Source organism: Amblyomma mixtum, chromosome 1 (assembly GCF_055824585.1).
Source record: "Amblyomma mixtum isolate Tamu chromosome 1, ASM5582458v1, whole genome shotgun sequence".
NCBI classification, from domain to species: Eukaryota; Metazoa; Arthropoda; class Arachnida; order Ixodida; family Ixodidae; genus Amblyomma; species Amblyomma mixtum.
In genome coordinates this window covers 107,915,768-107,987,856 of record NC_143012.1, presented here as the reverse complement: position 1 = coordinate 107,987,856, position 72,089 = coordinate 107,915,768, and the positions used below count along the sequence as shown (strand labels likewise).

At 46.2% G+C, this 72,089-nt stretch overlaps 1 long non-coding RNA gene and 2 pseudogenes across 1 annotated transcript; all 3 read left to right on the top strand.

Annotated features, from left to right (window-relative positions):
• Positions 1–14,292: 14,292 nt before the first annotated feature.
• On the top strand, positions 14,293–20,358 carry LOC149367481 (uncharacterized). The gene is made up of 3 exons (XR_016287172.1): positions 14,293–14,387; positions 15,182–15,257; positions 20,098–20,358. It is a non-coding gene; the product is annotated as an uncharacterized LOC149367481 (long non-coding RNA).
• Positions 20,359–41,435: 21,077 nt separating this feature from the next.
• On the top strand, positions 41,436–47,051 carry LOC149367480 (uncharacterized; annotated as a pseudogene).
• Positions 47,052–56,155: 9,104 nt separating this feature from the next.
• Positions 56,156–64,186, top strand: LOC149367479 (uncharacterized; annotated as a pseudogene).
• The last annotated feature ends 7,903 nt before the right edge of the window (positions 64,187–72,089 follow it).

The following is a 72,089-nucleotide window of genomic DNA, read 5'->3' as shown; positions in this document are numbered from 1 at the left end:
ATGCATATATTTTAATTGAGTGCATAATTCTGAAAATAAAAATTGGTCAAAAGGAGGCAGTCGTTGATTCATATCGGCACTTCCAACTATTCTTTGGATGTGATCTTCATTGTGCATATCCCACAGTAAATAATTCAATTGCATATATACCAGCATTTCCTTTCATAAAATGTGCTGATGACTTGCAGTAAGCCAATGATGTGACCTGGCTGGTAGATTATTAGGTGCATCATTCTTGTCTGTGCCAAGATGAGGAGGCGTCAAATAGGCACCACCTATGCTTGCCAGTCTGAAGTACCCAGATGTCTGTATATAGGCCAAAGAATCAATCAGTCAGACCTAGCACACAACTGCTTTCACACTAATGCAAACAAAAGCATCAATCAGATCAGTATCTACAAGCAGCAGCACTCTGGTGATCTAGCTTTGAAAAGACTACTAAAAGCACAATACAGAAAGTACCATTACAAAATAAATGCAATGTACCCTTAGAAAAGAACTGTAAACACCATCCAGCTGTGACTGATACACCTGCCAGACTAGAATATTTCATGAGAATGAATAACTATTACATTAACCTGTAACAATATTGTTACGTGCTTAGCACGCACGGGGGTTTATTCACAGAGGGGATCGGTCGGAGCAGGATGGAAGCAGGAAGCCTACCGGCGTCCTTCAGCTCTTTCTCTTCCTTTACTCCCTGCTGGTCAGTCCATCTTCTGCTTCTTCTGTCGAGGTTCTGTGGAAGCACGTGACATTTCCCTCCTCGCAGACGAAGCCCGTCGGGCGAGTTAAATAGACCGTCTGGAATGGAATCGCTTGAGGCGGGCTACATGCACCACCTGAGACTGGCGTGACCGTCGACCACTAGCAGTTAGTCGTGAGATAACGTAATTAACGTCACTTATGCACTACAACACAACAAACGGTCCAGTGTAGTGGGATAGCAGTTTCTGACAGACCACGCTTGCGTAGAGGGGTCCACAACCACACAATGTCACCAGGAACATAAGAAACTTCCTGGTGTTGGACGTCGTAGCGGTTCTTGGAACGCTCTTGCGAAGATAAAATTCGAACGCGGGCAAGCTGGCGAGCTTCTTCAGCTCTGCAGAGTGTGGTCGCAAGAGAAGGTTCATCGTGGATGAAAAATGGTAGAATGGTGTCAAGGCCGCAGCGAGGTGAACGAGCATAGAGCAGGTAAAAGGGGCTGTAGCCAGTTGTCTCATGTTGCGCTGTGTTGTATGCATGAGTAATGAACGGGAGGACGCCATCCCAGTCCTTATGATCTGCAGCGACGTACATAGCAAGCATGGTGGTGAGCGTCCGACTAGTGCGTTCTACCACACCGTTCGTTTGGGGATGATATGGCGTGGAGTGGCGAAAACTGCAGCTGCTGAGGCGTAGAAGTTCTTCAACAACGTCCGCTGTAAATTGGCGTCCACGGTCGCTAATGAGAACTGCAGGAGGGCCGTGCCGAAGAATGACGAATCGAAGTAAGAAGTTAGATACTTCAGACGCCGTAGCAGCTGGTATCGCGGCTGTCTCACAATAACGGGCTAAGTGGTCTACGCACACAAGAATCCATCGATTTCCTTTAGAGGACCGTGGGAAAGGTCCAAGGAGGTCAATGCCAACTTGCTCAAACGGGGCTGTTGGAGGTGTGATTAACCGCAGTTTGCCCGGTGGACTCGAAGTCGGGAGCTTAAAGCGCTGGCATTGCACACAGCTGGCTACATAGTGCTGGATGGTTGAACGCATGTTAGGCCAGTAAAACCGTTGTTGTGTGCGGTGGAGTGTGCAGTGTCACTCCCAAGTGCCCAGACGTGGCGTCGTCGTGCATCATTTCAAGAACTGTGATGCGTAGGTTTTCGGGTACGACAAGAAGCATGCGTGCTCCTCCAGAAGCGAAATTCTTCTTATAAAGCAAACCGTCGCGAATGCAAAAAGTATTCTTTACAGAATCTTGAGCGGCATCAAACAAAGAGGTTAATGTTTGGTCTCTGCGTTGCTCAGTTCGGAAAACTTGAAGATCGGGGAAGGCTTGTGAAAGTGGCGCCAAGTATTCATCAAAGTTGTCTGCGGCGTCACCAGTCGTTTGAAGCGGCAAACTGGAAAGACAATCGGCATCTGAGTGTTTACGGCCGCTTTTATGCACCACAGTGAAATTAAATTCTTGTAGGCGCAAAGCCCATCGAGCAAGCCGGCCACAGGGGTCACGAAGACTCACTAGCCAGCAAAGCGAGTGGTGGTCGGTCACGACGGTGAAATCATTCCCGTACAGATAGGAGCGGAAGCGCTGTACAGCGAAAACAACGGCGAGACATTCTTGCTCAGTAACCGTGTAATTTCTTTCGCTCTTACTCAATGAACGGCTGGCATATGCTACCACGTGCTGATCGTGACCATGGCGTTGTTTAAGTACAGCGCCGATACCGATACCACTTGCAGCAGTGTGCACTTCAATTGGTGCAGATGGGCAGAAGTGGCGTAGGATGGGGCCCGAGGTCAAAAGAAATTTCAGATGTCGGAAAGCTGCGTCACATTCGCTGGTCCAATTGAACGGTGCATCTTTATGCAGCAAACACGTGAGTGGGTAAGCGATGTCCGCAAACCTAGCTATAAAGCGTCGAAAGTACGAGCCGCCGCGGTGGCTCAGTGGCTATGGTGCTCGGCTACTGACCCGAAAGACGTGGGTTCGATCCCGGCCGCGGCGGCTGGAATTTCTTTGGAGGAGAAATTCTAGAGGCCCGTGTACTGTGCGATGTCAGTGCACGTTAAAGAACCCCAGGTGGTCGAAATTTCCGGAGCCCTCCACTACGGCGTCTCTCATAGCCTTAGTCGCTTTGGGACGTTAAACCCCATAAACCAAACCAACCGAAAGTACGAGCAGAGCCCTAAAAAACTCTGCAGCTCTTTCACTGATTGAGGCATCGTAAAACTTTTGACAGCTTCAAATTTCTTTGGATCTGGTCGAACGCCTTCTTTATCAACTAAATGGCCAAGAACAATTGTTTCACGGTTCCCAAAAGGACATTTCTTGGAATTGAGGATAAGGCCAGCTCGTTCCATGCAATCAAGCACAATATCCAGGCGGCTGTTGTGCTCACTAAACGTTTTGCCAAAAATTACAACGTCGTCCAAATAACATAAACAAATTTGCCACTTGAGGCCACGCAGGATTGTATCCATGAACCGCTCGAATGTTGCAGGTGCATTACATAATCCGAAAGGCATAACGTTAAACTCGTAAAGTCCGTCTGGTGTTATGAATGCCGTTTTTTCCCTATCTGCAGCGTGCATTGGGATTTGCCAGTAGCCGGATCTTAAATCAATAGAAGAAAAGTATGAAGCGGAGTGCAGACAATCAATTGCGTCATCTATACGTGGAAGCGGGTAGACGTCCTTCTTCGTGGCCGTATTTAAGCGACGGTAGTCAACACAGAACCTCCATGTGCCATCTTTTTTCTTAACAAGGATAACTGGAGCTGCCCAAGGACTGGAAGACTCTCGAATTATGCCTCGCTTTAGCATCTCTTGAACTTGGTCATCTATTAACTTACGTTTAGTGGCTGAGACTCAATAGGGCTTCTGGCGTATAGGAGGTGCGGAGCCGGTGTTGATCGTGTGATGAATACGACTGGTAGGCGGTGGTGTTGAATCGTCTTTGGCAAAGTCGAACACGAACACGTGCTTCAGAAGGAGTTCCACTAGAGTGCGACGCTCGGTTGTGGGAAGAGCCTGATTAATCATAGCCTTAACTTGGGTCTCCATATCTCTTTTCCCGTGCTGCTCACTGACAGAGTTGGTTAACGTCGCGACGGAACCTGACACACCTTCCTCGAAACGGGCGAGTTTGAGGCCCCGGGGCAACACAGCTGGCTCTTCGGAGTGGTTCACTGTCCACAGCTCGGTACGGCCTCTCACCACGGGAACGACGCAACGAGGCACGACGATACTCTTCTTAGAGCAGGCAAGTGTCGTAGGCTCTACCACAGCTTCAAAAGATTCGCACTGATTGTGAATAGAGGAAACCCGCACGAATGCTGCGGAGAAAGCTGGTACATTAGTGTCTTCTTCCACCGCAAATGCTCCAAAATCCGGTGTCGAGTTATCCACAAGAGCTGAAAGTAGTGAAGAATTCAAAGCAATTTCTCCCGTACGGCAGTCTAAAGTTGCACCACACTCTTGCAGAAAATCAATACCAAGAATCACATCATGCGTTGACCGTGGTAGCACTGCGAATTCTGTTCTATACGTTAGACCACCAATAACGACATCCGAAGCACACACACCAAGTGGAACCAAAGGTTCACCACCGACACCACGGAATAACGCTGCACGGTCAGCACTAAACATCCCTTTCCTACCTAAACGGTTCTTAAACCTCAAACTCATAACGGATACGGTAGTACCAGTGCCCACAAGAGCCATTGTTTTCACACCATCAATAAACACTTCCAGGTTGTTCTTCAACATAAACACGGGCAGAGGTATATTGGACGTCATCGACTCGCCGGCGGCCTCACCTCCATCGGCCGCGCCTCCTAGTTTCCCGGAGGCGGAGGGGATGCACGACGTCGGGGAGAAGGTGACCGCCGTTGGCGCTGAGGTGGCGGCGTCACACTGCGGTCAGATGCAGGTGATGAACTCCGCAAATTGCTCGGGCGGTACGGGTCCCGAGCGGACGTTGGGGGTCGCTGCTGCGCGGTGTGCAGTTGTCCGTAAGTATGCGCCGGGGGTTGGCAGTCTTGAGAAGTCGGGAAACGACGGCGGCAATATCTAGCGATATGCCCTGCAATGCCACACCGGTAGCACAAAGGTTGAGAGCGCGAGCGACCGCCATAAAAGTCCTGGCGAACAAAGTCGCGACGTTGGCTGGAGCCAGGATCTCGCTGCTGACGAACCACGTCTTCTGGGTAGGTGGGCCTCCTTTCCGTCAGCTGGTGGCCATAACGTTGGGCAATGTTCCGATCTTCCATGGGCAAAGTGCCGTTAGGTTGAGCCCACGGAGTCGACAGGGCGGCAACATCTTCCCCCGGTGCAGAACTGTGCCGCAGATATTCTGTGCGGCAGAAGGTGTCTCGGGATCTGGACAATTCCTCGCGCACAATCTCTCGAATCATATCAGCCATAGAATTTGGAGGACAGGCTTCAACACTGGCTATAGAGGTGACATTGGCCAATCTTCCGAATTTAGGGGTGATTCGACGCAGCTTAAGAGCTTCAAATGTTCTGCAATGTTTTATAACGTCGGCGGTGGTGCTCAGGCTCTCTTTACTAATCAGGAAATTGCAAACATCTTCCGCAATTCCTTTTAGAAGGTGGCCGACTTTGTCTTCTTCAAGCATACCGGAATTAACCAGCTTGCATAACTTTAAGATGGCTTCGATGTATGCCGTGCAAGTTTCTCCGGGTACTTGCGCGCGGTAAAGCAATGTCTGTTCCGCACGCTTCTTCTTCGCCGATTCATCCCCAAAATTTTTCTTGATCTCGGACGTAAAGGTAGCCCACGAATTCAGAGTATCCTCATGATTGTCGAACCAGTCAAGGGCAGTGGCGGCAAGGAAAAACACCACGTTAGCCAGTTTAGTGACAGCGTTCCAGCGATTGTATTTGCTCACCCGCTCGTAGTGTTTCAGCCACTCGTCAACATCCTCTTCAGGTTTTCCAAAAAATGTGCGGGGCTCTCGATAATGTGGCCAGTTGTTCGCTGTGGATATCCCGGGTTGCTCGGCATTGTCGTCTCCAGGCATGTCCGATGGCAATGGTGGGAAGCCTGCGAGTCCACGGCTCCTTCGGTAGATGGAATGCTCCGTGGTCGATACCCGGCACCTCTCACCAAACTGTTACGTGCTTAGCACGCACGGGGGTTTATTCACAGAGGGGATCGGTCGGAGCAGGATGGAAGCAGGAAGCCTACCAGCGTCCTTCAGCTCTTTCTCTTCCTTTACTCCCTGCTGGTCAGTCCATCTTCTGCTTCTTCCGTCGAGGTTCTGTGGAAGCATGTGATAATATTAATCTAATACATAATATTTATTGCCAATAATGCAGTGACATTCACAATCACGTGTTTTTAGAGAACTAATTCACCTGTCTTCTGTGTTTTACAAGTCACTGATCAATTGCAGAAAGTAAATTAGGTGCAGTGACAGCTGAGAACAGCAGTCACTCAACCTCAGTAGCTCAGAGGCAGCACAAAGCGTCTACATCTGAGTCTCTCGAAATGGCGACTTAGACACAGTAATTGCACTCACTAAACATCTGATAAGATGGTGATGCTGATGACCCCTTTTTTAAGCAAAGGGATGGATTCCGATCCTGCTACAATAAAAAACTTTTCACTTTCCTGCTCCACTAGTGCTGGATTGACACTGCTGAAATAGATGTAGATAGTAGGTGCATTAACAATGTCACAAAACTATTTTAAACTGCTAGCCCGTATAATCTATTGAAATGACTACATTGAGTTACATACATTAAAAACTGACGATATCTCTAGCACTCTGGTAGTGAGATCAACAAAGCTATGTTCCAGTTGCTGCAGAAAAGCAGTGAGGTTAAAGCCAGGCAAATGAATCAGCACCAATAACACAAACATAACAAAATACAATGTAAAATGGTAAGCTTTTTACGGCATGACACTACAGTGCAAGTGGGAACTCCAACTGCGCATGTCGGCGAAATCCAAGTCTCAGTACTTCTCTCTTTGAAAAACTCTGGAGAAACCCCATGCGTCACCATAAAGTCCTTCGAAATAAAATTATTCAAAAGCATAGTCGAAAACATTATGCGCAGTTTGCGATAAAGGTGTGTTACTGTGTTTACTTTGCAGAGGTTCATAACTGCACCAGTTCGAAGTATGCTTGAAATGGCAAAAAAAAAACCAAAGCCAGCGCCGACAAATTGCTTATACTCTCTATGAGCGAACAACGCCCGAAATGGATTACCAAAAGTTATTTTCGCAGCGAATCTCAGCGGCAAAATTCCTTGTGCATTTGACGTGCGCAACTCAAGGCAGTTGTAGCTAGATCGTCATTCCACTTCTAGGCACTGAACGGCCTGAGTACTGTGAGCATTTGTAACGTGCACTCGGCAGGCCATGTTTTGTTGAGCTTGCAATTATACCCTGTACACACGCACGCATACACATACAAGCACGAAAAACTAAATGCCGGGAACCACTGCCTCAAAGAAGCATACGTCGTTCCAACACAGTGCTTTCCGCGCGTTGGTTCCATTCATCGCAGTAATGAGCACAACGAAATCGTGAGATTAAAAACATGCAACTGTACTCCATGTCACAACTTCTTCGCTGCGGAGAGGAAGTTACGGTTTCCGTGGCTGTGTGACTGGCTCTTGATCACGTGAAAACAAAGCACTTGCAGAAGCCGTTGCATCGAACTCAAACTTCTACTGCACTCCGAAGAAGTTGTCAGACAACAGCCAGCAGCATTTACAGCACTTCACGCACCCCAGCACCACATTTTGGAAGCTAATTTAAAGAATCTACTCACATTCATAAGCAATCACACAAGGTCGTTCTTTCTTCCACGTTGATGCCGGCGTTGTCACGGCGTGGTGCAGGGCGCAATACGACGCCCAATATCTTCAGAACTTCAGGTGCTTTAGAAGGTCTTTCGAAGCGCGCAGGTCGCACACCAATTTTGTAGTACATTCTAAGAACCACAGCACCAAAACGCCACACAAGGCGCAACAACAGGGAAAAAACTACGCGCGAAACGCCACCCGCATGCCACCCGGCACCCTGCAACAAAAAAAAACATGGCGCCGGTGCTGACGACTTTGGGATTGGACTGGATTGGCTTCGGTGTGACTTTTCTTATTTTTTTGCCGCTGCTCCTGGAGGGAGTTTCGGTTCCCTTGGGAGAGCCGGTGACTCTAGGGTGCGAAATTCATTTTGTGCGGCAGGACTCATAATTAGAAGTGCTGGCATTTCTACCAACGTGGTTCTAGACGCATCTCCCTCCCTTGAGAAGGCAACGCCTGGTTCAGCGTCCTTGAGTCGAGGATCAACTATCAGACTGCGCAGTAGGCGTCCGCATGAAGCGCGCGCACATCTGCTCGGACTAGAAAAGCCAGCATTGCACCTAACATAGAGTTAATATGCACCTAACGACTAAATACTCAAAGTGGGGCCATGCCAACATGGTAAAGGAATTTTCGTCACAGTGAAATTGACTTCTAGGCCTTACAGCTGGTCTGTTGCAAAATGTGGGAAGCGCTTAAAACAAACAATATTTATTAATTTATGTCTACAGATACTAGCGCACTTTCATTTCACTTTATTACCTTAAAGACCCCTCGCGGGGTATTACATAAGGGGTGGGATTAGCAGAAAAGGTACAAGACATGTGATCATGAAGAAAAAATGTTGTTTAGGTTTCTTGCAAATGATGAAGGACAGGTGATGTCGACGTTAGGAACATAATCTTAATAATGGGCCTGTTTACTGTAGCGGCAGCCCGTCTCAACTACAGGTTTGCTCTTTTGCAAAACTAACGAAGTCAGCTTCTCTTTACAGCGGAGGGGGTCTTTACCATTGAGGTCATTTTTTTTTTCGTGAGGGGGGGGGGGGGTGCAGAAATCGGGTGCAGCGCTGGAGAAATATATTGTCCGAAAAATGTCGCGCGCCTCTTGTGCACGCTTCTGCCTTTTGTTGTCGCGGCGATAAAGGAATTAGGCGCAACTCTGTCAAGCCATTTCTTCGCTGGTGAAATGAACCGTCACCTCGCTGTAGTCGCGACGGAACGGTGAAGCGCAGCTTTGCCAGACCTCAGTGCTGCACCCAACTCCCTACCCTCGCGAGCCGCGACGCCATGGTAAAAGTGCTTTTGAGATGCTGGAAAGGTGACTTACGAAGTTTTGCAAAGGTTCTGCTAATACTGCACCGAATTACTGTCTCACAGTGCGTCATGTGCTTGGTCTACAAACATTGCTCGTGGTAGAGCACGTGCGCAGCGTTTATGCTATAGACAGGACGTTACGAGAAGAAGGCCCATTTTTTCGCCAAAGAAAAAAAAGGAAACAATTGGTGCAGACGCAAATCAACAAGAACTCGAAAAAAGGCGAATGCAATGATAACGATGTACAAGGCTACTCCTATTCATGCTCATTAGTCAGTAGTGAGAGCTGATCCTATTTTGTCTTTCAATGAGGAAAAAATATTCGTTACAGGTATTTGTATGCTTTGTTGATCCAGTTTCTAGAGATGTCAAGTGATCGTAATGGCGGTGAGGTTGTTTTTTTACTCAAGAAAGCAAACGAATACATTGCCGCCGTGTCCTGCCAAATTTTTTTTGGAGATTTTTCTTGAGGTGCCTTTCGAAGATTTAATGTTATATGCTTGCGTTGAATTATTTCTAGCTTGCTGATGTGCAATTTGATTTAAAATTTTACCGCCTTTTAGAGCGAATTGATTTAGTGAAAACTGCGAACAATATCTATAAATTTTGGCTCAAGAAGTCTTACCGAGAGAATGCAACAGATGCTGTTTTGACTGCGAAAGGAGCGAATTCATTTAGCGAAGGCACGAAACAAGCTCTTTAAAATTTGACTCATTTTGAAGCGATACCGAGCCATTTCTATAGAAGTTGTTTTGACTGCCAACGACGCGAGTTCATATAGAGAAGGCACAAAGCAAGGTCTGTAAAATTCGACTCATTATAAAGTCTCACGGAGGAAATTCTATTTAATTTGTTTTGACTGCGAAAAGAGCGAGTTTATATAGCGAAGGCATAAAACAAGATCTATAAAATTCGACTCATTATAAAGTCTTACGGAGGAAATTCTGTTGAATTTGTTTTGACTGCGAACGGTGCGACTTCATATAGTGAAGGCACGAAAGAAGTTCTATAAAATTTGGCTCATTATGAAGTCTTACGGAGGAAATTCTATTGAATTTGTTTTGACTGCGAACGGAGCGAGTTCATATTGTGAAGGCACGAAAGAAATTCTATAAAATTTGGCTCGTTATGAACTCTTATAGAACCAATTCTAAAGAATCTGTTGACTGCGTACAGAGCAAAATTTTATAGTTAGGTCTCGTTAAAGAGTAAATAGACTACTTAATGAGCTGACTCGATAGGCAGCGAGTTTCTATAGAGATCCTTTAGAATCATTAGGCTCCCCATACATGTTCAAAAGAAACTCGACATCCATTTTTGTAACGGCAGCGTCGTCTGCTAGCGCGCGCTGCACGACGGGATTGCACCGCGCGCCACCGCGCCACCGTGGAGACCGACGGTGGAGCGCTCCACCGTCGGTCTCCACGGTGGCGCGCACGCGTGTCGTGCTCGTCCCACCCGAATGTACGGCACTACACGAGTGGCATCCAGCCGAACGTGGGGCACCGCACGAGTGCGTACAAAACTCCACGAGTTCCGTCAGCCGAAGACACCAAAAGTATTGCTGGACCTGCCTAGGCCTAGCAGGACCTAGTGCACTCTAAGAAATGCTACTCCTGCATTAAGAGTAAAAGAGCCTCGCTACTCCTGCAGGTCTCAATCTACTCTCTCGACAAACGAGAAAGAGTGAAAGGTCCTGTTCACTCCTCTTGACAAAAGAGTAAAATGGCATTTCCACTCCTGCATAACCCAAGGGAGTTCGGTGCTTGTTTTACTCCTCCGCCAAGGGAATTAACAAACAAATGATAACGTTCATGCGGCTCCACAGGCTGCACAATAGATATCATTGCTCATCGTAGCAAGCAACTCGTATTATTTTCTTATGCCGCAAAGAATAATCTACAGCGAGGACGCGTTGTTCATTTTGCTAAGAGCGCTCGCATTCCTTCAAACTTGCGTTTAACTGTATTTTCGCGGAAGCACTTACTATATACGTATACGTGAACTACGTGAACTAAGGGACTCGCTACTGCAAACGGGCATTGAATGCCCCTTCACACTTGCAAGTAGTAAAGGGCATGCGACCAGCAGTCGCTTGCGACCAGGCAGCAGCTCCACGACACCGTTCCTCACACCTACAAGGGTGACCTGCGGGTCGCCTGCTCGTTTGATTCTCACGTGAAATGAGGTCTCGGGAATGACATGCAGTCACGCGCTTTGGCCCAGGCTCCTGTGCCCTCGCGCTCGGTCTTTTAAAGTGGTCTGGTTCCTCGTTATTAGCAGTGTGCTGCTACAACCTGAGCGAAGAGGAGAATATCGTGGCGGTTTTGATGTGCGCCACGGCCATACAATCGTAAGGGCGCGCTAGCTTCTCGGGGCCGGCCTGCCAGCCTGGATGCCGGCTGCCGGCGTCAGAAAAATGCACTGGTATTGTTTGTTCACGACCAAAGCTCTGGGATAGAGTATCATTAGCCAATGTCGAGTTGTTGGTAGAAGCGATAACAGCCATACAAATTTCCTCCCATAGCCGCTTTGCTGCTGCTCTGGAGTTCGCCTGGCCTCTGCTATAGCTCCGCTCCTGAAGGGGTCGCGGAAACCGAGCATATATTTATTTCCCTATGACGCGGGGTTCAGAGTAAAACGGTGCCGAGGGTAGCACCTAAGTGCTGGCCAGTTTCGAAGCGCATTCAGCTACAGCATCTATGTGAAATCGGCTTGGTTTAGCGACGACAAGGGCAGCCAGCGAGCAGCGCACAGTTCGTCGCCCGGCGCAACCGCGGGCGGCGTCGTTGCCGAAAGCTCGGCTCGCTCAATGATTCGCTCCGTAGCTTGCGAATCGCGCACGCAAGGCTGGAAAATCGAGCAGCGACTGGCCTGCGATTGAGCGAGCCTTTATGCCCACGTTTGCAGCACAGGTGAACAAATTTAGCACACATGTATGCATGGAATATCGGCTGCGTTGCGACGATTCTTAAGCTCGTCCTCGACGCCATCATCACCGTTCGGGTGGACCCGAGCATATCTTTATTTCACTACGAGACATAGTTCACAATAAAACGTACTTACAATGCAAAGAGCAGCACCTCAGCGCTAGCCAGTTTCGAAGCGCTCTCAGCTCTGGCATCGAAGTGAAACCTCCTAGGCTTAGCTACGAATACGGCAGCCAGGGAGCAGGCCGAAGCTCGTCGCGCGGCGCGCTCGCGAGCAGCGTCATTGCTGAAAGCTCGGCTCGCTCACAGATTGGCTCAGAAACTTGCGAATTGTACTCGCAAGGCTGGCAAATCGAGCAGCTAGCGGCTGGCCTGCGACTGAGCGCACGTTCGCAGTACAGGTGAACAACAATTAGCGCACGAATGCTTGAGATACCGGCTGCGTTGCGGCCACGTTAAGGCGATTCTTAAGCTCGTCCTCGACGCCATCGCCACCGTACGTGACACACAGTCCTCGACGCCATCGTCACCGTACGTGACACACAGGCTGAGAACTTGAATTCGAGTACGTGCTAAAGTAAGCTGCTCGTATTTCTCGGAACAATCTGAACTCGAAAAGACAGTTGCTTCTGTCGGCTTCCATGCATGTGGGCTCTTGCTAGTGAAAGTACACTCGAACAGGATGCGGCGAGTGCGGGCCGCTGTTGCATATAAGCTAAAGTGTGAAACAAGTATCGTCGTAGTTCCGTAACGCAGTTGATATCACAGTAATCCGCTTGTACGGGTCACATTTAAGCTCTGTTTCATGTAGATCTCCATCGAGCATGCCAGTGTCGCGTAGAGTAATGCATCGCAGCTGCTCTTTGTCCTACCGCTCGCGTCGAACATATCCGTGATATGGACCAGTTTGCGATACGGTGCGTTTCTTTGCCTTTTTTGTCGCATTTAAGGGATTTTCGCTGCCGTCAATCGAAATTCCATTCCGTCAACAGCGTCGTCTGCGCCGTCGTCTGCTAGGACACCCGGGGATGGGATCACACGATCGCAGCTTCTACAAACGACATGTCAGCAAAAGTATCTAAAAGCGCTTTGGTATTCGCATTTAATAAAGAAATAAAATGAAAAAATATAATTTGTTTTTGTTGCGAACACAATTCAAATATTAGTAATGAAAAAAGCACATTTGTAGGTTTTTTCAACGAAGCAAAACTGCAGCCGTCGTCACGTTTTGTGTTATTTGGGTTTTCGTAGCATTGTTTGAGTGCTCGTGCTGTGGACGCGTGTATGAAGAACACAAGTGTGTTTTGGAAACCAACGACGAGAATTACGCCCTGTCAACAATGGTGATTTTGAACGGGTAAAGCCGTGAAGAAAGGTAGCGCTACGACTTCTTGTCATCTGGAGAGGCAACGAAGAAGAATGTGCGGTTTTGCTAAGCCTTGATGAGCCGTCTGAACGGTGAGTCCCGTGTACGTTTCTTTACTTCTGATCTCTATTCGCACGCGTTATTAGTGTGCGCCTATATAGGGATGGCAGTGCAGGCAGTCTGCGTGCGGTTGCCTCAGCTATAATGCGTTAAGGCCGATTCACACGACGGTCTGTTCGCCCGCGGCCCGCGGCCCGCGCACTACGTATTCATGCGTCACCACATTGAGAGGCGCGCTGTCGGCCGCGGGAGCGGGCGAACGGGCCGTCGTGTGAATCGGCCTTTACCAGAAAAGAACGGGCGTATAGGCCGCATGGCAACTGTTGCTCCATAGTCTCTATCTGCGTTTAGTACTCGGGTGCCGCGGTAAATAAAAATGCCACCAGTTATCACAACAGAGTTATGCGGTCGCTTGCTAGCGCTTCGAAAAACAACAGACAATGTTTACTACATTCCAATAGCATAGATTTGTGCTACGTAGGAGAGGATGATGAGCGTGCAGTGCCACGTTAAAGAGCGCTCTTGCTAGGCCAGCTGCGGACAGACAAGGGAACTGACAACGGTCGAGTTGCCTCGCGGCTGGTGCCCGTCGGATTGATTTGTGCTACTTAGAAGATGACGATGAGCGGCAGTGCCGCGCGACAGAGCACTCGCGCTAGGCCAGCTGCCAACAGACAGTGCTCAGTGTGTGTACTCGTCGGATTAGTGCTTACGCCTTAATATTTGTCATACAATTTTTTCGGGGACAATGATCGCGTGTAAAAGGCTGGGGCATATCCCTTGCCTAGTCATTTGTAAATTTTTATCTGTGCTTCCCCATGGAACAGAATTTGACACAGTATTATGTCAAAGTTAGATCGTTCTTGCGTCTGCCCTGAGGTGTAGGTGTCGATGCTTCCTCGCCTTCAGATTTTGAGAACTGTTTGGGATGCAACTGCGCACTTATTTAGGATTTCAAGCTTTTTGCTATATCCCTCGTTTGTGCGGCCCGCTTTCAAGTCGTTCGCTATATCGGTGATGGTTTGTTATTGATTTTCACTTTCTCTAATTTATTCTTGGTTGACTGCCACCAGCTGTGCTGCCGGCGATTCTCCGCGCTCGGAACTATTCCCAGGCACGAGACCCTACCCACAGACCTCCCTGCACCACACTCACCAGTTTTCTTCGGTATTTTTTTCCCTTGCTCTTACTTGCATTGCCACTAGGCAGTTTTTATTTCTGTGCAGATTTGTTAAATGCAATACCAATTTTCGTTTCATGCTGTGATGTGAGATATCGTGCTTTTTGCTAATGAATGCATGCCTTTTCCATCCGCCGCCGCGGTGGCTCAGTGGCTATGGTGCTCGGCTGCTGACCCGAAAGACGCGGGTTCGATCCCGGCCGCGGCGGCTAGAATTTCTTTGGAGGAGAAATTCTAGAGGCCCGTGTACTGTGCGATGTCAGTGCACGTTAAAGAACACCAGGTGGTCGAAATTTCCGGAGCCCTTCACTACGGCGTCTCTCATAGCCTTAGTCGCTTTGGGACGTTAAACCCCATAAACCAAACCAAACCTTTTCCATCGTCTCGTCATTTGTGCAAAGCAGACGGGTCTACTGGTCGCTACGTTCAATTTAAAAATACCTTCGGTGCTGCTGCAAAGCACCCTAGTAGTAATAATTAAATCCTGTGCATGCTATATTCGAATAGTTACGCTCTTTTCATCATGCATAAAAATAGTGGTATTCCAGCCAGCTCATCTTTCTATGCGGTTGTGACAGTCATGTAAATCTACGGAAAAATGGATATCGGTGCATCACATACAATCTGCTCATTTCTTTTGTCATGGGCCATCTCATTGCTTTTTGTGTTCCTATGTTAATACCTTATTCTAATTTATGAAGCAGTAGACAATTTCTTCTCTTGTCATTCATGACATTGTTACGGCCACTGACAACAGTTGCTGTGACATATTTATTTGCAGTTGCCAGCTGCCAGTATCTACTGGGCCATTCGTGCTTCCAGCTTTTGGCTGTGCTCTCTCTCCTCAGCTGTTTGTGGTAGGTATTGTTTTCCAGTGATGCATACCTTACCTGCCTATTTAGAAAAATTTCGTAGACATAGGCTCACAGAAGGGTTTAGAAATGCATGCAGAGCTCTACGTGGACTTAGCAGCAGTACCTCTCTGTATAATCACATGAATCTGATTCTGAATTACATGAATGTAATTGCATGATCTGTATGAAATAGTCGCTCATGAAGCTTTTGACTGCTGCTGTTAACATAATGGAGTTTACACTGCTTCAGGTGCAGTGACTATTTCACACATGTTGCCTCTTATGCATATGTGCCCTCTGAAAGGGCGAACATATTCCTTTATCCCTTTAAAAAACATTGTGTTCTATCATGATGCTTTACCGGTATTTCTGGTGTATAGACCAAAATGTCACTCAGTATTGTAACATGAAGCGGGAACTCAGTTTGTCCAATGTTTTAGAGGTAACATGAAGCGGGAACTGAGTTTGTCCAATGTTTTAGGGGTCCTAAAACATTGGACCAACACAGTTCCCACTCGAGTTATTGATCACTTCGCTCTCGCCCTACCATAAGCTTGCCGTCCAGGTTGGACAAATTGGTAGAGCGACTGCTCCAGTGAAGTGGTGGTTCTGAGTTCGAACACCGGACCAGGACGAATCTTTCTTTAACTACGAAGTTTCTGTGAAAGCTGTATAGCTTTCCTTTGTAGCCATTTGGCTGTGCTCGAGTGGATGTCAATGAATAATTACTCCTTATTACAGATCTTTTGTCAACGCCAAACTGATTCAGTAGAAACAAATAGTAGAAGGGTAAAAGCATGCTGCTCCCAAAAATTCATTAAGCATGTTATAAAATATATGCTGTATTGTTTTAACTGCTGCAAAGAAATAACGGTGATGTTAGATGCCCAGCCCCTATTAGGTAAACATAGCTCGCAATTAACACAGTGGATGGAAAAGAAATATGGACTTCAACCCTCACAACGACCCTCACCCCAGTAAAACAAAAAGTGCCAGTGTTGCCATACTTGAGAGCTTTGCTCTTTAAAAGTGCAGTAGACTGCTACTCAAAGTTGACAAAAAAATGCGTCTCGTTTTCTGCATGTGCATTCCACAGTGCTGGTGCCATTTTCACTGGCCATTGACATTCAGTCGCATGATGTGCACCCCGCTCCTCGAGTTGATTTTGTTTGTCTTGTGAGCCTGCCGTCAAAATCAGTGCAGGATAATGCTTCCCCAGTTGATCTGCAGTTAACCTTGTCCTTTGCCAGCTGCTGTCACCCTTTCTCCACAGAGAAGGGCGGTGGGAGTCCAAGCCAGGTGGAGTTGAAATATTTGACTAGTAGTGGACAGGGATCCTGCGGTTTGTTGAGGACACAGGCAAATTGGAGACTTATGGAAGAATTTTTTTACCAGCCAAAAAAGACGCATACACAAGAGAGAACCGCACAGGACAAGGGCTGGTAATAGCCGTAGTCCTCTGTGGTTCTCTCTTGTGTATGCGTGTTCCTTGGCGGGTAAAAAAATTCCTCCGTAAGTCTCCAATTTGCCGGTGTCCTCCACAGATTGGAGGATCCCTGTCTGTTACTAGTCAAATTTCACTACTCCACCTGGATTGGACTCCCACTGCCCTTCTCAAACTTTTGAAATCCTGTTGCCCTAGCAGATCATCAGCTGTCGGTTGTATTACTTTCGCTTCAGTGAAATTTGACATGTAGCGGACAGGGATCCTAGAATTTGAGGAGTACACAGGCAGACTGGAGACTTATAGAAGAATTTTTTTACCAGCCAAGGAAGACGCATACACAAGATTCGTTGTCTGTGTTTCACAACTGAAAGTTCTAAATGCGTGCAAAAGTGTATCGTGCATTCGCACGTATTTTGAAAACTCAATTTTTGCAGCGTTAGGTTTTCGGAATTGGAGCTGTAGCACTGCCGCCACAGAATCCCGCTCGTTAACAAAGCGCACACTTATTTGCTAGGTATATATTCGGTATACCGCAACCAGTACACGTCACTGTTTGGAAGGTTCTGTCGCGAAATTTCTGATTGTGCAAGGTAGCTTTTCTTTTAAATTCAAGCGCTCTCTATTTGCTTTTTCCTGTGCATATTCATCGGTCGTTTCAATTCGGAAGCGTTGGTGCTGCAAGACGTGCATACGGAAGCTACGTTTGTGCACAAAGCTCCTGAATTTTTGAAAGCGCAGCTCTGACAGTTCTCGTTGTCATAAATAAGTACAAAGCAGCCTAATCTTTTTGGACACACCATTTCATGCTCTTAGCTGTTTCTGAGAAACAGGCTGCCTTTTTTTCTGTTTTTGGTGTGAAACATTCCTAACAACTTCTTTCTTTCTCCATGCACAGATAGCCTATGCATACACGGGCAGCTTGATTGCAATATTTAGGGCAATATTTATAACAGGTGCAGTGAGCCTTGGTGCATGTGGACAGAAATTAAGCTAGGGTGGGGTGGGGTATTTTCGCACAGGGTAATGTTATGCGGAGGGTTTGGCGGATTGAAACCGAGTCTTTCTGAGCTCTTATTAGACGTCCCAGCACCAGGACAGTAGTTGAGGCTTTTCTTCTTTGTTGTCTAGTCAATGGTTTCCATCACATAAAAAAGCCTTAATTCTAGCTATCCCGTGGCCGTCTAACAGAACGATGCAGATATACTGAAGTGATCAGTGTTGCATAAAAGTAGTGAGAACATTGCAAATGCAAGACAACTTCATTGGTTTGCAGTGCACTAACGTGGCAGTCATAGAGAATTACATTTGCAAATCTAAATTGTGCATAATAGTATGGACTGGCACGTAATGTGCGAAGTAATCACAGTTATCTCGTTCATGCCAAATGCTAGTGTCAAACATTGTCAGTATTGCATATTTATAAAGAGCAGACATGCTGCGCCTAACTTGTCGTTGGATAGACTTTATTACTATGAAAGCAAAAAGTTTACACATGGCTGTCGTGTTCTTGCGTGGGAAGTAGTATTACCTTAAATGAGTATAAACACCAAATTTTTGGTTATGTGTGTTCTTTGTAGCGACGTGCTGGGCATTCGTATACATAGAATTGTTGCATAGTATTCGTCTCCAATCGCTAAATAATTACAACCAGATTTCTTTTCTTCCCTGTTTCAATAGCATAGCAATTGCTATGACATCAATGTTCAGTATAGGTTATGGAAGGCACAAAAAAGCTACGATATCGCTACTTCATCGTTTTAATTAGTTACAATGCTAAAGCCAGCCTGCCTTAAGAGTCGGAATCACAATGAATGACGAAGCCGCAATTATATTGCAGTTTTCCTCATGCCTCCCCTGGCTTATACTGACCTTTGATGTCATTGCCATTGCTCAGTTTTTAAAAGTGAAGCAGGAGAGAGAAGATATTTAATTACAAATTATTTAGCAGTCATAGGCGAATACTGTGTGGTTATCCTTGCATAGTAATGCCTTATGCATCATTAAAAACAAAAAAAAAATGTGCAACTGAAATTTGCTCGGCTGCTGACCCAAAAGACGCGGGTTCGATCCCGGCCGCGGCGACTGGAATTTCTTTGGAGGAGAAATTCTAGAGGCCCGTGTACTGTGCGATGTCAGTGCACGTTAAAGAACCCCAGGTGGTCGAAATTTCCGGAGCCCTTCACTACAGCGTCTCTCATAGCCTGGGTCGCTTTGGGACGTTAAACCCCATAAACCAACCCAAACCAAACTGAAATTTGTTGTCTGCCTCTTTGAGATAAAAAATGTTTGAATTTTTCCTTCACTATTTTAGAGCATGAAATTCAGTTAATGGTATCTGAGAAACAGGAATTGCAACAGCCATTTCTCTTCAGCAAGAAAACTGTCATTGGTTTAAGTGTTTTCCCGATTCAAGGTTACCCTATATTTTAAACTGCACAATGTATTATTTGACAAGAAACCGTCAAGCACAATAGGTGTGGTTTTAGAAATGACTGGAAGTGATAAGGGAATACATTTACTTAGAGCAGGTAGTGACCGCTGATCCGGATCATGAAGGGTAATAACTAGAGGAATATGAATGGGGTGGAGTGCATATGGCAGGTTCTCTCAGATCATGAATGGCAGTTTTTGAATACCCCTCAAGAGAAAAGTATACAACAGCTGTATCCTACCGGTATTCACCTATGGGGCAGAAACGTGGAGGCTAACGAAGAGGGTTCAGCTTAAGTTAAGGACAACGCAACGAGCTATGGAAATAAAAATGATAGGCGTAACGTTAAGAGATCGGAAGCGGGCGGAGTGGGTGAGGGAACAAACGCGGGTTGAGGACATCCTAGTCGAAATCAGGAGAAAAAAGGGTGCTTGGGCAGGGCATGTAAGACGAAGGCAAGATAATCGCTGGTCCTTAAGGGTAACGGAGTGGATTCCAAGAGAAGGCAAGCGTAGCAGGAAGCAGCAAAAAGTTCCATGGGCGGAGGTTTGCAGGAACACGGTGGACATAGCTGGCGAAGGACAGGGTTAATTGGAGAACATGGGAGAGGCCTTTGCCTTGCAGTGGGCGTAGTCAGGCTGATCATGATACTTGCAGAAGAGCTTGCTCATGTTAAAATTTTCATTTGGTAAATATGTGCTTGTTTTACATGCACACAGCTTTTGAAAGGACTAGCACAGTGATAATTGTATTGGGCTTCATAAAATTGTAGCTCTGAATGAAGGTTTGCAATGAAAGGTGTCTGCACTTGGTCACAATATAGGTACACACTAATAGCGACATGACACACACGATCAGTACATTCTAGTTGTATTCTTTCTTTTTTTTCATGGGGTTATATGCAGGATAGTGAAAAGGGCATTGGAATTGACTCTTACTTGCATTATTTTCATTCATGTTTGCAGGCACCCGGAGAAATGCACGCATAGCCAAAGCTGCTTCACTCAGCCGAGCAAGCTACGGCATCATCCAGCATCTTAGTTTCTTTTGAGCGCTTACAGCTCACTGCGGTGGATTTGGTAGATGGGTTTACTTTGCTTTTGGCAGTGTTCTTGGCATTTAATGTCAAGTACACCCCAAAAACAAAGTGGGCTTGTCTGCTGCTTGAGACACTAATGGGGCTTGATCCTAGCGAGCGCCTCCCGAGCGTGTTTTGGGCAGCCACAGCAATCACAGCAATGACTTGAGAAATAAAAGTTATCAGTGTTGTACATTTGTGTCATTATTTCTTGAACCATTGTTATTCCCAACGCAGACAGAGCACCATACTAATGTGCAAACTGTAGTGTAGCCATAAAGTAGTTGTATGAGCAAAAATTATTCTAATCAAAGATTATAATCACTTTTGCTCACTACTCTTTTGTAGATGTAGCGCAGGTGGATCCTGCAAAACATATGACCAACTTGCTCTGAAGAATACGTGAAATAAGAAAATTAGTAGGATACATTGAAAACACGTGAAACTCCCTTTGAAGGAGTAAAATAAGATCTGGGCTGATACTCCTTGAAGGAGTATAGTCACTCTAACAAACGGAGTCCTGGAACTCTACCTGAAAGAGTAGTAGGATGCTGTTTCAATGTGGTAGCTTTACTCCCTCGGAGGAGTGCCTGTACTCTTTGTCCAGAGGGAGTAATTTTATTCTGGAAAAAGGAGTGGAATACGGGACAAGCAAATACTCCTCCAAAGTGTGTTCTGCGCACTCCTTTAGTTCTAAGAGTGTGAGTGATGCGCTTCCCAGCCCACGAGTGGCGCATCATTGCAGGAAGCCCATTCTCTAGCGTGGGTGGAATGTACTCTTCGTTCTCTATAAAAAAGCTTATATATTGCTAATTTTTATATATAAAACTATTTCGCGATCCCTCTTCGGTTCGGTATATCCGTTTTAGCCGTACCATTCAATGTTCGACCAGATTAAGTGCACATTTGCTGAGTGAGTAGTAAGGGCTTTAAGTCTGCACGCTGCCTGGAGCCGTTTTCCTCTTGCCTTGTACATTTTGCGCCTTTTATTGGTTGGTGGAACGAAAATCGAGACCAGACCCATTTGGTTTGATTTGGTTTGGTTTATGGGGGTTTAACGTCCCGAAGCAACTCAGGCTATGAGGGACGCCGTAGTGAAGGGCTCCGGAAATTTCGACCACCTGGGGTTCTTTTACGTGCACTGACGGGCCTCTAGAATTTCGCCTTCATCGAAATTCGGCCGCCGAGGCCGGGATCGAACCCGCGTCTTTCGGGTCAGCAGCCGAGCACCGTAACCACTGAGCCACCGCGGCGGGGCTCCAGACCCATTTCTATCCTACGGAACCGCTATCCTGCTATTTACCTTATACGTGCTCTCTGCTAGCCCTTCTGCTGTCCCGAACACAGATGTGCTGAGCCTCCGAGTGCTCTCTGGTTCAGGCAACTAGCTTCGAACAGATTTTATGAGTAACACGTCGTGCGATGCGCGATAGCACCAACTACCATAATTCAATTGCAAAGGCTGACAAATTTTCCTCCTGTGAAGCTTAACCAGCTGCAGAAAGAGCTCGTTTCATTTACATTTATCTTTAGAGCGTCAGTAAAACACAGTGTGCTTGAAAGTTCTCAGTTTTAATCAAATCGCTCACGCTCCTGAGAAAAGCGCTGTTTGACTAACGCCACCTATGAGATTAAAAAAAAGGTCGAAAAGCGTGTTTCCCCGGATTTTTCTCTTTTCACAGCGGCAGCGAGCGTCCTCAACAACAATGCAGGAGAGAACTGCGCGGATGATGCAAAAACCTGGCAAGAAGAGCTCGCTGGCGCCGCCAGGAGTCGACAAGTTGTCGTGTTCTACACGCATCGCGAAGTCGTACGCGCACAGCGTGAAAGCCGAGGCAGAGAAGCAAAAGGGAGCAGCGAGAGCAAGAGCTCCGCACCTTGGGCGAACGTTGATTCCCTGTTTAAAAAAAAATGAGGGATAATATCGCGGGGCAAGTTGGCCCTTCTACTTCTGTGTCTCTGCGAGGGGTTCGCACGGGTCGCGTTGTTTGCCGCCGGGCGGAATTTAATTTCCAGCGGGTACGCGAAGAGCCCTCGCGTATAGCGGTGAAGCCGGTGCCCCAAGCGTGGCGCTGTCTGCCCCTCCTTTTTTTTGGTGTGCGCCCACCCCTAGATCGCATTAAGTGCAAACATGCGCCACTTCTCCTTTTGCTGGTTCTCGCTCAGACACCAAGAGCAAGCATCATGGGTGCCCTTTTTCTCCTTATCTATCGCTACCGCTCCGTGTTCGTGATCCATTTGCCGGGATCGTTTCCTTCAGACGAGAAATTGAAATTGGGCTATGTCGATACAGTTCTCCGTTTTCATCACAAAGAAGCTACTTTCGCCAAAAGCGGAGTTTTTATAACTATACTTGGTGAAACAATCATATACAGGTGTCGCCACCACCGGCCCACTCGTAAGTTAAACTGCGGGGCGTGAAGGTATTTTTTTTTAATGCGCTAGAACATAAACTCTTAAAGCTCGACCTGTACTGTTTCACGCCACCAGCGACGGTGGTCCGGAGAGAAAGTTCTTGCAGAGCTCTGGGCGATAGGAAACGATGGCGTGAATGCCGGATGTAGGCTCCTGGCCATACAAGGGAAAGGAAGGAGAAAACCCCGTTGTTTTCTGCGCAGCCGTATTATACCCGCACGTGACGAAAAGTTCTTGGTCCCAGTTGGAGTGGGTGGTATCAATAGAGTACATGGCGAGCATATCACTCAGAGTGCGGTTCATGGTTTAGGGTTCATGGGGGTTTAACGTCCGAAAGTGACTCAGGCTATGAGGTACACCGTAGTGAAGGGCTCCGGAAATTTCGACCACTTGGGGTTCTTTAACCTGCACTGACATTGCACAGTACAAGGGCCTCTAGAATTTCGCCTCCATAGAAATTCAGCCGCCGCGGCCGGGATCGAACCCGCGTCTTTTGGGTCAGCAGCCGAGCACCATAACCACTGAGCCACCGCGGTGACCAAACCAAACAATACAGTCATGCCAATTTGGCACTGCGTATATTTGTGTCAAATGTTTAGGGGAATCCCCCAAGGTGGAGTAGATTTGTAATAAGGGAGTAATTACTCACTGACGTCCACCTGAGCGCAGCCATACGACTACAAAGGAAAGCTATACAGCTATACAGAAAGCTGTATAGCTTTCCTTTGTAGCCGTATGGCTGCGCTCGGGTTGATTTCAGTGAGTCATTACTCCCTTATTGCATTTATTTACTTATTTATAATACCCTCCGGGCTATACGGCATTAAAGAAGGGAGTGGATATACAAAGTAATTTACCAAAACATAGAATTATGAGCATAATTTTAAGGCGACAGCTTTTAATGGCTCATACTACCTCACGGCGCAGGTAGTACGGCTCTCCATAGTCGGACTGGCCGACAAGTCCTCACCGATTTAAACATCAATTGCCCCCGACAGCTAGACTCTAAAAACGACATTCCAGCCTCATGGAGAGGACAATTCAAGGCACCTTCACTACCCAGGAATACGCACCCCCATTTTCATCAGTCAAGGCGACAAGCACGAGCCGAAGCCATGAAAAGGCACTACGGCGGGAGCGAGGGCGTGTTCTATGTCGATGCTGCGGGTCCCGGGGCAGGGAATGACGGCCGTCGCGGTAGTGAACCAAAACAAAACAATGGACGGACTAGTACTGGTTAGCCAGGACATACTGGCTGCGGAAGAAGGGGTGATTGCTTTAGCTGCAACACACACTAGCTCGAAATATATTCTTACAGATCCACAAACAGCGTATCCCAATTACCTCAGGGGCAGGATCGCACCACTAGCAGCTAAAATCCTGCAAGATAGCTACAGCCGTGGCTACCAACCCACACACAAACACTGCGCGGGACCCAGCAGCAGCAACATAGAACACGCCCTCGCGCCCGCCGTAGTGCCTATTCATAGCTTCGGCTCGGGCTTGTCGTCTTGACTGGTGAAAATGGGGGTGCATATTCCCTATCCAGTCAAATGCTTCCTTCTTTTACATCTCAAATGAACTTATCAAGTCTTGAGAACATTCTCAATGCTGATGGCCGAAGAAGCCTCAATTGTATTCATTGTAACCTTAGATCAGGGAGAAATAAGCGAGATGAACTCGATCATCTTCTTACTGAAGCCCAAGTACGCTTTGATGTTGTTATGCTTACTGAGACTTGGTTTGCCTCGAAGGAGGATGTGTAGACATATCAGACACATAAATCGTATTACATGAACCGTAGTGACAAAAGGGACGGTGGTGTTGCAATGTTAGTTTCAAATTTATTGGATTCTGAACATCTTACTGAATTTTCCTGTATTAACCCCTTTTATGAAACTCTTGTTATTAGATGTGGTACTACAGTATTGTGTGTATGCTACCGTCCTCCTTCTACCAATGTCCAGTTGTTTTTGTCTTTTCTTGATTCATTTTTAGAATTTGTGAGTGCAAGTAAATATAAATTAATTTTTGGTGGTGGCTTGAACATAACGTTGATAGCAATGTAAAACTAGAACTAGAATCCCTCTTAAACACTCATCCCTGTCAGAACTTTATAACATCAGCAACACAATCAACGACACTTTTAGACCTTTTTTTAAACAACTTCGATGCATCCCTCGTTAGAGCTTGTACATTAATTCATAGCATCAGCGACGACCTGCCGATATTTATATCAGTAAATCAGTGCACTAATGCAGTAAAGACCCGACGTTCCGTAGTCTCTTACCTAGTTATTAATCCTACAACGCTCTCTACATTTAAAGACCGTCTAACCACAGTCAGCTGGAACGATGTGTTCGCAGAAAATGACCCGAACGTAGCATATGAAACATTTTTGCGTAAATTTTCCGATGTATACTTCGAGTGTTCTCCAATGAAGAAGCGCAGAACCTGTAAAAACAGTCGCATACCCTGGATAACTAAAGAATCGTTAAAAGTTTTGAAGAAACGAGATCAATTATATAGGACATTCATACGAACTAAATATCCTGAAGCCCTTAAAATGTTCAGGTCATAAAGGAATTTTGTCACGAAACCCCTTCGGGCGGAAAAAAGACAATATTATATTCACCTCTTTAATTCGACTGAAGGGCGCACAGGCAATGTTTGGAAGGCGCTTGAAGTTGCAACCGGAACCTCAGCAGAAACAGTAAATAAAATAACAAAAGATGGAACAGAGTTACAAGGTGCTGAACTAGCCAGCGCCTTTAATACTTTTTTTCTGTCACTTGGCGACGTTAGCGAACCCGCCAGTGACTTATCTCTTATGAATGGCCCAAATGAACAAACAATATTTTTAGAACCAGTCTCGGAAAGTGAAGTTGTAACTACATTTTTGGCAGTTAATAACAGCAAAGCAACTGATGCCTAGGGCTTTCAGATGGAGCCTATAAAGTATCTAATAATAGAAATAGCCGTTACCGACGTTCTTAATATATGCTTGTTGACTGGAATTTTCCCGCATGCCATGCAAACAGCAAAGGCAACTGTTATATTCAAGAAAGGAGACAGGAACGATATGTCAAATTATCGTCCCATATCGGTTTTACTCGTTTTTTCCAAAGGCCTGGAGAAAGTAATTCTGAAGCGCCTATCCTCATAACATTATGTGTTCCGCCCAATATGGGTTTCTAAGGAAGAAGTCGGCAGAGCTGGCACTTCCGGCTCAAAAGGAGTTTGTTTTGTCAAATTTAGAGCGCAAAAATATGGTGCTTGGACTGTTTCTGGATTTTTCAAAAGCATTTGATCTCATAAATCACAACATTATCATTAAAAAACTGTAGCATTAAGGCATTAGGGTGAAAGCACAAGAATTAATCACATCTTATTTGGAGCATAGATCTCAGTTTGTAGTAATTGGAGGACAAAATTCTGCAGTACAATCAGTAAAAAAAGTGGTCCCACAGCGCAGTATTCTGGGCCCGCTTCTGTTTATCCTGCATATGAATGAAATTATACGCCTTGACGAAAATGCCCACTATACAATCTATGCAGATGACACTAGTTTATTTTTATCAGACAACTCATGTGAGACCTTAGCTAATCAAGCCAATAGCGCACTGTCTAAAATAAATGCGCGGGCTCAAACAAACTGTTTAGCACTTAACCATCGCAAGACAAAAGCTGTACTATTTCACCCCCTCCACAAGCAAATCCAGTTGCCGCACTTTGTGTTAAACAATACCAATACTGAAATAGTAAAAACTTTTAAATCACTAGGTGTATACTTTTCTGAAAATATGACATGGGATGAACACTTCGGGTATATCGTAAATAAGTTGTCGAAAACTATTGGCACCATACGCCGCCACTGTTATTATTTCCCTACCTCAGTTAAAGTCCTTTTATATAACTGTTTATTAAAGCGAAAGCTTTACTACTTGCACTTTCAGCCTTTGTCGTGGCGCGGCGGTGCCACCATTGACCTTTAGTTGACCTTTGTGTGACGTCATATGTGACATCACGCCGAAGAGAAGGGCGACCGACTCGCGCCGTCGGAGGCTGCGGCGGTGCCACCACCGGCGCCTAACTCCTGCGCTCTCCGCTAGGAGCGCACCAGGTGCTTTGTGACGTGAAAAGCAGATGTGGCATAAGGTTAGAATTGTAGGAAACTGTAGGTAAAGATGATGGCGATTCTTAATGAGAATTGCCAACACAGTAAACAAAAAAAATAAAGAAAGAAAAGCTGAGCATGGTGGCAATTGCCACCATCCCGTTTCAAAGGGGGCGCTCCTATCCATCCATCCATAAAGCCCCTCGATAATTTGAAAGTAGCGACACTCTCCTCCACTCCGGCGTTTTCCTCCTCGAATATCCTCGCCCGTCGGCAGCGCGCGCTGCACACGGCACGCTTTTTTGGCCATCGCTCGCTCCTTGTCCGGGCAGTTGGCTGACACATGCGCGCGCTCTTAAGTTCGCGCTTTTTCCACGCTCTGTTATTGAATAAAAACACGAGAAAGACATGCGACACGCGTGACTACCACGAGCCACATAAATTAGCGTCTCGTACGCGCAATGAAAGTGCAAATTACGAGCGCTTGTGGCACGAACAAAACCACTTGCTGCATATATCTCACATTCTTTTTGACTTTTCAATACCGTCTGTCTCAACACGGCATAGTATATGAAGCATAATATTTACAATATATTTGAACATTCCTAAATATTTTCAGCATACCAATGTTTAGTTAAATGTAGATTCACTTCGAACTAATTAGCGCGTAAGTGCAGTTTATAAAGTTGTTCACAAGTGGAGTTTCAGAAGTGGGATGGTTGCTGGGAACAAGCTGGGGCATTTGCTTCGATGGCAGTCCTAAAATTTTCCATTAAGTTCAGTCTGAGTTTGGCACCGCGCAGTGCACATGCAACGGCTTAATCGTTTTTGTAGTTGAGAATTTTCGCGGCGGCTTGAAAACAAATATCAACTTTTTCCTATTAAGCATGAAACGACTTCAGCTCCCGCTGTCGGCGACCTGGAGGTGATGTCGAGCCGAAGCCGAGAGCCAAAGATCCGCGTACCGATTTCCTGTCATCCAAGGAAAGTGTCCGCACCCCGAAATTTGGCCCTCTCAAACCCCAAAATTTGCCCTTGTCTGAATTTCATGAAAATTGGTGTCAAGGCTAATTTTAATATAACCAATTCAATGGTGAGCTCCAAAATTAGGTGGGCTATCCTCAAAGTTTGTCTCTCTGGAACCCATAAATTTGACGTCGTCCATATTTGACCAACACTGGGGTCCAACCTAATTTGACTATGGGAAACTCAGTGTTGGCTTCCAAATTTAGGTAGACCACCCCCAAAGTTTGGCACACTTGGGAATTTTCCGCCCACATTCTATTCCTTTTTAAATCCGCTGAAAGAGATGTTACGTTAGGAAAGAAAAAAAACTGATAGCAACGACCGTGAAAGAACCCAAGAGAAAGTTATAGGGTCTTAGCAATTTGGTTAGCCACAGTCAAGGCTATCCTAAAGCAAGTGCCTGACTAATATAAGTCTTGAGTATAAATACAGTCACAATATGACACAGTTTTTCAGATGCAATGTTTATTACAGATGAGTCGTGCGGTTTTACGCCGAAAATATACATAAAAACCACGAATAAGCCAGCTGTGGACATCTGTCACCCGTTGGGTACAGTCCTCGAAACAAAACACAGATAACAAAAACATACTTAGGGAAATGAAACAGCTCAGATGTAGGCCTATATTTTTTGAGCGGATGATGTATTCAATGAAAGGCCACGCGACCATGCTCAACTGAAGCAAATGATCACAAACTGTAGCAATGAATATACAAAAATGGCATGCATTGGATATTTACAATACTTGAGTACATTCAGGCAACAATGGAAAGCACTGAAGTGATTAAAAAATGAATTATTTATGTGAATGCAATATGAGGTCTTTCCCGAGAATGTGGCATTGATAATCTCACCTGGTAGAGGCGTAACGGTTCAGCAAAACAACAAATAAGCGTAGATCGTTAGACAAGTTGCATTCATAAGAAAAATCTAGGTTAAATCTCGCTCGGGACATGCGCCGCATTACTGCGATGTGCACCATTACCAGAGGTTCGAAAAATTTACCGCACCGCGGATACCGCTGCACGCATACCAACACTTTTACTTCCGCACTTGCTTACACATGCACACACATTGTATGCATCAGCCGCCGCTATTATAGAACGTTGAGCGGAACCATGAAGTGACAACAATAACACGCATAACGACGCAAAATGATTAGTGAATTAAGTGAGGTTGTTGGATTTGCGATGCGCATGCATGCAGTTTCAGTATACACAGTCGCTTGGAAGAAATGCACAGTTGCTCGCAGAGGTGGGCAGTCTTCGTCGGGGTAAAGTTCTTGCGGCCGATGTTGTGCAGCCGCTTTTTTCTTCTAATGCTGTCTTTCTTGCCGCTCGGAATCGCGAAAAGAACAAGGGCTTTTTCACGCCGGCTTGTGCACTGAAATGCGCAACTCGGCATAGTGCTGCACTAAAAGAGCGCGAATAACGCGAAGTGCAAGCGCGCAATGCCAGGGAGCTCGGTCGTAGCAGCGGCGGCTGGCAAAAAAATGGCTCCGACGAAAAATGAAAACACAAAAAGTGCGAACTTTCCGCGCGCTTTTCCCGGAGACCGCCCGCGGAGCCAATCACCGTTGAGAAAAGCGCCGATGGGAGAGGTGAGAGAGGAGGATCGGCGAGGGTGCGCGGCGCGGCGGCATAGTTCACAGAAAGACGCTACTTTCAAATTATCGAGGGGCTTTATCCATCCATCCATCCATCCATCCATCCATCCATCCATCCATCCATCCATCCATCCATCCATCCATCCATCCATCCATCCATCCATCCATCCATCCATCCATCCATCCATCCATCCATCGACGTCACGCCGAAGAGAAGGGCGACCGACTCGCGCCATCGCAAGCCGCTGCGGTGCCACCACCGGCGCCTAACTCCTGCGCTCTCCGCTAGGAGCGCGATTGTGGCGTTACGCTGAAGAGATTAGGCTCGACTCACGTCGCTAGAAAGCAGTAGCTGTGCCAACCACCAGCGGCTTAACATTGCTTCGCGATCTCGCGCCGTCCGTGTGCGACGGCGGTGCACATGAACGGCGGCCTGACTGGACTGGATTGTGCTGGACTGGATTGGATTGGATTAGAATAGATTAGATTAGGTTAGATTACATTAGATTACTTGGATTGGATTGGATTGGATTGAATTGAATTGGATTGGATTGAATTGCATAACAGATGCATCGCCACAAGTCTAACCACAAGCACCACCAACAGCTACACTACCAGCTGAACCATGGCGTAGGTACGAATATTGCTTTCGCAATTACCGGGCTTAACCAAGCCAAGGCACAGCGAATTTTTTTCCTCCACATTAAGCTATGCCTTTTTAGTATGGTCCACAACACCAGCAACAAACATTAGCAAACTGTTAATATTGCAGAAACGGGGCTTACGTCTGGTCTGCAATGTTCCGTATCGCTCCCATACTGCGGACCTATTTAAAAGACACAATATCGTTCCTGTTACATCACTATACAATTACAAACTATCCTGCCTTTATAAACAGGGAATACTAAGAATAATGATGCATTAACTAACCTGGCAGGATTGCAGATAAACACCACCACCTATAACGTACGGTATATGGAACCCTGGAATGTCACCAAATGCCGGACTAACTACGGGAAACACATGTTGAAATACTCATTGCCGACGGTTTTAAATAATCTTTTTATTGAAACAGATAATGACATATCCGCGATTTCTTCACAGAAATAGCGTACCTTGTTTGTATAACCTGTTTATTTTTTTTCTTTCGTCGCTTTAATGTTGACGTGTACGCCTTCGCCGCATGCTGCTGCGCTACTGTGTATGCTGGGAGGTCAGGACTCCTCAAGCTGTTTTTTCAGCTTTTTGCCTGCCCTCCTCGCAACATTTCTTTTCTGTTGCGGAAGAAAATTTCAATTCAATTCAATATCGGTACCAGGTCACCAGGGCATCCCAGGGAACGAGAGCGCACCTGCCTCAGCTCGAGCATTTCTCCCCCGAGCACCCAGTGCGGATGCCGTGAAACCTCCTACGCCACTACTTACTTACATCGACATACTTCAGCACTTAAGTTTATCCCGTCGGGTAATTCCCTCCGCCGGCTAAGACGCTGGACAAAGGGGAGGAACTACACCTCCGAAAGCTACAGACCGACACTTACATCAACCCACGAAGACTGCACGCTATAGACCCGGAGTCATTTGACTCACACTGCAAATCCTGCGGGGAGAAGGCGGACCTGTACCATATGGTATGGGCCTGCCAACGAAATCAGGGGGTCACTGTCAATAACCAGCCAACGCAGGAGGGGTGAAGAGGCAGCTCTGACCAGCTCGGACGAAACGAGTCAAAAGCAACTCATCGAAAGAGCCTGCTCAGCAGCCTACGCCAATGGGGTTCCGGACAGAGGGCTCCACGCACTGCTACAACCTCCTAAACAATTTCATTAAAATATTTTCACCACCACCCCCCATCCGTCCGTCGGCGTTACATCCAGCCTCGGGGGTGACTCAGTAACGATGACGGGTGTCCACCGAGATATGTGAGACACTTACTGTGATCATTTCCTTCATTACAGCCCCTCTTTCTCTTTCTTCTTTCACTACGACTTCCTCTCTTCCTCTACGGTGCTGTTCAGGTGTCCACCGAGATGACACAAAAATGCTACGTTGTTTCCTTTCCTCAAAAAGCGTTCCGTTCAAAGGGCAAGGTATCGCGCCGAACGGGTGGTGGCGTGCAGTGGACTCCCCGGCAGCGCTACAACTCGCTGTCGCGTTCCGCTCCTGAAGGCGAAGCTTAAGCGTCATTGATTAGCAGTTTATTAGTATTTAGTCATTAATCATAATGCGCCATTAATGAGTAATTTGTCATTACTTAGTAATTAGTCATTATCATGTGTGACGTCATGTAGTGGTGAAGTCACCAGTGCCACAGAGGCAGTCAAAGTGGTGCGGAAAACTCTTTCACATGTACGCACTTTAGATAGTCAAAGTGCCCCCTGAATTTTTTCAGGAGGTTGCCTGTTATACAGTGTTAGCCAATGTATTCTTGAAATAAACGGTGATCACTAATTAGTGGCAGCGATTCAGAAAGGTGAATCCACTTATAGGAAAAATTTATGAAAGTAGGTTTTCATTCTGCAGAATGGCATTCCAGCCTTGCGAGCATCATGATCTAACCACACCTATCCATGGTGACACGTACTGTGGGGGGGGGAAATGAGTTCCTCTCGCGGGTAAGAATGGTGAAAAAATTTATGAAAAAGGCGAAGACGAGTGCTCTACGACGATACGCAAGTGATGGCAGTGGGATACAAGCTTTCATGCTGGTTATGCTTGCATTGCTATTGTAGTACAAGAGCAATGCAAGCATAACCAGCATGAAAGCTAGTACAAGAGCAATGGAGAAAAAATGGAATGGAAAAAGCAATGGAGAAAAGAAAAAAGAATGGAGAAAAAATTTGTGCAAAAGGCGAAGACGAGTGTTCTACGACGATACGCAAGGGATGGCAGTGGGATACTAGCTTTCATGCTGGTTACGTTTGCATTGCTCTTGTACTAGCTTTCATGCTGGTTATGCTTGCATTGCTCTTGTACTACAAGAGCAATGCAAGCATAACCAGCATGAAAGCTAGTACAAGAGCAATGCAAACATAACCAGCATGAAAGCTAGTATCCCACTGCCATCCCTTGCGTATCGTCGTAGAACACTCGTCTTCGCCTTTTGCATAAATTTTTTCTCCATTCTTTTCTGCGAGAGGAACTTATTTGAACCGAGCAGCTGTATTTTGGACCATTTCAAGTGAGTGCGTGAAGTTCTGGCGATAAGGATCCCACATTGATGATGAGTTCTCGAGTTTAGGTACAATGAGCGTTTTTGTTCAGTAAACGTTTAGATATGATGGCGCGTTACCAAAGTTACGAAAAAAATGACAAAGTCTTTTCTTGGCGTTGTTAACTACATGTGTACCGTCAATAGTTAAGGCAAGGTAGTTGGTGATGTGAACACCGATGTATTTATGAGAGTGTACAGTCTTGAGTCATGCTATTAAAGTGATAGGAGGGTAAATTGTTGGTCACAGGAAAAGGTTCATTAGACAAGATTTACACCAGGTAGAGTTGGAATCGATGTAAGATTGAAGCGTTAGTATGCCGCTATCGCACGTTATTTCCCTAATACTATACAATCTTTGGCGAATAAATGGATCTGAGATAAAATGCAGGAGGATAGGTCCTTAATGTAAATAAGGAAAAGAAGCAGACCGACCATGGAGCCATGAGGAACACCAGATGATTGAAACGAAATGTTGACCATTTGTAAGGAAAGCTTCAAGGCAGGTTACAATCTTTGGGTCCAGGTTAAGTTGTTGCAGTTTGTATAGTAGTAAGCTATGACATGCTTTATTTACGCAGAAATTTATTCACGCAGAAACTCTTGATGTCCCTGTTTTTCCATCAACTCTGTGAATTCTCGTGTTTTTCTTGTTGTTATGTGCCTTGTAAATATTTACTTTAATTATGTCATTGCAAAAGTATGCACCTTCCTCCGACTTTTACCTTGTATAATTATGTGTTGTTTTTTGTAATGAGAATGTATGAAGTTCTTGTTTCTTTTGCCGCTTGTCCTGAGCATTGTGTCGGGTGCTTGGGCCCCGTCAGGCATAGTGCATCTGCCTTTTGCCCCTGTATCCGAGACCTTGTTGTCTGAAATAAAGATCTATCTATCTATCTATAAATACTTTCGCGAAATATATGAGCGGATAAAGAAGGAGGGTTTGCCGTGTTTCCGTCTTGTATGTTTAATGAAAAAGCGTGTGAAGCTCTGTCCTCCGCTTTTAACTGCCATCCAACTGTAAACATTTTAAAGAAAAACGCTGAAGCGAAGAAACTGTGCAAAAAGTTAGACCTTGGTTCTGTTTTGAAAAGAATTACGGATTGTAAAAAGGACTTTCTTCACGTTTTCTTCAATGCAAAAACCCATAAAACTGATGCTCCTTTCCGAGTTATTGTATCGGAGAATGGTACGTGGCAAAAATCGGTTGCCATGTGCCTAAAAGACAAACTAAAACTGCTTTCCATTCAGGATCTCTTTCTTGTCCGTAATTCTGAGCAGGTTCTGAATTTTTTCAAGTAACATGAGGGACAAGGCCTATGCGCTTTCTCTGTGGACATAAAAGATCTGTATTATTCCGTTCCGCATGATGCTTTGTTATCCTGTATTGAAGAACGCATAGGCCAGCAAGGGCCGATTGCTTTTCAAAATGCTTCTGGCATCTCGGTGAATGGATTTTTAGAACTTTTGAAATTATATCTCAAGTCAACGTTCATAGTATAGGATGAAAAACCTTATCTTCAGAAAGATGGCATCTGTATAGGTTCATGCATTGCACTCATGCTCAGCGATTTGTTTTTAGCCCGTTTGTACAGGTCTTTTGCTGATACTGTAAAAGATACCAATGTAATCTAGATTTTTAGGTACGTTGACGATTTTCTGATTGTTCTTAACAGTAATGACAGTTCCTTTATGGATGACGTTCTTAATGTTCTCACTTTTTTTCGTAACCATTTTAGTCCTCTTGAACTAACGTTTGAACTACCTGAAAACAGGGTTATCCAATTCCTTGACATCAGCATCACAATTCATCATGACCGGACGTGCTGGATGTTCAAACCTCGCGGCGAAAAACCATTGTTACATTTTCATTCAGCCCATTCTAAGCTCGTAAAAAGATCTATTGCTAGCCTTTCATTTTTTAATTGTTTGAAGAAGTCTTGTCCGCACCTCATGCATGAAAGTTTTTCTCAGCAGTGTAAGAGGCTTGAGAATGCTGGATACCCTTCCCATGTCCTAGTGTCTGTGGCGGAAGGTGTTTTGAAGAAAGTCTGCAATAAAAAAGGCCGGGATAACCAGGAAGCCATGAGTAAGAAAGGTAAAGTTTCCGTCATTCCTTATTTTCATAACCTTTCTCATAATCTAAAAAAAATAGCGCAACGTTCGGGAGCCAGAGTGGTTTTTTAGGCGCCTAAGAAGTTGAGTCCTCTGTGTACGAAACATTTCAAAAAATCTGGAAAGGGTGTTGGTTGTACGAAAAAACATAGGAAAAAGTTATTATCAGATTCCTCTTTCCTGTGGCAAGCAGTATGTAGGGCAAACCGGCAGATGCCTGAATGATAGGCTTCGAGAGCATGGGCGTGACGTAGTGATATCCGTGGAAAAGGGTTGTCAGCCCACTGCCGTTTGTGTCACAGCATACCGCTTCATCAACAATGCATGGTTTTAAAAGTGCACAATAACCGGTTGACACGAGAAATCATAGAAGCGGAATGGATATCACTTTTGAAAGATGATTGTGTTAGTACCCCCTCTGTATCATTGCTGGCAAAAGAGCTCGCATATCTGGCTGATACGCTTTGCTAGCACATGGTTTGACGGCATGTTGGTCTTAATGTCGATATAAAACCACCTTTCTTTCTGATATATGAGCACATCCTCAGATAGTGAACTATGATCAAGAATGACATGCAACTTGTTAGTAAAGGATGCAAGTAGGGATTCACGCAGATATGATATGCGAAAGCTGCGCTGAAATCGCGAGAAGAAAGAGTTTGATTCTAGAAAGTTAGGTGAGAAAAAATTCGCTGTGGCTTAGCTTGGTTAAGCCCGGTAATTGCGAAAGCAATATCCGTACCTACGCCATGGTTCAGCTGGTAGTGCAGCTGGTGGTGGTGCTTGAGGTTAGACTTGTGGCTATGCATCTGTTAAACAATTCAATCCAATCCAATCCAATGTAATCTAATGTAATCTAATGTAATCTAATGTAATCTAATCTATTCTAATCCAATCCAATCCAGTCCAGTACAATCCAGTCCAGTCAGGCCGCCGTTCATGTGCACCGCCGTCGCACACGGACGGCGCGAGATCGCGAAGCAATGTTAAGCCGCTGGTGGTTGGCACAGCTACTACTTTCTAGCGACGTGAGTCGAGCCTAATCTCTTCAGCGTAAGGCCACAATCGCGCTCCTAGCGGAGAGCGCAGGAGTTAGACGCCGCTGGTGGCACCGCCGCGGCTTGCGACGGCGCGAGTTGGTCGCCGTTCTCTTCGGCGTGACGTCACAAAGCACCTGTTGCGCTCCTAGCGGTGAGCGCAGGAGTTAGGCGCCGGTGGTGGCACCGCCGCGGCTTCCGAGAGCGCGAGTCGGTCGCCCTTCTCTTCGGCGTGATGTCACACATGACGGCACACAGAGGTCAACAAAAGGTCAATGGTGGCACCGCCGCGCCACTACAAAGGCTGAAAGTGCAAGAAGTAAAGCTTTCGCTTTAAAAGTATGGGTTCAAGAATTTTACAAGGAATGCTGGTGAGAGGAATTGGCCGATAGTTTAGTGGAGAATGCTTGTTACCTGGTTTGTACAGTGGAATCACCTTCCCGACTTTCCATGTCGCAGGTAGCGAAGCCTGTTCAAGTGAATACTTAAAAATTTTTGTTAGTATGACGGAGGAATACGAACTTCTATGTTTTAGAAACATGGCGTTAATTAGGTCGCAGCCCGGAGGAGCGGATAATTTTAGTGATTTCATCACTTTTACGACCCTGTAAACGTCATTCGAAACCGGATACATGGGCGTATCACCCAGTGACACTGTGCTAGGAAATGGCGGATTTGCGGCGGTAGAAAATCCTTGCAACCCATGCGGTTTGCGAAGATCGCAGTATTATTTAAAAAAGACGAAAAAAACATCGAACAATCGCCCAATTTCTGCCCTACCAACCTTGTAAAAAGGATTACAAAAATTAATTCTCACATGTCTTGCATCCTTTGTCGACCATCACAATATTTTACATCCAGGTCATTTCGGGTTCGCAAAAAAAAACCAGATCGACGGAGCTTGCCCTTGTCGCTCAAAAAGAGTATATTTTAGATAATTTTGAAGAAAGGAAACCAGTCCTAGATATCTTCTGAGACCTGTCGAAAGCTTTTGACCGCGTTAATCATGAAACCATACTCATTAAACTAAACCGTTATGAATTACGTTGTGCTGCCCCCTCTTTAATATCCTCTTACTTAAGCAATGCAACACAGTTTGTCGAAATAAATGATGTTTTTATTCCGAAGTCAAGCCTGTCACCTTGGGCGTTCCACACGGAAGCATTTTAGGCAGCCTTCTAATTATTCATTGCATTAATGATACTGATAGCTTAGATACGTCTACCAAATGGATTACTTTAGCGGACGACAGTCGCCTCTCTTTATTCTCGTTATTCACGCCTTGAACTATCAAGCCGTGAAAACTCAACCTTCGCCAAAATTGAAGATTTGGCATGCAAAAACAGCTGAAATATAAATGTAAATAAAATTAATGCCATGCTCTTCAGCCCAAGAAACAGAGAATTGTAGCTTCTCCCTCTGATGCTCGGTGACGCTCGGATAGAAGTTGTCATATCTATAAGAACCTTAGGCGTTCACATTTCACAGGACAAGACGGGGGATACTCACGTAGCATATTTAGTCAGCAAGCTACCACAAACTTAACAATACGTTTTGCTGGGCAAGTTGGAAGCAATTCATAATGTCGACCAGCGCAAAACGGACAAAGGACCATGGAAAGAGAAGACGACCCGGGTGCTGTCTAGCAACTGAAATTTTATTGAAAAACCACGTGCAATATATAGGAAACGAAACGAAAAAACAAAAAATGGCTGAGGCTTAGCTTAGGTTAAGCCTAGTCAGATGCGAAGCATATTGTCGCCGAGTTGCATATCGAGCACGCCGCTTGGCTAGACGTTCTTCACGCTCTTCATCAGTCTCTGGAGCACGCCGCAACTTTTGCTTCTCATTCCAACGAGCAGCCCTGTCTCCAGGAGGCATCTCTATCCCGTGTACGCCTAGCAGAGGCAGGCGCACCCCCTTGTATACCGCCGCTCCAGCATCACGTGTTCACTACAGCGCACCTAGCGGCAGAAGCAGGAAACACATTGGTCGCGACGCCTCGCGCGACGGCGCGAGCTGGGGCCCCGTTTGATTGATTGATTGATAACAACTTTTATTTCCACCGATGTAGGAGGCCCCCTGCTCCCCGTCCCTGGCACGCAGGCCTAGGGGACGGGGGACGGGACCTCCGCGACTAAAGACTGGCGAAGATACATTGTCTCTTCGCGGTTTCAGCCGCCAGGCGGACAGTTCGTTTCTGGTCGGCGGGGACCTCGCTTCGCAGAAGGGCCTCCCAGGCTTCTCTACGAGGCGGCCCACATGTTAGCCCGAGATCTCTACTTCCGGGTAACTGTAGAGCCGCCCGACCCCCAGGGGATGGACGAACGTTTGCAAACGTACGCGGAAATCGCCGTGCACTACAGGTTAGGCAGGCGTTTAATGCCACCACCAGATCCAAACTTAACCAATACAGAGGCCGTCGCCTGGCGACGATTACAGGCCGGAAATTTCGTTAACCCTGTCTGGTTATTTCAAACCACGTTAGACGATAAAAAAGGTGACAAATGTAAGACCTGCGGAGCGAGGGGGACCCTCGATCATATAATTTGGCAATGCCCTGGATCCCCGGATGCTGGGGCCCCGTTTCTCCTATGTCGTTACGTCACGCATCACGTGGTCCTCCTTGGTCGCGACGCCTCGCGCGACGGCGCGAGCTGGGCCCCCGTTTCTCATCTGCTGTGACGTCACGCACCACGTGGTCATACTTGGTCACGACGCCTCGCGCGACGGCGCGAGCTGGGCCCCCGTTTTTCATCTGCTGTGACGTCACGCATCACGTGGTATGACATGGAGGTCACGAAAGGTCAATGGTAACGACACCGTCGCGCTCGAGGAGCTGGGTTGGGCTATTTTAGTATGCTTCGCATAAAACAAAAAACATCAAACAAAAAACAGAACCACGTCGAAGATTACACAGCGGATGTACGACAGTTATCGAGGAAGGCTATCTCGTTTCTCTGCAACGCCACGGAAGGTTTCGCAACACACGTGTCTGAGTTCTTCGCGATGCAATAGGCTTCAAAGATCTCCCTGCCTACCTGATTGCTGCTGTAGTACTGGATCTCAGTATTATGCAAGTCAGGCAGGCAGGGGACGACATCTTGATCTTTGCAACCGCGGCAATGCTGCACTAGGTTGGATGACAGGGACTTCTTGATGTCGAGCGAGTTCTGGTGCTCTTTCAGCCTGATGTTAATGCACCTTCCCGTCCGGCCACAATTGCAAGACAGTTCCCGTGTCGTCTTCTCTGTCCTTGGTCCGTTGTTCGTTTTGCGTTGGTCCACAATATGTATCACAAACTACCGGTTGCATACGCCGTTATTGCTCAGTATTTCCAGTTTCAGTCAATATTGTGGTTTACAATGCACTTTTACCTTTATTTTAAGCTATTCTTCATAAGTGCGGGTAACTACAACTGATGAAAGCATCACAAAGTTATTACTTCTCCAAAAAATACTCATCAGTATAATTACTAAAGTATTTACCTCGTGCACACAGGGCCATTATTGAGGCATTTCAGAGTGATTAACCTAAGATCTTCACATAGTTAAAGGCTCTCGTTACATTACAAGGAAGGTATTAACAAAAAAGACAACTTACTAGCACAACTAGCGGCGCTTCATGTAAACGCGAGTATTTATAGCACCTGTAATCCACAACGTTGGCACGTTAAGGCCGATTCACACCACGGTCCGTTCGCCCGCGGCCCGCGCATCACGTGTTCATGCGTCAGCAGATTGAGAGGCGCGCTGACCAGGCCGCGGACCGACAGCACGCCTCTCAATGTGGTGACGCATGAACACGTATATATAGTGTGCGGGCGAACGGATCGTCGTGTGAATCGGCCTTTACTGGCTGCTGTGCGAACTATGGCAACCGAATGCTTCATGTCAGGCTTCCTGCTTTACTAAACTAATACTGATCCAATAGTGGTTAAGATTTTTCACTTGTCTCCTTCAAAGCAGTCCGCGAAATGTATCTATGAACGCTTACCTATGTGTTCACCGGTGATTTCGCACCGTTTCTATACTCTCTCAGTACTACAATCATAAATTACTAAATACGCAATTCTATAAGGACAATTCAACTCTCCCGCGCTTAATGACGATGTCTTATATGCTGCAGTGTTAATGAATATGTTCGTTCCCTATAGTCGGCAATCCTTTTCAGCGTTCATTGCTTCTTTTCTTGTGTTTCTTTGTATCAATACCATGGGTTTTGCCTGAACTACTCACTGCGCTTTCTTTCGTTTGCATTTGGGTTATTTCGATTAACTCTGTATGTTTGCTTTCTGTGTGCTGACTTATCCCGTGCTGCCAAGTGTCATCGCATGTGGGGGCAGTCGCCCCGTCAAGCTCCTCTTCGAAGCAGCTTTACTGAGGCCGCTCCTTTCCGTCTACCGAGGGAAAATAAACTCAAGCGAAAGTATACAACAGCTGTATCTTACCGGTACTCACCTGTGGGGCAGAAACGTGGTGACTAACGAAAAGGGACAACGCAGCGAGCTATGAAAAGAAAAATGATTGGTGTAACGTTAAGAGATCCGAAGAGGGCGGAGTGGGTGAGGGAACAAACGCGGATTAATGACATCCTAGTCAAAATCAAGAGGAAGAGATGGGCTTGGGCAGGGCATGTGATGCGAAGGCAAGATAACCGTTCGTCCTTAAGGGTGACGGAGTGGATTCCAAGAGAAGGCAAGCGCTGCAGGAGGCGGCAGAAAGTTATGTGGGCGGATGAGATTAAGAAGTTTGCGGGGAAACGCTGGCTGCAGCTGGCTAAGGAGAGGGTTAATTGGAAATACATGGGAGAGACCTTTGCCCTGCAGTTATTATTGCTATTATTATTATTATTTAGCTTTAGTGATCTTTGTAGCGATTAGTGTTTTCTATCTAACTCTTGCCATTTTGTCGCTTTGCTTTGACTGCCGGGCGCAGTCTGGCAATCCTCTTGTTGGCTTTGACGGGCCTGAACCTCCTTTGTGCTGATACAAAGTGACAATAACGATTATTATTATTGCGAAAGCAATACTACTTGCACTTTCACGTCTTTGCCGTGCCACGGCGGTGACCACCATCGTGCCGCGGCGGTGACCACCATCGACCTTCATTTGACCTTCATTGCATTAGATTTGATTAGATTAGATTGGACTGGATTGGACTAGACTGGATTGGATTTGATTTGATTAGGTTAGATGAGATTAGATTACATTTAGATTGGATTGGATAGGAGTGGATTGGATTGGATTGGAGTGGAGTGGAGTGGAGTGTATTGGATTGGAATGGATTGGATTGGAATGGATTGGATTGGATCGTATAACCGATGCATCCCCACAAGTCTAACCACAAGCACCACCACCAGCCACACTACCAGCTGTACCATGGCGTAGGTACGGATATTGCTTTCGCAATTAGCGGGCTTAACCAAGTTAAGCAACAGTGAATTTTTATTATAATTATTATTATTATTATTATTTGTAGCAGAGCTGAGTCACTCTGACGTCACGCTGATAGTGGCCTAGCATCGTGGCCTATTCCGTCACCCTCCTGTCTCTATATTAACGCGTTTCCTATCGGCAATAAACGTTCTTCACTGACTGCCGGCCTGCTCACATGGTGGCAGCGGTCCCTAGTCGGCATGTCGACGCCAGCGTCCCTTCTGCCGCCACCGAAGCCACATCAGGCAACGCTTGGCTAGGATGGCAAACGTGGAAGAGTGAGTTCACGTAGTTTTCTACCGCTACCCAGCTGAACAAGCAGAGCAAAGAGGTGCAGGCAGCCACACTGCTAGTGACGGTTGGTGACGAAGCTAGAAAGCGTACAGCACGTTCAAGTTTGAAGAAGGAGAAGACAAAAACGACGTAGGAGTCCTGCTAAAGAAGTTTGAGGATTTCTATAAGCCCGAAACCAACCTAACATTTCACGAATTCCGATTCGGCTCAAGAAACCAGAAGGAAGGTGAAAGCTTCAGTGAATGGCTGAAAGAACTACGAATACTGGCAAAAAACTGCGAATATGGAGAGCTAGAAGACCGTATGCTGCGCAGCCGCATTATTTTGGGCATTCGCGACAGAAACTGGCAGCAAAGATTGATCGCTGAGAACCCGTCGTATCAGAAGACTGTCGAAATCTGCCGCGCCCTAGAACGAGGCAGAGAACAGTTCCGCGAGATAAGTGAAGCGGCAGGAACCACCCATGAAACTAGAGTTCATGCAGTAGCGGCTAAAAAAAACGTCTGCAATAGATGCGGTTATCAGACTCACCGTAGCGGAATATGCCCCACGAACGGTAAAACTTGCAAGAAATGTGGCAGGCGGAACCACTTCGCACAAGTATGCAAGTCGTTGCCGCATTCACGAGGTTCGATTCGGTGAAGAAATGATTTGCGGGAGCTGCAGGTTGAAGAAGACGAGGATTACTTCTTGGAAGAATATACTATGTACGGCCAATCCTTGAATTCGGCTCCGTTCTCTTTTCTGGGTGCCGAAAGTACAAGCGTGAACCCCTGTTTGTTATGGAGCGACGCGCTCTGCGCCTTTGCTTAGGTCTGCCTAAATCAGTAGCTAATGCTGTGTTGTACTTGGAGGCGCGAATACCTGATCTCAATTTCCGGTTTGAGCTTATCACTGTGCGGACATTTTTAAGGTCTTTAAAGCCTGTTCCTGGATTGGCTAACCCTATATTTACAACGAACCCAACTCTCTTCTTTGGTACTCCCTGGCCTCGGTATAAGCTCCCTCAGGTGGTAAATTGAATTCAGCGCAAAAAAACAGACAAGGGACAAAGAGAGACACACTGAGACAACACGAGCGCTCAGGTGGTGTTCACTAACTCCCTGCTGTCAAATATGTCTGTATCAATGAGATCTTTAGTACTAGTCAACCACAGGCGGGCTGACACGGCAGTCTTCTTTGACAACACCCTCCCAAGGAATGCTAAGAACCTGCCCGCCAATATGTTAAATGGGCTCATAGAGGAGTACCTACACAATTTTCCTAACCATATTGCCGTCTATACAGATGCCTCCCAGCAAAATGAAAAGGCCGCTATTGGTATTTACTCAAGGGCTCTTGATTGGAGCTACTCATTTCGGGCCCCTGACTATACCCCTATTTTTGTAGCTGAGTTTCTGGCCATTGAGTTTGCCTTAATAAGGATTCCCTGCAGTATCACTCTGGTTATTATACTCTCAGACAACCTTTCTGTTTTGGCAGCGCTCGAAACCTCGAGTGATACTCCTATGAGCCGTTCCCTTCAATTTTGTATTCCTCCACATGTTACAGAAGTACGCTTTCACTGGGTCCCTGGGCACTGTGGCATTGTTTCTAATGAGAGGGCTGATTTTTTAGCAAAATGTGCCCTTGATGGTCCTATTGTCTCTTTCGTCCCAAATACTGTTTACTTGACTCTAGCACGCTTTCAGCGATTCCAGCGTTTCCACATCTTGAGCCATGAGCCTCTCCTCGCTGCAGCGGATTTTCAACACCTGGCATTTCCTTGGAGTGTGCGGATGTGCAGTTCGAGGCAATGTGAGCTGTCCATGACCCTTTTGCGCTGCAGGATACCGCGGCTAAATCTTTATTTATGCCGATCGGGGCTTTCGATATCCAACCTTTGTGAGTCTTGTGGCGAAATTGAGTCTATAGAACATTTTTTCCTCTCCTGCCGGCGGCTCGCTGCTCTCCGTAGAATTTACTTGGAGATCCCCCTCGCTCGACTTGGGCTTCCTCTATCTATTCCGATTCTCTTATCCTTCGGGGCAAGCGCCAAGGGATATGCCCTGAAACCAGTGTTTGATTCTATTCACGATTATATAATTTGATCTGGTAGATTCCTCTGCTAGAATGTGAATTCACAACTTTTCTTTCTCCGTATTTCTTGTTTTGTACAAATTCTAGCTCTGCGTCCCAAAATTTTAAATTTAAATATACTCCATTCCCTGTACATGAGTGCGTTTGTATCCGCTATGCACCCTGGCCAATCCCCCGCCGTGGGTATGTGCCATTCAGCCCGAGGACATCATCATCATCATCATTATACTCAATTCCCTGTCCATGAGTGCGTTTGTATCCGCTATGCACCCTGGCCAATCCCCCGCCGTGGGTATGTGCCATTCAGCCCGAGGACATCATCATCATCATCATTATACTCAATTCCCTGTACATGAGTGCGTTTGTATCCGCTATGCCCCCTGGCCAATCTCCTGCCGTGGGTATGTGCCATGCAGCCTGAGGACATCATCATCATCATCACCTTGACAGTGCACACACTGACGGCAGACAACTGGAGTGCCATTGTGAACATTGAAGGCACATCATTGAAGTGCAAATTAGACACGGGGGCAAAGTGCTGCGTTATTTCAAGAAAGGACATTATAAAACCGCCAGATAAGCCAGAACAGATCTGCCTGGTCACGCTTACGGCATTTTTGGGCACAAAACCACTTCCCGTGGCAAAGTACGGCTGTTGCTTTCTGCAAACGACCAAGCTCATGAAGACGCATTTTTCATTGTGGAGCAGGACGTGCCGGTAACACTGAGTGGTACAGCAGCCCAACGTTTGGGGTTTATCAGCCGCTTGCAGAGCATTCAGCATGACCAACTCTACCCGCCAGCGCAGACTTTTGCAGAAGTCTTCAAAGGGCTCGGCCAGCTAAAAGACTGCGAGTACAACATGAAGCTGAAGCCTGGTGCCGCGGGTGTCGTCGTGCCAGCTAGAAGAGTTCCGGTGGCCCTTCAAAATAAGGTGAAGGCGGAACTACAGCGCATGGAAGAGCAAGGCGTCATAACAAAGGTAACCGAGCCTACTGACTGGTCTAGTTCCATGATCACAATAGTGAAAAAGGAGAAAGTACGCATTTGTCTCGATCCAACAGAGCTAAACAAGTCGCTTTTGCGAGAAAACCAACCTATGCCAACAATAGAGGACGTAGTTCCGCGACTTTCCGGTGCTGTGTTTTCTCTACTTTAGATGCCAAATCAGGATTTTGGCAGATTAAATTGGACGAGGCAAGTTCAAAACTCTGCACCATGAGCACGCCGTACGGCCGCTACCGGTTTCTTCGCATGCCGTTCGGAATCGCCTCTGCTCCAGAGATCTTCCAAGCAGCAATGCACCGCTTGTTAGAAGGACTACCATGCGTGGCGGTAGTTATGGACGACATATTGATCTGGGGAAGAACTAAAGAGGAACATGACTACCACTTGACACTCCTGTTGATACGCTGTCAAGAGAACAATCTTAGGCTGAACCTCAAGAAATGCGCGTTTTTGCAGCCCCAAGTGCGTTACCTGGGCCACATCATCACTGCAGAAGGCCTGCGAGTAGACCCACAACGAATTCAAGATGTACTACAAATGCCAGCGCCGAAGAACTGTAAGGAGCTCCAAGTATTTCTTGGCATGATTATTTTGTGCAGAGCTTCATTCCCAGCATGTCTGATGTGACTGGCCCGCTCCGAACATTGCTGCGCAAAGACAGTGCGTGGGTTTGGACCGAGGAGCAGGATAGACGTTTTCAGAAGTTGCGGCAGTCCTTGGTAGAAGCACCTGTGCTGTCATACTTCAATCCGAGTAAATCTATCATCCTCTCAGTCGATGCCAGCCAATTGGGAGTTGGCGCGGTTCTTATTCAAGAAGGTCGCCCTGTCGCTTTTTCGTCTCGTTCGCTCACAGGCGCACAACAGCGCTATGCGCAAATCGAAAAAGAGACGCTCGCTATTGTTCACGGTTGCACAAAATTCCACGATTACATTTACGGCCAGCCAGAAGTAACCGTGGAGACCGATCACCGCCCTTTGGTGCCGATATTCAAGAAGCAGTTGCATCAGTGCCCTCTTCGATTGCAACGCATGAGACTAACCCTGCAGCGCTATCCTATCAATGTTATCTACAAACCGGGCAAGGAACTATTTCTCGCAGATGCTTTGTCGCGGTATCCCAGCAAAGAATGCATGGCTGAAGAGACAGAGCAGTTTCAAGTAAATGTCCTAGATTTTGTTTCTGCTTCAAATGAACGTCTCAGGGACCTCCTTGCAGCAATCAATGGTGACCCTGCTCTGCTCCAGCTACGTGGATATGCGGAAACAAGCTGGCCGGACGACAACCGTCATGTTCCGGAAGCTGTCCGCCCATACCGGTCATACCGGGAGGAGATACACACCCAGGACGGCCTGTTATTTTGTAGTAATAAGGTAATCATACCACATTCGAAGAGAGCAGAAATTTTGTGTCTTCTTCAAGCCACACATTCGGGAGCGGATAAAATGAAAGAGCGGGCGAGAAGTGTCATGTTTTCGCCAAGCATGTGTGCAGAGATTGACCAGTACTCCAAAGCTCGCAAAATCTGCCAAGCGCATTAACCACGCAATGCGAAGATGCCACTTTTGAGCCACGAAGTACCTAGCTTACCATGGGAAGCAGTGGGAATGGACTTGTTCTTTTACGGTGGCTGGCAGTACGCCATAATTGTTGACTTCTATTCGTTCTTCTTTGAAGTACGTGATTTCCAACAAGTGACAGCGAAAGTGCTCACATCATGGTGTGCACAAATCTTCGCTCTTCATGGACTGCCCTTAAAGCTGTGCAGTGATAACGGCCCACCGTTCAACAGCCCAGAATTTAAAGCATTTCTAACCCCGCTAGCTGTTGCACACGTCACTTCGAGCCCGTACCATCCGCGCTCTAACGGAATGACTGAGAGGGCAGTCCAAGGGGCTAAGAAGCTCCTCGTGCAGGATGCCAGACTCCCAAATGGCTTTACTCGAGTGGCGCAATACCCCCAGATATCCTGTGCTGAAGTCTCCTGTGCAGAGGCTTATGGGAAGGCAGACGAGAACTCTGCTCCCGGTACCGGCAAAACACTTGGTTCCAGAGACGGTGCCCAGCAGAGCCGTGCACAACAGAATCCAGGAAATTCGCCAACGCCAGAGAACCTACTACAACCGTGGCTCCAGACACCTGGCTCCTCTGTCGCAGGGACAGCAGATAACAACGTACGACACGCTTCAACGGACCTGGGCACCTGCTGTCTTCCTGAGGCCAGCGGGGACACCGCGTTCCGCGATCCTGAAATCGGAAGACGGCCGGGAGATCAGGAGGACCCGGGAGCACATACGCGACGTAACCCCTCGGCCAGAGGGGTTACGTCCAGCGTCTGACGACCCAGCGTCTGACGACCCAGACGTCGCACACGACCCGCCAGAGCTACGGAGAAGCACACGTCAACGTCTCCAGCCCTGTAGCTACCCACTGCCAGAGAGACGTCGAACAAATTGTTTAGGAAAAGAAAGATATAGCAGAGCTGAGTCATTCTGACGTCACGCTGATAGCGGCCTAGCATCGTGACCTATTACGTCACCCTCCTGTCTCTATATAAACCCGTTTCCTATCGGCAATAAACGTTGTTCTTCACTGACTGCCGGCCTGCTCACATTATTATTATTATTATTATTATTATTATTATTATTACTATTTTGGCTAGCAAGAACCAAAGGAAAGAAAGAACACTACAAATTTGTTTGCGTTAGAGGCGGCAAAATCTTCGCAAAGAAAGACGAAACCGCAGCTCTCATTCGAGTTACTTGTGACTCTGACATCGATAAGATAAAATGAATCACGGGTCCTTCACAAATTCACTCGAGTTTACAGACTTTGCTGCTTTTAAGGCAAACCTTGGCCGAAATGCAGCTCAGGAATTCACGTTGGTAAACTTCAATATTCGTAGTCTTCGCAAGTATTGGGAAGAATTCAAGATGTTAGCAGAGGAATCGGTAGGTTTTGTTGACATATTTGTTGTCACCGAGATAAATTCACCTGAATCCTGTTTACATTTGTTCGCCGTGAATGGTTACCGTGCTAGTTTTGCCACACGCGCGGCGCGCCATGGTGGAGGCATTGCTGTCTTTGTGAACCAAAAGTACGATGTTTCTGTTGTCGACATCTCGTTTGCACATGCGGAATGTTTAGCCTTAAAGATAGATCTATTGCATGCGTCCCTTACATTATTGGCTGTGTATAGACCACCATGTGCTAGCATAACACGATTTGTCACTGAACTCGAAGAGATGCTTCTGAAGCACAAAGCAGATGACTTGTTCTGCGTTGCAGGGGACCTGAACATCGATATTTTATGCCCAAATAAGATTCCTGTTTCCGATTACCTGTCCTCTCTGTCGGCTTTTGGAATAGAAAACATGATCAGTGCCCCTACGCGTGAAGATCTCATGAGCGGTCGACTGGTGAGGTCTTGCCTTGATCACATTGCTGTTCGTGCACTCCATCACACCTTGTCCGCATGTATTATTTCACAGCGGTTAGCAGATCATTATTTCACTGCCTGTCGTTTTTCGCCGAAATATAAGCTACCTGGAACCACTGCATCAAACGACAGGGATGCTAATATGCTAAATGTCACAATTATAGATGAAAGAAAATTGGATATGCTGATAGGGTCCTTTCGCTGGGCACACTTAACTGAAGGCGAACCGGTGGAGATAGTATACAGAAAGTTGTGTAATAAACTTGACCAGCTGAAAGAAACGTGTACTCGGAAACTAGTGCGTAAAAAAAGGCGGAATCACAACTGGTTAAACCCCGAAATTATGCGGGCAATCGCAAATCGTGATTGGCTTTGGAAACGCTCTAAACGTGTTCCTAAAAATAATGACCTTCGTTCTGAATACAGAACCGCCAGGAACAGGGTTGTGGCCCTTATTCGATCCGCACGACGGCTGTACTTTCAGCAGCAGTTCCAACGATCCTATAAAAATCCTGCAAAAATGTGGTCTCTGATTAAACACCTTCAGGGAAATGATAGGAACCTGTCTTGTTCGGACGTTTTGGTAGACGAACTTGCGTCGAAAGGTGATGATTTGAATAAGTATTTCACGCTAGCGGCCGAAATGGCAGCAGCACGGCAAGGCTTGAAATGTACACTAAAAAATTATTTATCAGCTTCCGCATATCTTCCAAGGCTATCAAAGGACGATCTTGCCAGGCTAGTGTTTAGCTTCCGACGAAACAAGCCCGCCGGAATAGATGGTATATCGGCTGCGCTGGTACAGCGGAATTTTCACGCTCTTTCGGACATACTGCTCTTCTTGATTAACGGGTTTCTGGAAAACGCCGTAATACCTGAAGATTTGAAAACTGCTATCGTAAGGCCGCTGTTCAAGGGAGGACAAAAGAACGCTATCGAGAACTACAGACCGATTTCTATCCTGCCAATTTTATCACAGATTCTAGAGAAATTCCTATTTCAATGTATGACTTCCTTCTTAGATAAATTCGATGTCATTTCAAACCGTCAATATGGGTTCATTAAGGGAAGAGGTACTACATTATTGCTTGAGGAATTTGCTGATGAACTGTACGCTGCTTTCGATGAAAACACGTTTAGCTGTGCTCTTTTTCTAGACGTTAAGAAAGCGTTTGATACGGTTAATCATGCTATTTTATTACAAAAACTGTACCTTCTGGGTTTTCGAGGACCTTTCTATGCTATTCTAAAGAATTTCTTAAGCGGACGTTCACAAGTGGTCAGAATTAACAGCCAAATGGAGCACAGTGCAAAGCTCCCTGTGAAAGCGGGTGTACCACAGGGATCTATTCTATCTCCATTGCTCTTTAATATATTCACAAATGATCTCAGCTCAGTAACATCCAAGTACTTGATTTTTCAGTACGCGGACGAAACAGTTCTGCTCACGAAGCATATTAACTACGAGACGGCAGTGAATGTGTTGCAGGAAAACATTAATTATGCCATGAAATGGTTTTCCGAGAATGGAATCTCGGTGAACATAAACAAAACCAAAATGATATGTTTCAGAAATCCTTTAAAGACGCTACTTATAGACAGACAAGTATTCTTGCATGATCATGATTCCCTTCCCTGTGGTTGCAAGCCAATAGAATATGTAAACTCGATCAAATATCTTGGTGTTGTTTTTGACAGCAGCTTATCTTTGCATGACCACTTGGCATATCTGTGTGCTAAGCTACGGAAGGTTACATGGTTACTCTTCAATATGAAGTCTTTGGCGCCGATGTCGGTGAAAAAAACTATAATTCATGCACTTGCGTACAGTGTTCTCAGATACGGCTTAACTGCATTTGCGCCATGTCCTTCACGCTGGCATTGTCGTATTGATAGTATACTAAAAAACATGTTGAAGAGCATTGTGTACAATTGTCACATGCCATCCGGCACGGACGTCTTTCAGTTCCTAGGTCTTCCGTCATTTCATTCTCTTTTTGTGCAGACAGTTGTTCAGCGGCATTTTTGGAATTCAGACTTTTTAATTATTAATACTCCTAAACGGAAATTAAGGAAAACAATTCGTTATTATGTAACGCGCAGTGTAACTAGATACGGAAAAGCAAGGCGCTGTGAAGTTATGCTTAAAATGTTCGTTATTTCATTTATTTTTATTTTTATTTTGACGTATACTCTGGGTTTAGAGTTGAATTTCTGAATACTTGTGCTGTTAACCTGTATTTTCCAATTTTTGTTTGTTTTTTTTTGCTCTCGTTTGGGTGTAACGAGAAGCGTTACTGTATCTATTGCCTTTTTTGTAGTTCTGGCCGTAACTGCCGGGCCCAGTCACTCAAACCTCTTGTTGACTTTGACGGGCCTGAACCTTATTGTATTAGCTACAAAGTGGCAAAAAACATTATTATTATTATTATTATTATTATTATTATTATTATTATTATTATTATTATTATTATTATTATTATTATTATTAATGTAGTCTAGCAGCAGCGCTCGCTCACTGTGGTGAACTGTGGAGGTGAAAGACGACGACGATCTCTAGGTGTGAAGCTCGCTCGCAGCCCGAACACTTGGCTGAACCTTTGCTGAACGTTGCAGAGCGACCTAGGCTCTGCTGAGCCACAACCCCCTCCTATATTGGGTGGAGGCTGCTGTAAGTTCCCCCTCTCGTCCTCATCCTGGAGCTCCGTAGCCGCACCTTACCTTCGCCGCCCGTTATGACCGAAGTCACCAGCCAGACAGCCCCCATCCCGTCGCCTACCATCCTCTGTTCTGGCGGGCTCCGGCAGCGAGATCCCAGCGTCTTCAGCGGCGCCGACGACCACGATGTCGACGACTGGTTGTCGTCTTACGAGCGCGTCAGCGCCCACAACAAGTGGGACGATGCCCCCAAGATTGGTAACGTGCTCTTCTACCTTAGCGACGTAGCGAACTTGTTGTTCCGCAACCCCGAGGCCGACTTGCTACCTGGTCGTCCTTCAAGACCAGCTTCTAGGAGGTATTCGGCCGCCCAGCTGTGCGCAAACTGCGCGCCGAACAACGCCTCCGCGCTCGCGCTCAGCACGCCACCGAAACGTTCACCAGTTATAAAGATGTTCTAAAACCTGTGCAGACGCATCAATCTATCCATGCCGGAGGCCGAGAAATTTAGTAACATCTTGAAGGGCATCTCGGACGACGCGTTCCAGATGTTGCTAGCGAGGAATCCACAAACAGATGTGGATGTCACCCAGCTTTGTCAGAGGTATGACGCCCTCAGGAAACAGAGGAATTCTACACGCCGATCCGGCGTGCCCGACGAGTCCCTTCCTGCGCCGGCGGTCTGCAGTCTGGTCTCTGACCCGGCCTCATGCTTCCCGAGATCAAGGCCTTCGTACGGAAGAGGTGGCCCGCCAACTGTCCCTCCTGCCTGTGTCTGGCGACCCTGTGCCACCCCTCGATCCCGAACTTCGCCGCACCATCCAAGAGCAGGCCGCCGACGTTTCGCCCTCTCGCCCTCAGCTTCCGCCTGTGACTGCCCCTCTCACACACGCTGAAGTTGACGCCCGAACCCGACGCCACGACGCCTATGTTTCCCACCCATCTATCGCACCGCTACCACCTCCGCCGGCCCCTATCCGTCGTCGTCTGCCGCCTCGGCGTGCCGTCATGAACCCATGGCGCACCCACGACAACCGCCCCATATGTTACGCCTGTGACTTGCCGGGTCACGTCGCCCGGCTTTGTCGCCAACACACGCCGAGTTTCCGGGACGAGGCAAGCCCATTCCACTACGACCCTGTGCCCCCTTCGCTACCAGTTCCCTCCGGTACCACTGCGGACTCCTTCCATCTTGACCTCTCTTGATATTCTTCACGCCGGTCGCCTTCTCCCCGTCGCCGATCTATCTCTCCCATGCGCCGGCGATCACCTTCTCGCCCGGAGGAAAACTAACAGCCGCAGTTCCGGAGGCCAGAACTGCGATTCTATCGAACTGCCAAAGTCCTCCGTCTTCACCCGCCAATATTATCGACGTGTTTGTTGATGGCGTCGCCGTTCTCGCCCTTGTAGACACGGGCGCTGTTGTTTCCCTTATTAGCGCAGCTCTTTGCCGTAGACTCCGTGAAGTGACGACGCCTGTTCCGAACTTTTGCCTCGGCACTGCAAGCTCGCACCGCATTCAACCTCTAGTGTCATGCACAGCTCGCCTTGTTATCCGGGATGTTGTGTATATTGCCGAGTTTTTCGTGCTGCCCCGCTGTTCTCACGACGTCATTTTGGGATGCGACTTTCTAACCCTGCATCACGCGATCATCGACTGTGCCCATGCCAGCATTGAACTGTCTACGCTCTGTGCCACTCTGCCATGAGACACCTCTCCCCGACTCGGTAAAATACCGGTCGCTGAAGATACTGACATCACTGCCTTCTCTGCAGCCCTGGTTCCCCTCTCTTGCACCTGCAATCCTGATTCGACTGTTCCCTTTACTCCGACTGATGCTGCTGTCCGTCGCCACTGTTTCCTCCTTCCGTTCGCTCTTCTGACTATCTGCAAGGGCCACGGCGCAATTTATGTTACGAACCCTTTTTGTTGTCCATCAACGCTTCTCCGCGGCGAATGCCTGGGACATGTCGAATCACTCGATCACGCTCTTCCATACTCCGTCTCTGAAGAACCTGCCCCTCTCCAGATAGATGCTATTGGTTCCCCTCCTGCTACGCCAGACTAAGACACCGTTACTGTTTTTTCCCGATCTATCGATGTCAGCCTTTCGCCGAACCAACGTGCTTAGGTCGGCGCATTACTTCAACGTTTCCGTCCGTCCTTCGACTTCTCACACACCTCTCTTGGCCGCACATCCGTCGTCACACACAGCATTGACACCGGCACTCATGCCCCTTTGCGCCAGTGTCCTTATCGCGTGTCGGTCCCTGAACGCACCGTCATTACCAAAGAAATGGACGACATGCTTCAGCGCAGCGTCATCCAGCGTTTTCACAGCCCCTGGGCCTCTCCCGTTGTTCTCGTGCGGAAGAAGAACGGATCCATCCGCTTTTGCGTTGATTACTGTCGCCTCAACAAGATTACGCGCAAGGATGTGTATCCACTTCCTTGTATTGATGATGCCCTGGACTGCCTGCAAGGAGCGGAATTCTTTTTCTCATTGGACCTCCGCTCCAGCTACTGGCAGGTGCCCATGGATGCTGCTGATCGGCCAAAGACGGCCTTTGTTACGCCCGATGGCCTCTCCGAATTTAACGTCATGCTGTTCGGCTTGTGCAATGCGCCGGCCACATTCTAGCGCATGATGGACACAGTTCTGAGCGAACTCAAATGGCACACGTGTCTCTGCTACTTGTACTATATTGTCGTCTTTTCTCTAAACTTTTCGTCCCACCTGCTCCGCCTCGGGCGTGTCCAGCAATGTTTGACCGACGCCGGCTTGCAACTGAATTTGAAGAAGTGCTGCTTCGCAGCCCGGCGGATTAACATCTTAGACCCCGTAGTCTCCAAACAAGGCGTCCTACCCTATCCTGCAAAACTGCGCGCAGTCGCCGAGTTCACTCGACCCACTTCCCTGAAAGAGCTGCGTAGCTTCATCGGGCTCTGCTCTTATTTTCGCCGCTTCGTGCGCAATTTCGCTTCCATCCTGTCTCCCCTGACTGATCTTCTTGCCGGCGACACCAGACTGTGATGCGGCGTTCACCACACTTCGGCGCCTGCTTGTGTCCCCTCCGATCCTCCGCCACTTCGACCCCAGACTGCCCACTGAAATTCACACTGACGCCAGCGGCGTGGGCCTCGGCGCCGTTGTGGCTCAGCGGAAGCCCGGCTTTGCCGACTATGAGGTGAACAGGGACGTAGCGACGGTTAATCAGGAGATGAGCCAGTTAAGCGTGTAGAAAGGCTTGCAAGTGGCAGGAAAAAACGAGAATTGCGTGCAGCAAGCGTTGGCAGAGGGTTTGGATGAGATGGTATTATTTTAATGGAAGGGTTGGAGCAGAGATCGGCTGGTGCCTGGCGGGACAGGCAGTAGCTTTTTTGGAAGGTACACGAAGACTGCCTGCCTAAGGGTACGTGTAAGCGAACAAAGTGGAGGCTGAGTACAGCAAAATGGCCACAAGGAGGTTCAGGAGAATAAAAAATTATAAAGCAGAAAGTTAACACTAGGATCAATTTCATGAACATGCAAGGGAGTAGAAGGAGCGAAATGGTTAGAAACAAAACTGTAGTTAAAGGTCGTCGAAATACGTGTGTACGCTCTGTGCTAGATACATCTCAGCGATTTAGAAGATCCATCGTTTTTCGATCGCTACATTTGGGAACGATGCAGCAGAACAACGGAGATGAAGTGGGTAGTGGTAGGTATCCTGTGATATCAAGGAACAAGTAGGCAAATAAAAAAAATCTGGAAAGAAGATCTCTCGCTATCAGGAACAGTTTGCGTTAAAAGGACAAGGTTAGGGGTAGATTTATATGGTCAACAGGAAAAAGCAGCCAAGAAAACAAGAATCTAATTAAGGGTTTCTATCACCATATAAAACACATTGGACACTGTGCTGATATTATTCTCCTGAGAACATGAAGGGCCGCATGGAGAATTTGGATGAATACACAGATTATAACGGGATCAGCGCTACGTAGCTCATTCGTATATTGATACTTTGAGTTTTTTGCAGCCTTAGAAATGAGGGGAAATATTTGAATAAATGCAACATCAAAAGCGAGTACTGTTCAAAAACTATAGCAATCTATCACAAAACACAAGCAGATGCATTGGCAGAATTGAAACAATAAAACAAAAAACGCTTATTCAGATTCACTACAATTATTTATGGGTATTATAGTCCAAGTGTGATTTTAGGCTCTGAAGAAAGGCATCAAGGAAGTCATTTTCTACAAAGAAGACGGGCAGCATGTTCCACTCTTTAATATCTCAAGAACAGTCATTATGAGAAAGCGCCGCACGAATATGCATACTATGGCGATGACTTCATGTTTCATTAGGGTGTATTGCAAAATAGCTTGATGTATTAATTTACAGTGACCATGAATTAGAAATAAAAGAAACTTCCCCTTTTTTATTTGTTCGACATCGTAGTCTTCTATGATTCGCTAATTTTAATAATGTGGTCGATGAATTGGTTTCGCGATATTTATTGTATATGAAACGAGAAGCAAGTCCTTGAACTTTTTTAATTTTTGCTTTTTTAAATGGGTTTGGGGATCCGAAATATTTTTCCCATATTCAATTACAGGCTTTACCATGGTCCTATAAGCATTTTTATATCGGGAGTTTCACTGCGGATTTTACGACTCAGTCCCCAAAATTACACTGTGCCCTGGAGCACACAGTAGTTATGTGCGTATTCCAGCGTAGGTCTGAAGTGAAACCTGAACCAAGATACTTGTGCAGCTCCTGTAAGACACTCTTGTTCAGAGTCACTCAAAACACCGCATGACCTCGCCATATAAAGAGGCTGGCGGAACGTCTGAACAGGACACTCGTCGACATGCTGGAAATGTGCGTACATGGAAGTCAAGCGTAAAACTTGGCGTCTTGAAGTTTTGTCTTATGTCACGTGCGCGTACAAGAAAGCCGTCCAACAAACTGGTTTGGTTTGGTTCGGTTTGGCGGGGTTAAATGACTGAGCCTATGAGAGACGCCGTAGTGAAGGGCTTCGGAAACACAGGACAGCGCATGTCCTCTGTTTCCTCTGTTTTTAGCCTACGTCTTTCGCGCTGTTAACCCTTCGCATTTTCGACCACATGGGGTTCTTTAACGTGCACTGACATCGCACAGCACACGGGCCTCTAGTATTTCGCCTTTCGGTTCAGCAGCTGAGCGCCAAAGCCACTGAGCCACCGCGGCGGCCGTCCAAGAAACTTCCCCAAGCAGAAAAAATCGACCTGATGAGTGTTGCCTGTGCATTAGGACAGTGTGCACTAGGACAAGGACGACAGTGTTCGATGCTATGCTGTCCCGAGTAAAACTTTTGGAAGCATACCGTGCAAAGAAAAGCAGTGATGAACGTGTGAGTGATGTTCACCTGTGCCATCGAATCCCTTCGCTTCGAATCTCACGCCGGCCTTTCTGCACAGCAGCCTGCGGCTTCAACCTGTCCGGCAGCGCCACCGCTGCTATTCCTCGACCACCTCGACTGCCCCCGGACTCACCCAAGGTCATCGACAGCAACAGACACGCCGACTATAAAACCGCATCACCCGCGCTCGGCGCCCTGTGTGCTCGGTGGCTGTGCCACGATGCAGTCATCAAACCTGCTCGTTTTCGCCACACAGGTCAGTAAACAATACTCTCTTTTATCGAAAAAATCGAGCAATTACTGTCACCTGCAGCTACCGAGCCCACAGAGCTGCCTTTACATTGCTCTTGAATGTGCTGATGTCGTGCGTGCCCTGTTGCTCTTGGCAGACGATGTTGAATCAAACCCAGGCCCCGAAAAGGTTCTAGAGGAACTGAAGAAACTGTCTGATGGTCAGTCGAAATCAATAGTCGAGGTCCAAGGTCTTAGAAATCAACTTACAACTACGGTACAAGCTATTTATGATGTTATTAACAGGTTATCCACCCTTGAAATTCATTATCAAGATGTTGTAACCCTATGCACCGACATGGATACGATCTGCGCTAGCACTACCCGAACAGCCAAAGAAATCAGATGTATAGAAGCCCGTTTGGATGACGCAGAAAATCGCTCGCGACGTAACAATTTAATTTTTTACAACATTAAAGATGAGAATACATCTGAAACGTACTCGGAATCCAAAGAAACGGTCCTCCGCCTCTGCCGTGATCAATTAGATCTATCCATTGACCCTAAAGAAATTGAAAGGGCTCATCGTCTCGGGCGTCATTTTCCTGAGCGCATTCGACCCATAATTTTATTTATTTATTTATTTATTTACAAGATACTGCCGGCCTCAGTTTGAGGCCTTAGGCAGGAGTGGGCATATCAATAATACATTAAGGAAACGAACATAACAAAAAAACATCACAAGAATTTCAGTGAGAAGAAGAGACGAAATCCAGCAGTAATAATAGTAACAAAAAGTAAAGCGCGACAAAAACAACAAGGCGCGTACACAGCAGCACGACACAACCACGCATGCTCAATCACATGAGCAAGAAACCAAATGTACAAACAATGAAAACAATCATGCATATGAAGCACTCAAGGCATTGTGCATAACGACACGATGGTGATTCTATCTTTAAGGAACGAAACAGCGCAACTAAAACGAAGGACCAAGAAAAAGAGAGACACGAACATGCGCTGACTTACAACTGACTGTTTTAATCGGAAAACCACATATAAATATAAACCACATATCTCTAATCGCTGCGTCACAGGCTCACGTCGTCATCGCTAACTACTAACATAAAAAGAAAGGAAAAACCATTGGCGAAAGGTAAGCACCTACAGGCTCCCACGCTTTTCCAAAAGATATATCTCGCGCTTAGACAAGGCTATCGAAGTGCTGCTCACACATGAGTCACCTTCTGTGCAGATATGATACGCCTCTACTACTTCCCGTACCAGTTGTTCTTTATGGCGATACAGCACAACAGTGTTGTCAAAGTACGGAGTGCATAGGCAGGATTTGCAATGTGCAGCCAGTTTTGGCGAACCGGAGCCACGCAAAGAATTAGCGTGTTCCAAAAGGCGTTCGTTGAGGCACCTGCCTGTTTGACCCACGTAGAAATGGCCACACGAGAACGGAATCCTGTAAACGACTCCAACTCTGCACTGCACAAACTGAGTGGCATGACGGACTCCGCACCCTTCTGTGGCGTTGCCGTTTTCTTTCTTGCGTTTCACTGACGCCGGAACCTTGCTCAGCTTATTAGGCGCTGAAAACAAGACCTTGCCCCCAAACTTCGCCGCTATCTTCTTCCATCTGTGAGACAGCCGATGCACATATGGGACTACCACCCCTTTGTTCTTACTTCCAGTGTCATTTTCAGCTACTTTTTCTTTCTTTGTTTTCATTTTCAAGAGTAGCCTGTTGCACGTTGACACTAACACCTCTTCCGGAAAACCTGCTGCTCTGCAACGAGACCATTGTGTGTCAAAGCTTGAACCAACTTCATGCAAGCATGACTTCTTAATTGCCGCTCCAAGGCACGCCATGGCGATCCCGTTCTTGACCAGCTTGGAATGATTTGAATCAAAATGAAGAAGTGGCTTTTGCGTTCTTGGTGCGTAACGCCAACATACATGGTTCCTTTGAAACTTGAAGTTGACATCCAAAAACTGCAGGCGTTCTTCAGAAGGCATTTCATAGGTAAATCTTAGTTCAGGCGCCGTGCTTGAAAATACCTTCATGATGTTATTGACCACTTCAGGGCTTGCTTCCGTTGGTAGTGCCACAAGATAGTCATCCACGTATCTAAGGATGCTAGAGGTGCAATCCTTGAGTTCTTTCTCCAGTGCCCTGTCCACTGCGCTTAAATATATACTGCTCAATACAGGTGCTACGCTTGAGCCGATGAATATGCCGGACCGCTGGACGTATGTGTCTCCTCCCCACGACACCAATGTACTCTGCAGATACACGCTCAATAGCTCCATAAAAGAATCAACTGATATTCCGCATTCCATCATAAAACGACTCTCGTCGTTGTCTTCTGTGACACATTCCTTGACATGTTTCATGAGAGTCGGATGTGGCAGCGAGTAATAAAGATCTTCTATGTCGATGCTGAACGCGGATACAACGCACAGTTCTGCCTTTGATACCGTTTCTATAACCTTGAATGAATTTTCTACCAGGAACGGGTCCTTTATGTTCAAGGAAGATAGGTGCTTTTTCAGGAAACCTGACACCAAGTACTGCCATGTACCGTGTTCATTCACTATTGCTCTGAATGGTACATCCACTTTGTGGCTCTTGGCTGAGAAAAACACTTCGAGCTGTAGGCCTTTTGTACTATGTACAGCTTTTTGAAGAGCCTCCAGGTGTAGCTCTTGGAGCAGTGCGACTGCCTGTCTTTTGCACTTCTTCGGGCTAACTTGCACTTGCTTGAAGTGTTTGTTAACTGCTGCCCCTGCTTTTTCTCCAAACACACTATCAGGTAAAATAACAAACTTGCCTTCTTTGTCAGCCAGTAGTGCTCGAAGGTTGTTGGCTAGCAGGTGTTCCACGACATTTGAAATAGGTCTATGCCTCCTATGGTCCTTTGGAACGTCAATTGCATCAACACAGTCGGCGGCGCATCGGAACCGATCTTCTTCATTCACTTGCCGAGAAATAGCTCTCGTAAGAGCTATTTTTTCTGGTATGCTCAGTCCTGGATCCACTGAGAACTTCGGCCCAAGGCTAAGCAACTTTTCAGATTTTTTGTCCAATGTTGCGCCTCCCAGCAGCAGGACGTCCCTTATTTCTGTCCTTTTCTTCTCTTTCTTCGGCAGGGTACGCAGTGTGAGTTTCCAAATCCATTCAGTAAGCTGTTCAGCCCTCGCACTCCAATCCTGGTACCAGGATTGGAGTAAGCTGTTCAGCCCTCGCACTCCAATCCTGGTACCAGGATTGGAGTGCGAGGGCTGAACAGCTTACTGAATGGATTTGGAAACTCACACTGCGTACCCTGCCGAAGAAAGAGAAGAAAAGGACAGAAATAAGGGACGTCCTGCTGCTGGGAGGCGCAACATTGGACAAAAAATCTGAAAAGTTGCTTAGCCTTGGGCCGAAGTTCTCAGTGGATCCAGGACTGAGCATACCAGAAAAAATAGCTCTTACGAGAGCTATTTCTCGGCAAGTGAATGAAGAAGATCGGTTCCGATGCGCCGCCGACTGTGTTGATGCAATTGACGTTCCAAAGGACCATAGGAGGCATAGACCTATTTCAAATGTCGTGGAACACCTGCTAGCCAACAACCTTCGAGCACTACTGGCTGACAAAGAAGGCAAGTTTGTTATTTTACCTGATAGTGTGTTTGGAGAAAAAGCAGGGGCAGCAGTTAACAAACACTTCAAGCAAGTGCAAGTTAGCCCGAAGAAGTGCAAAAGACAGGCAGTCGCACTGCTCCAAGAGCTACACCTGGAGGCTCTTCAAAAAGCTGTACATAGTACAAAAGGCCTACAGCTCGAAGTGTTTTTCTCAGCCAAGAGCCACAAAGTGGATGTACCATTCAGAGCAATAGTGAATGAACACGGTACATGGCAGTACTTGGTGTCAGGTTTCCTGAAAAAGCACCTATCTTCCTTGAACATAAAGGACCCGTTCCTGGTGGAAAATTCATTCAAGGTTATAGAAACGGTATCAAAGGCAGAACTGTGCGTTGTATCCGCGTTCAGCATCGACATAGAAGATCTTTATTACTCGCTGCCACATCCGACTCTCATGAAACATGTCAAGGAATGTGTCACAGAAGACAACGACGAGAGTCGTTTTATGATGGAATGCGGAATATCAGTTGATTCTTTTATGGAGCTATTGAGCGTGTATCTGCAGAGTACATTGGTGTCGTGGGGAGGAGACACATACGTCCAGCGGTCCGGCATATTCATCGGCTCAAGCGTAGCACCTGTATTGAGCAGTATATATTTAAGCGCAGTGGACAGGGCACTGGAGAAAGAACTCAAGGATTGCACCTCTAGCATCCTTAGATACGTGGATGACTATCTTGTGGCACTACCAACGGAAGCAAGCCCTGAAGTGGTCAATAACATCATGAAGGTATTTTCAAGCACGGCGCCTGAACTAAGATTTACCTATGAAATGCCTTCTGAAGAACGCCTGCAGTTTTTGGATGTCAACTTCAAGTTTCAAAGGAACCATGTATGTTGGCGTTACGCACCAAGAACGCAAAAGCCACTTCTTCATTTTGATTCAAATCATTCCAAGCTGGTCAAGAACGGGATCGCCATGGCGTGCCTTGGAGCGGCAATTAAGAAGTCATGCTTGCATGAAGTTGGTTCAAGCTTTGACACACAATGGTCTCGTTGCAGAGCAGCAGGTTTTCCGGAAGAGGTGTTAGTGTCAACGTGCAACAGGCTACTCTTGAAAATGAAAACAAAGAAAGAAAAAGTAGCTGAAAATGACACTGGAAGTAAGAACAAAGGGGTGGTAGTCCCATATGTGCATCGGCTGTCTCACAGATGGAAGAAGATAGCGGCGAAGTTTGGGGGCAAGGTCTTGTTTTCAGCGCCTAATAAGCTGAGCAAGGTTCCGGCGTCAGTGAAACGCAAGAAAGAAAACGGCAACGCCACAGAAGGGTGCGGAGTCCGTCATGCCACTCAGTTTGTGCAGTGCAGAGTTGGAGTCGTTTACAGGATTCCGTTCTCGTGTGGCCATTTCTACGTGGGTCAAACAGGCAGGTGCCTCAACGAACGCCTTTTGGAACACGCTAATTCTTTGCGTGGCTCCGGTTCGCCAAAACTGGCTGCACATTGCAAATCCTGCCTATGCACTCCGTACTTTGACAACACTGTTGTGCTGTATCGCCATAAAGAACAACTGGTACGGGAAGTAGTAGAGGCGTATCATATCTGCACAGAAGGTGACTCATGTGTGAGCAGCACTTCGATAGCCTTGTCTAAGCGCGAGATATATCTTTTGGAAAAGCGTGGGAGCCTGTAGGTGCTTACCTTTCGCCAATGGTTTTTCCTTTCTTTTTATGTTAGTAGTTAGCGATGACGACGTGAGCCTGTGACGCAGCGATTAGAGATATGTGGTTTATATTTATATGTGGTTTTCCGATTAAAACAGTCAGTTGTAAGTCAGCGCATGTTCGTGTCTCTCTTTTTCTTGGTCCTTCGTTTTAGTTGCGCTGTTTCGTTCCTTAAAGATGCAATACCAACTCGCCCACTATGCTATGTTGCTACAGGTGATTCTATTTTGCCTCAATACTGTTAAGCATACCGCAGAATGACTGGACCGTCGGGCATTCCACTGTACTCGAGGTGAGCGCATTCCACTCACTCAAAAAACGAGTTTTTAAACACGTTAGTCCTGCAAGAAACATTTTTTAATTTTTTCGAATGATTAGATCGTGTTGGGCGCTTAGAAACTAAATTAATGTTCACATCTTTATCTATTCCCAGCATATCATAATATAGTAGGTACATATATTTCAGTCTGTCCCTATACCGTCTCAATTTTAATGGCTCTAAGTTTGCGTTGTTTAGAAGGACCGGCTGAGATACTTGCCAGCTATAACAGTTGAATATAAATTTAACCGATTTTCTTTGAATGCTTTCTAACTGTGTTATGTTTTTCTGGGTATACGGGTCCCATACTACTGAGGCGTACTCAAGAATTGGTCTAATGTACGTTTTGTACGCTAAAAGACGGATTTCTTGTATTGACTGTCGAAGCGACCTCCTCAAGTAACCAAGCTTGCACATTGCTTTTTTTGAAATATATGACATATGCTCGTTCCATCTGAGGTCAGATGTAATTACGAGACCCAAGTATTTGTAGCTGCTGACCGTAGACAGAATATTACCACCGATGCTGTTAGAAAATTTTGAAGGATTTCGTTTTCGCGTGATTGACATAGCGACCGTTTTCTTTGCGTTCATAGTCATTTGCCATGTGGCGCACCATGCTTCTACGTTGGCTGATGATGAATTCAAACAAACCTGGTCATTGCAGTTATTGATTTCTTGATATAGTATGCAGTCATCTGCAAATAACCGTATTTTCACGTTCACTACTTGTATTATGTCATTGATGAAGATAAGAAAGAAAAGGGGCCCAAGGACGGATCCCTGTGGAATGCCCGACTGTACCGGTGCTGAGTCAGAGCGCACACCATCATAAACACACTCTGTCGCCGTGGTGACAAATATGCAGAAATTCATGCAAGCAGCAGATCATTTTTGAGTATTGGCTGTAGTTTTAAAAGAAGTTTAGAATGAGACACACGGTCAAATGCCTTTTCGAAATCTATGAATATCATATCAATTTGACCCTGCTTGTCTAAAATGGCTGCGAATTCGTGAATGGTTTCGAGAAGCTGCGTTGTTGTAGATAATCCCTTTCGAAACCCATGCTGCTTGGAATCAATTATGTTGTTGTCATTCAGAAAGACCGAAATATGTTTGAATATAATATGTTCAAGTGTTTTGGCGCATGTGGTGGTGGTGAAAACTTTTAATTACTGAAATAGAGTTTGGGAGCCACAGAGTGGCCCCGCTACATAGTCGGCGTCCCTGGTCCGGGACACCGCATGACAATGCCCCGTCTCTCGCCCGTTTCACCAGAGCCCTTTGGGACTCAATAGAGGAGCAGTTGAGGAGGGCAGTCTCCCATGCCTCTCTGGAAGGGGTAGGGGAAGGGGGGAGGTGGGGATTTTGAGTACATGCCCACACCATGTGGAAGATATCACAGGTCTCCCCACAGTGCGGGCATCGCCCATCCGTGTTAGGATCGTAATGCTTTAAGATTGCAGGACAGAGTAGAGTACCTGTCTGCAGGCGCCTTAAAGTTCGCTCCTCCGTCTTACTCAGCCCCTTTGCAGGGGCCGGAAAAAGGCGGTGGATGTCGCTATAATGGGTTATAATTTCCCTGAATCGCAGCAGCGGCTGGTTAGTCTCCGAGCCAGAAGAGCTGGGATGAGGAGCCCGGTGAGTAAGCGCTCGGGCAGCTGCGTCAGCGGCCTCATTACCTTGTAAGCCCTGGTGGCCAGGAGCCCAAATGATTCTTTTGGGTGTTGGATCAGTGGCAGTCCGTCTTAGAATACAAGCAGCTAGGGGGGAGATCTCCCCTGCAGAGTAATGATCACATGCTTTTCGGAAGTCCGTAATGATGATTCTCGAATTGGGCAGCAATTAAATTGGTCTGTACGAAGTGATAAGCGACCGGTTTTCTATTTTGGGATTGGGGTAACCTTTGCGTACTTCCAGTCATTTGGAAGTGCTGCACACGTTAAAGACTTATTAAACAGAATGCACAAATACTTCGTGTATACAAATACACAAATAGTGAAATTTACATTTTTAAAAACCAAGCAGCTGATTCTTTCAAACGGCCATAAGTTAAAAGGCACCGATTACAGCATAGGGGTGGACTTTTGACGCCCTGTCCGAGAAGCGCGAAGGCACCTTCTAAAGTTTGTCAAAGCTACTACCACTAAATTTTCCTTGCGCTACAAAACCTTGTGCATCGGTTGTAAACGCTATGCATTCGAGGAGTCATCACAGTGTGTACACGAAATCTCATAGCATACGTCTTATCGTCGCGCCACTAATCTTCCTTGTAACAGCCCCCGCGGTAAACTTCCAAATCTTTCTTTTTCTGTTATCTTTACCAACATACGTAGTTTCCTTCCCAAGCGTGAACACACCTGTAATCTTGTTTCATAATCTTCCAGCAATATACTTGTACTAACAGAAACGAGGCTAACAGACGACGTCACCGATCCGGAAGTTTTAGCTGATTTACCAGATTTTAACGTTTTCCGAAAGGACCGCAAAGGCTCACGAGGAGGAGGTTTTCTTATTGCCACTGACCAGCTGTTGCCTTGTTCTGTCATTAAAAAATTCAGGGGCACTTTGACTGTCTAAAGTGCGTAGAGGCGAAAGCGTTTTCCGCACAACTTTCGGTGCTTCTGTGGCACTGGTGTCGTCACATATAATTGAGTACTAATTACTAAGTGATGACAAACCACTAATTAATGGTTAATTACTGATTAATGTCTGAATGTTAATTAACTGCTAATTAATGACGCTTAAGCATCGCCTTCAGGAGTGGAACGCGACAGCGTGTAGTAGCGCTGCCAGGGAGTCCACAGAACGCCACCACCTGTTCGGCGCGATGCCTTGCCCTTTGAACGCAACGCTTTTTGAGGAAAGGAAATGGCGCAGTAATTCTCTGCCATCTCGGTGCTCACCTGAACCGCTCCGTAGAGGGAGGGAGGAAGTGGGAGTGAAAGAAGACAAAGGGGGCCCGTAATGAAGAAAATGAAAATTGTACTTGAGGAAATGAAATCACGCAGTAACTGTCTCCCATAGGTGGACACCCGTCAAAATTCAGGGGGGCACTTTTTTGACCTAGTGTGGTCACTGATGTGAGGTTAAGACGTTAAGCTTCGCCTCTAAGAGTGGAACGCGACAGCGGCTTGCAACGCTGATAGGGAGCGGCTTGTAACGCTGCTAGGGGGCACGAGACCGCACGTGGCACCATGCTCAACCCGCTACTGACATTTCAGGTCCTGCTGCTCTGGCTGCCTGCTGCTTTTCGCCCCTTTCCTCAAGTTCCGTCATCCGCTCGTGGCGTGAATTGCCCGGTCGGTGACCGTGTGCTCTGCGCCGTAGTGGACGACACTCCAAATTTAGCCCGGATACCGCTACTCCCCTGGCAACCCAGCCCCTCATCGACGTCATGGATCACCGGACCCGCCTGCACAGTACCGCCATCTGCCGCGCACCACCTGGGGCACGACACCGCACGTGGCACCATGCTCAACCCGCTACTGACATTTCAGGTTGGTTATATGAACAACTGCAGTGAATGTAAGACTAGCAACCGCTGCCTTGTAGCGGTGTCTTGCCCCTATGTGATCAAGTGGCGTAGCGAATTGCGAATGTGTTGCGACTGTATAGCATCCCACCTGTTATCCCAGCTAATGTTATATCTATCAGGTGATGTTGAGCTGAACCCAGGCCCTCCCACTGCCCTCGACAACTCGTCTGTTTTAGACACCCTCAAACGCCTCGAGAACGCGCATATTGCCATGTCTACTGAACTAAAAGAACTTAAGGCTACTCAAGACAACCATGGAAAGCTTTTATCCGAGCTAAACAACCGCATTTCTCTGTTGGAATTCGCTCACAAAAAAGACTCAGACGTGGTGAAAATCGAAGAAACTAACGAAATAAAACGGAAGCTTGCAGCCCTTCATGCCGCCAATATTGATGCAAACAATCGTATGAGAAGAAACAACTTACTTTTCTTTGGCCTTAAAGACGTCGAAAAGGAACCTTGGGCAGAATCTGAAAAAAAAAAAGTTCGAGACCTGTGCTCTACTGAGCTCGGTGTAGAACTAGAAGCAGATTCTATAGAACGTGCGCATCGACTAGGAGCATTCTGCACCGATAAACAACGGTCAATCATCATTATAAGCTAGCTCATTTTAAGACAAAGGAAAACATTCTGGCGTGTGGTCCCAAACTGAAAGACACGGTATACGCAATCAGAGAAGATTTCGCTCCGGAAACCCGTCTTGCTCGTTCTAAACTTCTGAAGTTTATCCGGCCTCAAAAATGTGCGTTCAAACTGCGACTTGATAAAATGTACGTTGGGAAAAAATGCTATGCTTACAACTCTGCCACTGACACGGTGATTGAATGTACCGCTCGTGTTCCCAACACCGATGGTAGCGAATGACGCGCAGCGAATCATGCTCCCAACAAGCGTCCTTCATCATACCTCGACATCCAAATCGCCTTCACCAACATAAGAAGCCTTATTCCAAAGCGTGACCAACTTCTTAGCTTCATTGATGACATTGACGCCCACATTATCATTCTTGCTGAAACTTGGTTGACTGCAGAAATCCTCGATCATGAATTGCTTCCCACTAATCTGAAATTCACCATCTATCGCCGAGATCGCGGCGGCCGTAGAGGGGGTGGCGTTCTAATAGCTGCAAAAAACACATTGTCATCATCCTTAGTGTGCCACGACGACGTACTCGAACTATCATGGATTTGCGTTCACTCCTCAAATGGGAAAGCTGTATTTGGTATTTGTTATAGACCACCCGATTATGGTCCATCCTTCAGCAACTTACTCTGTCATAGTCTAACATATATTAGGGGCAACTTCCCCAGCTCACCTATTTTTCTATTTGGCGATTTCAACTTCCCCAATATTAACTGGCCTCTACTTAGCACACCTGGTAATTCACAATCCAGTGAGCCCAAACAATTCCTTGATCTAACTCTTGATTTCAATCTGCATCAATCCATATCACTTCCGACGAGAGGGAATAACACTCTTGATCTATTGCTCACGAGCAGTCCTGATGACATTAAAAGCGTAACGATTCACCCCGGAATCAGCGACCACGCTCTTCTTCACATTTCCATATCACTACTGCTAAAAGTTAGGTCCGCAACTGAGAAGGTAATCTTCGACTACAAAAGCGGAAACTTTGATGCAATCAACGTTGAACTTGCACGGTTTCACGAGTGCTTTCGTGAGTCATATGCGTCACGAACGATCAACCATAACTGGGAACTATACAAGACAACAATGATAAACCTAAGAAACAAATACATACCAAAAATAAATATTACATCCGATCATAGCAATGAGTGGTTTACTGTGACTTTGAAACGCCTCCTGAACAGAAAGAAACGCCTCTACCGGTTAGCAAAGTCGTCTAACTGCCCTACAGGGTGGAACAAATACTATCAGTGCGCAAAAACCTATATCGAAAGCCTGTGTGCGGCAAAACACAAATTCTTTTCAGTTGACCTTCTCAAAATCCTACAGTCCAACCCCAACAAATTTTGGCGTATTCTCTCTCCTAAGCCTCGGCCGAACCAAATAGAACTCATGGGAACTGATGGTGACCCAGTGGACCTAGATCAGTGCGCTACCGTACTGAACCAATATTTCACATCGGTTTGCACTCCCACACACAACTCTACCACGTCACTTCCACCAGAAACTTCGCCGGTTACGATGCGTAAGATACTGATTAATCCCGACGGTATCAGCAACCTCATTGATTCTCTTAAACTTCCTTCCTCGGCTGGGTGTGACCACATCAACAGTAAGTTATTAAAAAACACATCAACAACCTCGTCCCAGATATTAGAATTAATCTGCACCCAGTCCTTGCAATCGGAGGAAGTCCCGGATGATTGGAAAGTTGCCCAAATCGTTCCAGTCTTTAAAGCAGGTGACCGCAAATCAGCCTCTAACTACCGTCCTATATCATTAACTAGTATCCCGTCCAAACTTCTCGAGCACATTATATCCACGAACCTAATGGAACATCTAGAATCTAACGACTTCTTTTATCCTCACCAGCACGGTTTTAGGAAACACCTTTCATGCGAAACACAGCTTGCCGAGTTCATACATGACTTACTCGAATCCATGGACAATAACCTTCAAGTAGATGCCATATTCCTCGATTACTCTAAAGCATTCGATCGCGTCCCCCATAACCACTTACTTCAAAAGCTTTCATTGCTAGGAATTCCCGCCAACCTAATCCATCGCATCGAAAATTTTCTTTCAGGACGAAAGCAGTTCGCTTCCGTAAACGATAGCCACTCATGATGAAAAACTGTAGCGCTCGAGACGAGGACACAATGAAGACGACAACACATGCGCTAACTTTCAACTGAATCTTTATTTAATGCACAAACAGTTTTTAAATACTGCGCAAGCAGTACATGCACAGGATTTCCCATAATCTAAAAAAGATAGGCCAACGAGTAGGCGTTCAGGTAGTGTTTTCGGCCCCAGATAAACTGGAAAAACTATGTAAGATGACAAATCCGTACTCTGTGAAACATAAAGGTTGTACAAAGAACCACACCAAGAAATTTGTTGACTGCGCAGAAGGTGTTGTGTATTCCTTGCCACTGTCATGTGGTAAGGTGTACGTAGGCCAAACCGGGAGGTGCCTAAACGAGAGGCTACGGGAGCACAATAGGAATATAGAAAATAACAAAGGTAATCTTTCAGAACACTGTGAGGAATGCAACCCAGATGCATGCATGCCGAAGTTCGATGAATGCCAGGTTATTAACAGAAGCAGGAAACAGCTAACACGGGAGATTGTTGAAGCAAAACGAATAAAGAACTTAGAAGATAAGTGTGTAAGCATCCCATCTGTATATTTATCAAAGAAGGAGATGATGTTTCTTGATGGCTTGTACAAAATGTGAAAAGTGACTTGCGGTGTGATAGGCTAGTGGGAAGATATTTTGATGCTTGCGCAGTATTTAAAAACTGTTTGTGCATTAAATAAAGATTCAGTTGAAAGTTAGCGCATGTGTTGTCGTCTTCGTTGTGTCCTCGTCTCGAGCGCTACAATTTTTCATCATGAGCAACCAACTCGCCCAAACATCCACCCTGATAGCCACTCACCCTTCACCAGCGTAACATCAGCGGTCCCTCAGGGCGCCGTACTGTCACCGCTTCTATTCCTCATTTACATTAATGATCTCCCTTGTAACATAAACTCTAATTTACGGCTTTTTGCAGATGATTGCGTCATATACAGAGTTATTAAGGCGACCAATGATTCATCTTAACTACAAACCGATCTTAACACACTCGCCTCATGGTGTAATAAGTCCCTCCTTTCCTTAAACATTAGCAAGTGCAAATCTATGTCTTTCACTAGAAAACGCACTGTGAATCCGCATCAGTACAGCATTGGCTCACTTCTTGTCGACCCCACATTATCATACAAATATCTCGGCCTCCACCTAACACCATCACTATCATGGGTAACCCACATTCAAAAAATTTGCGCAGAAGCCTCACGCACACTCGGCTACTTACGACATACATACATACATACATCTTTATTAACTCTCACAAGGTTACATCAGTAACAGAGGAGAGAGGACGCAAGGCAAAAAGCTGCGTTGGTGCAGCTTGAGGGCCACCCTGCGCCCCCTGCCGGCGGTATCGCCTGGCAGCTAATCACAACAGCAGTGGAAGAGCGCACTCACAAGCACAAAAGAAAATACAGCCACAAAATATATACATCAACATTTGCATGACGTTATGCCTCTGTTATCACTCGACATTATTGGACAAAAGAAACTGCTCAAAATTTTTATGTACAGGAAACGCATTTATAATCAACCGAGATACAAATCAAGTAGAAAGAAGATACACAAAGCTATGTATACATATATACATGTTCTAATCATGATGTCAAAATGATGCACATTCAAACAAAGGAACACATTCAAACACATTCAAACAAAGGAATAAGTGCTATTAATTTATGCCGTGAAGTCTTTTCAAGTATGATGTTGTTCTTGTGCAGAATATTGAGGTAGTGTGGTAGACTATATGTCACTGACTGCTTACCGTATGTAGTGCGGCAGAAAGGTACGGACCATGACATTTTGTTCCGTGTGTTATAAGATGGAATCGAACGAATGAGGTTGAAACTTGATAAGAGGAGATCATTCTTAGTTGAAACAGCATTTTTATACATAGAGATTAACTTGAATGGGAATAACTCTGAGAGTTTCATGATACTGAACCTTGCAAAGTAGGAAGCCGTATGAGTACACCATGGGACATTAGCTATTAATCTAATTGCTCGCTTTTGCGCCATTAGAATTTTCATCTGGTTTTGCTTGGTTGTTGTCCCCCAGACCATGAGACAATAAGTTATATGTGGCAATATAAATGCATTGTAAATTAATAATTTAACTCTAGGCGGAAGTGTGTGCCTCTGGCGGCATAGGATGCCATTAATCTTGTTTATTTTAGCGCAGATATTCTCAGTATGTTTATCCCAATTAAGTGATTCGGTCCAAACAACACCAAGACATTTCACAGCTGGCACGACATCAATTTTTTTGTTTCCTAACCAAAGGTCAAAATTTGCACGCACCATTCTGTTTTTAGCTCGGAATATTATTGCTTTGGTCTTCGTGATGTTTACCCTTAGGTAGTTCTTAAAGGACCATTGACGCAGGAATTCTAAGAACTTATTGCCGTGTTCTAGCAGCTCTCTTTCTGTGTTACCTGAGGAAAGCATTGTGAGGTCGTCTGCATACGCTATTATGTTGACAGGAAGGGGAGCAGAAAATATATCATTAATGTAAATATTAAATAATAGGGGGCCCAGAATGCTGCCTTGTGGTACAGCAGAGAGGATAGCTTGCGAGGTTGATATAGTGTTATTAAGGGAGACCATTTGTTTACGATATTTCAGATATGATTGAATTAAAGATAAGCTGTTACCTCTAATTCCATAGTTATTGAGTTTATGTACCAGTAAAGCATGATTAAGCAGGTCAAATGCTTTGGAAAAATCAACAAATATTCCTAGTACAAGGAGCTTTTCCTCAAACGCATTTATTATTATTTCTTTTTGCTTAATTAGTGCCGTTTCCGTGGACCTTTGTTTTCTGAAACCAAACTGACTCTCTGATAAAACTAAATGTTTGACTAGAAAAGTATTTATTCTCACATAAATAATCTTTTCCAGACCTTTTGATAATATCGGAAGAATGGAAATAGGCCTGTAGTTAGCCATATCTGAGGTAGCACCACCTTTGTGAATGACAGCCACTTTTGCTACCTGCATTTCTTTTGGAAACACGCCAGATTCTATGGCTAGATTATAGATATGCATTAGTATTGGAGCTAGTATGTCAACTGCAAATTTGAAGGGTTTGATCTGAAAGCCATCTTTATCTTCAGCTCTGCTATTTCTTAGATTCCTAAACACTGTCACTATTTCACCTTCATCGGTGGGATACATGAACAGGGATTCCGGAATACATGGTGTATTATACGCGTAACCCACAGGTGTGTCGGAGGGACAGCATAACGTTTTGGTTATGTTAACAAAGTAATTATTAAATTCATTACACAGTTCCTCCCCACCTATTGGTATACCATCTTTCATTATTGTCGTAATAGTTGTTTTTGAGGTGCGATTTAGTAATTTGTTCAGTTGGTCCCACTGGTTGTGAACACTTCTATTGGACCCCACCGAAAATGCATTACTAAAATAGCTTAGCTTAGCAGTTCGCAATTCTCTATTCAGCTGGTTTCGGTATTTCTTATATTTCTCAAGCTTGGAAGGCTCCCGTGATTTCATGAATTGCGCAAACATTTTTTCTTTGGTCCTTATTTTGCGCAGCAGTTCTTGCGTAACCCACGGCTTCTTTGGATTGCGTTTGCGCGGACGGACTAGTGGAAAACATTTATCATAGACAGTTTTAACTTTGAACAAAAATGCATCATACGCCTCATTCACGTCTTTTAAAGACAGCACATCGTCCCAACTAGTGTCATATAACATCGAACGAAAACGGTCAAGTGTGGTGATATCAACGCGTCGAAAATGTGGAGAGGGTGCTGCGGGAACTTGATAAGGGCGTTCGGCTGGGACGAAGG